General features: G+C 41.8%; 2 protein-coding genes across 2 annotated transcripts in view; both read left to right on the forward strand.

The window, feature by feature from the left end:
- The first annotated feature begins 21,432 nt into the window (after positions 1–21,432).
- LOC308412948 (caspase-1-like) lies at positions 21,433–28,270 on the forward strand. Its single transcript, XM_080907680.1, has 10 exons — positions 21,433–21,584; positions 22,388–22,427; positions 22,587–22,760; positions 22,849–23,050; positions 23,182–23,322; positions 23,410–23,519; positions 23,799–23,886; positions 26,817–26,868; positions 27,017–27,063; positions 27,228–28,270. Exons 2-10 carry the CDS (start codon positions 22,395–22,397, stop codon positions 27,779–27,781), a joined length of 1,401 nt encoding a protein of 466 aa, XP_080763806.1. The 5' UTR covers positions 21,433–21,584; positions 22,388–22,394; the 3' UTR covers positions 27,782–28,270.
- A 36,058-nt stretch (positions 28,271–64,328) lies between these two features.
- Positions 64,329–72,089, forward strand: part of LOC308383612 (uncharacterized protein) — a gene marked incomplete at its 3' end in the record, with an annotated part of 8,314 nt that continues 553 nt past the window's right edge. Inside the window, exons 1-3 of the mRNA XM_080861654.1 lie at positions 64,329–64,558; positions 64,680–64,984; positions 69,895–70,158. Of these exons, the coding sequence (XP_080717780.1) occupies positions 64,516–64,558; positions 64,680–64,984; positions 69,895–70,158 (612 nt within the window). The 5' untranslated portion in view covers positions 64,329–64,515. The remainder of the gene's footprint in view (positions 64,559–64,679; positions 64,985–69,894; positions 70,159–72,089) is intronic.

Genomic DNA, 72,089 nt, shown 5'->3' on the forward strand with positions numbered 1-72,089 from the left:
AAAGGAGCTTGCAAAGAAAAGCGTCTGGACTTCTTTAAGTTGCTTGAAGACGTTTCACAATGTGCGCCGTGCACATTGAAGAGAACGGCAAACTCAACATCGAAATTTACCGGAAGCCCACACACACGGACCAGTACCTCCTTTTTGACTCCCATCACCCTCTGGAACACAAACTTGGAGTAATTAGGACCCTACACCACCGGGCAGAACATGTTCCCTCTCAACCTGAAGGAAAAAAGAAGGAACACACACATGTAAAGGAAGCACTCAAAACGTGCGGCTATCCTAAATGGGCGTTTTTAAAGTCAGCAAAGAGGCACAGAAAAGAAGACCAGACACCAGCGAGGGAGGATAAGAAGGACAGACGCAACAACATTGTCATCCCCTATGTAGCCGGTGTATCAGAAAAACTCAGGAGAGTTTTCTCCAAGCACGACATCCCGGTGCATTTCAGACCCAGCAACACACTCAGACAAAAACTGGTTCACCCGAAAGACAAAACTCCAAAACACAAACTTAACAACGTGGTGTATGCTGTACAGTGCAGCGAGGAATGCTCAGACCTCTACATTGGAGAGACCAAACAGCCACTTCACAAGCGCATGGCACAACACAGAAGAGCCACCTCCACAGGACAAGACTGAGCAGTCCATCTGCATCTTAAGGATAAAGGTCACTCTTTCGAGGATGCCAATGTTCACATTTTGGACAGAGAGGACAGATGGTTTGAAAGAGGAGTGAAAGAAGCATCTATGTCCACTGTGAGCGACCATCTTTGAACAGAGGCGGGGTTTACGACACCAACTGTCTGCCATCTATAATCCAGTTTTGAGATCCTTCCCAGACGCCTTAACGCCCACTCGCATCCTGGGCCATCTGACCTCAGGAATTCGCATGATAAGGTGGGGCCAGGTTTCACAATGAGCTCACCCGAAACTCTGGCTGATTGGGACCCACACCCAGTTTCACACCTTGGCTCAGGCGATTAGAGGATCATCAGGGGTCCTTTTGTCCCTCTGTGGGGGGAAACTCCCACTAGGTTTATATCTGGGACTCTCCACCATTTGAACTTAGAACTGAAGAAGCTTCTCGGATGAGAGGTGAAACGTCTTCAAGCAACTTAAAGAAGTCCAGATGCTTTTCTTTGCAAGCTCCTTTGACTACGATACCTGGATGACTGAGAACCTTCACAGACATTTCAAAAACAGAGTTGTTTTTTTTTTTTTTTTTTTTTTTGTCAGACATGCTCTCCATCAATATGAGAAAGCAGCCCTGTTATTGACACATGACTTCTTCCTTTCATTTAATCTGATATTGTAACAGAACCTGCAAGGCACACAGGGAGACACGGCCAAAGCCAACCATCCACAACTAATGGAAATGATCAGTGGGAACCAGCAACAAATAAATTCATCCAGTTGTTGTTGGTTTTTGAGGATATAGACATCGAAACTGAGGTGATCTAGAAGTACATTTTTCTATTCAGTAATACATAAATGAAAACAATAAAAATTGCCTTCTTTGTGATGCTTTAGGCGGTAAGAACTATATTTCATGTATTTACTTGAAATAGTTGCTCTATTATTGTAGGGTCTACCTTACAATGTGCAGTATAAAAAATGAATTGACCTGAATTCCATCTCTAGTTCATTTAAGTACACAGTTTGGGTGAGGTTGGGATACAGCAACTAAACCATTTGTATAGATCTTCACATATCCTCTGCCAGAAGCTCTGGACAGGCATTCAAGAACAAAAAGCATGGATATAGTTCTCAATGGTATTGCCTTTGCAGTGGGTGCATGTTTGAGTCTACAAGAACCATTTGTCTGTCCTGTATAGTGTCGTCTGTGGAGAGTATTTGTATTATATGAGTCGTAAGATGGGGCTTTTAGTACTTTTGAAGGTATGTAAGTATATTTGTGTCCAGAAGTATTGATCTGGATTCATGGAATGGTCCACAATCACCAATATTTAACTTCTACATTTTCAATAACAATTTGGGAATAAAGAAATTAAAATAAATTAAAATTATGTTAGCCAGATGGGTATTTCTAAATTCAGTTGATTGAGATTAAAAGTGGCGAGTGTTGGTGTGGTTCAGTGGGTGAATGTGAGGCCGTGCTGGACATGGATGTGCCTGAAGGCTCACAGGCAGCTTGGCAGATGGCTGGAATTCCGGGACCACACTGTTCCAAAAAATAGTAATGTCAAAGTATCTCACTGTATATTTTACAGTTTTGTACTCTTTCTAGAATATCATTAAATTTACATAAGCAGACTGTGATTTTACATGTCAGAGGTAAAATAACATAACATCACTGTAAATATAGTAAAACACAATTTACTTGTTTTTTAAATATATTTTTGTACATATGCATGTTTAGATTGTAAAAATACATCCAGAAATGTATCATAACTTCACAAATATTTCTCTGTTATGTGAGAGAATGATCTGTTAAATTCAAATGTAATACTATGGAAAAATATATAAAATGATCGAAAATCAATGAGAATAATCAATAATTAAACAGTATTTGAATTATAATTGTGCTGAAAATTTCATGTCATCTAGGTCTGATTCAATAATTCAGAGGTAACAAGTGAAAATATAATTAATAGGAATAAAAACTTAAAAAAAAAACATTGCACGGCCACGCTGTGCTAATTATATATTTAGAAAAAGAAATGTAGAGGCAGGAATTGCAATTAATATAAATCTCAAAGTATTCCCAACATTCCTGAACAGAAAGAGGCCTCTGCACCTGGGGTGACATGCCATTGGATGTTGGGACACATAATAACATGACGCTAAGCATCGGCCAATGAATGTGAACTAACAACCACAAGGTCGCGGGTATGGCTGCACTGCAGGAATAAATCCTAATATAAAAGTATTTTACTGCATTTCACAGTTTTGTTCTGTTCTTCTAGAATATCATCAAAGTTGCGTAAATAGACTGATTTCACATTTCAAATGTAAATTAACATTAAATCACTGTAATGTAATAAAACATAATTGTCATGATTATTAAATGTATCTGTCTGTACATGTGCATATTTAGATACAGATTCACAAATGTATCAGGATTTCACAAATATCTGTCCGTTATTTGAAAGAGTGAACTGTTGAATTCAAATGTAATGCTATGGAAAAGTATATAACATGATCCCTATAAGCTTGTGTTACATCACATAAGTATTATAATCATTGCTATTTAGGGCGATCGTAGCTCAAGAGTTGGCAGTTCACCTTGCGTTCAGAAGGTTGCCGCTTCGAGCCCCGGCTCGGACACTCTCGGTATTGTTTCCGTGGTCAAGAGTCTTCACCTACTAGTGATGGCCAAAGGGGCCGATGGTGCGATATGGCAGCCTCGCCTCTGTCAGTCTGTCCCAGGGCATGCAATCCATTATTATTTAAACCAACTGTTGACTGTATATTTCTGTACATTTACGTATTATGATTCATATTGCCACATTCATTGACCTTGTTTATAGGTAATTTCATTGTTTGATCACGTTAAAAAGTTCCTAATTTAATGTCTAAAAGCACTTGGAAAAGGCAGAACCCCATGTGAAATTAGCACAACAAACTCTATTTTCATTACTGAAAACAACCATATTTTCATGAGAAAGTTTATTTCTGTTATTTTACGGTAGTATTTTGGCGCCACAGCTGCCGGAATATTACCGTTTTTTTAAGATGTTTTTTTAACAGTGCAGACGAGGCATGACGAGACGAGACAGGAGGGCCCGCTGACCTCTGGCAGAGATGGCGCAGGACCGGACAGCGTGCTGACCGCTGGTGGAGATACAGCTTGACCAGATGGCAGCGTGGCAGTTGCCAGTTCAGCTAGTGGTGGCATGGCAGCCATGGCTGGTTGAGATGGTGTTTGAGTTTGCAGTTGAGAGTGGAGTGGCTCTCCTGAGCCCCCAGCGGAATCAGACGGCTGCACACCAGTTTTATTTAATATCATCTATCGTCCACCTGGGCCTTACACAGAGTTTCTGTCTGATTTCTCAGACTTTATATCTAATTTAGTTCTGAGCTCAGATAAAATAATTATTGTGGGTGATTTTAACATCCATGTAGATGCTAAAAATGACAGCCTCAACACGGCATTTAATCTGTTGTTAGACTCAATTGGCTTCTCTCAAAACCCACCCACCACTTTAATCACACTCTAGATCTTGTTTTAACATATGGCATAGAAACTGAACATTTAACAAATGAGTTTTTAAACCAGCAGAGATGTAGGATATGTATAAAAAAGTGTGGACAAAGTATTTACAGCATGAATCATCTGTGGACTGAAGCAGCACAGAGCTGAAACATGAGCTCCCACCTGAAAGTGAAGATGCTGCTACTAGTGTGTAAAGCAGGAGGAAGTGAGAGAAGTTCAAATCCAGATCAGAGAGGAGGAGCAGAGATTCAGGGAGGAGCTGAGCTGTTACTGAACTAGAAGAGAGAGAAACCTCCACATTCAACAGAGTTCAACACAAACCATAAACTTTACCTTCATTCAACATGTTGTCTTTGGACTATTTTGCACTTTCTTTACTGCTTCTCACCATTCTAACAGGTACGTTACAATCTGTGTGTTTAAAGAAACACATTTGAACTGTGATGATTTATAAAAGAATAAAACATGTTTCTGTTCCTTTAGGTGTCAGCTGTGAAGATCTCACTCCAACCAACAAAGAAGTGTTCAGTGTAGAAGGCAGCACTGCTACTCTGTCCTATAAATACTCCAAAAAGGCAACTGGAAACGATCGCTTCTTCTGGTATCGACAATATCCTGGAAAACCACCAGAGTTCCTGATCTCTCACTTTGGAACAGGAGAGAAAATGTCAGATCCAGTCCCTGGAATAACTTTTAATGTGAGTGGAGACAAAACACTGATGACTCTTCAGATCTCCTCTGCTGCAGTGTCTGACTCTGCTGTGTACTACTGTGCTGTGAGGCCCACAGTGACAGGAAACAGCAAAACTCTGTACAAAAACCTTTGGAGCAAAGACAACAGAATACTCCACAACATCCACTAGAGGGAGCCACACACTGTTACACTTGTCTGGTTTGTTTCACTCAGTTAATAAAATGTCTGTTGCATAAAAACAGAAGCTTTAATTCACTTCGTAAAGGAGAGATTTCTCACATAAATGAATCATCCTCTCTCTTCACTGCAGTTTCTTTAAAACTGTCTCTTCATGATCAGATGTGCAGATCACAGCCTGATGTAGCAGACCTGTTAGTGACACTTTAAATATCAAAACAAGACTTTTAATCTTCATGCATCATTTTTTGTTTCCCAGATATTTTTTTCTTTCACATATTTCATGAATATTGCTTCTGAGACAGGTGTGAAATGATATTTATATTATTTTTAGCACAGCTCACGAAAATACAATGAGAAAGCAAAATAGCTTTATTGGGCAAAAATAAAAGTGAACGCTCACGCGACTTGCTGCTGCTACTCACTGGCATCTTTGTATCTTTCTTTATATTCTTTGATACATCTCAACAAATTGAATCCTTCTTGTCTTCTACTTACACGACTGGCGATCGAATTTTGCAAGTGCCTGAGTATTTTGGGTCTAGTTCATCTGCCTGTTTGTTTTGGCCGTTGTCTCCCTTGGATCCATACACCTGACTGTTTGTCCGTGATTTTGTCCTGGCAGGATCTGCGTCTTGCTCGTTTGGGTTTGGATTTTTATGTCATTGGTCTACTGACCTAGTGTTGGACTTTACCAATACTCAGCTGACGAGCTTCTCTGACTCCGCTTTCACCTGGCTGCATTCCTCCCTCGCTGAAAGTACGTTCACCTGGGCTCTCGTCGAATTTTCACCATGACGACTTTAAGCCAATACAGTCCCTCTGGTCCACTTCTCGTCGTCCTCCATGGACCTCTGACAGGGCTGTTGACCACAGTGTGTTAGCCAGCCTGCTCAGGTCGGCTAACACTTTTGTTCAGTCTGACAGCACCGATGTCAATTTCGGCCTCTTTGCTTACGAGCAAGGTTCATCTCATTTGGGATCTGCTCACAGATCGTAACTTTGACTTTCTGTTTGACTGAGACGTGGCAACAGCCCAGTGACTTTTCGCAGCTCAACGACTCCACTCCCCCGGGGTTTGTTTACACCTGCCAACCTCGTGAGAACACCGGCCGCGGTGGAGGTTGTCAGGTTTATATTGTTGATTGTCATTTATGCTTAGAAATATTTAACCATGTATGCTTAGAGGTGTATAATCGATTGTGTAGTGATAGGATGTGTGATCCTATCATTAAATTATCATTAAATTTGAATAAATCTAAACTTATGTGATTTGGAAATAGTAGTTTAAATACAAATGCAAAGATTCAAATAAATGGTGTTGATATTGAAAGAGTCAGTGAAAATAAATTTCTGGGGGTAATAACAGATGAAAAACTTAACTGGAGAGCTCACGTAAGATATAGTCATTCCAAAGTATCATTGCAACACTAAACAAGGCAAAGCAGGTATTCGACAGAACATCACTTCATATTCTCTACTGTTCACTGGTTTCACCATACTTAAGCTATTGTGCAGAGGTCTGGGGCAATAACTATAAAACATTACATTCACTTTTTACTCTTCAAAAAAAAGCAATTCGAATCATCCACAATGCAGGTTATAGGGAACATACAAACTCACTATTTTTGCAGTCGGATAATATTGAAAATTGACGATCTAGTAAAATTCCAAACAGCACAAATTCTATTCAAAGCAAAAAATAAAGAACTGCCAGGTAATATTCAGAGTATGTTTTTTTGAAAGAAGGAAGTTATAATTTAAGGGGCTTTTGTAACTTCAAAACAGGGAAGGTTTGTACTACAAGAAAAAGCTTTTGTGTTTCTGTTCATGGAATGAAACTATGGAACAGTCTGAATATGGAATTAAAGCAACATCCAAACATAAAACTGTTCAAAAAGAGTTATAAAAATATGATCTTCTCGAACTACAAAGAAAAGGAAAATATTGAAATTAAGTGAATGTCTCTATTTTAAAAAAACAAACAAACAAACAAAAAAATTCATGATGTGATATTATAGGATATACACTCAACAAAAATATAAACGCAACACCTTTGTTACTGCTCCCATTCCCCATGGGATGGACGTAGAGACCTAAAATTCATTCCAGATACACAATATAACCATCCCTCCCAAACAGTGGTCACAAATCAGTCCAAATGTGTGGTAGTGGGCACATCTGCTATATTGAGATAATCCATCCCACCTCACAGGTGTGCCACATCAGGATGCTGATCTGACATCATGAGTAGTGCACAGGTGTACCTCAGACTGCCCACAACAAAAGGCCACCCTGGAATGTGCAGTTTTGTCTCACAGCAAAATGCCACAGATGCCACAAGCAATGAGGGAGCGTGCAATTGGCATGCTGACAGCAGGAATGTCAACCAGATCTGTCGCCCGTGCATTGAATGTTCATTTCTCAACCATAAGCCTCCACAGGCGTTTCAGAGAATATGGCAGCACATCCAACCGGCCTCACAACCGCAGACCTCGTGTAACCACACCAGCCCAGGACCTCCACATCCAGCAGGTTCACCTCCAAGATCGTCTGAGACCAGCCACCCAGACAGCTGCTGGAACAATTGGTTTGCACAACCAAACAATTTCTGCACAAACTGTCAGAAACCGTCTCAGGGACGCTCAACTGCATGCCCGTCGTCCTCATCGGGGTCTTGACCTGACTCCAGCTCGTCGCCGTAACAGACTTGTGTGGGCAAATGCTCACATTCGATGGCGTCTGGCACGTTGGAGAGGTGTGCGCTTCACGGATGAATCATGGTTCACATTGTTCAGGGCAGATGGCAGCTGAGAATGTCCCAGTTCTTGCATGGCCAGCATACTCACCGGACATGTCACCCATTGAGCATGTTCGGGATGTGCTTGACCGGCGTATACGACAGCGTGTACCAGTTCCCACGAATATCCAACAACCTCGCACAGCCATTGAAGTGGAGTGGACCAACATTCCACAGGCCACAATTGACAATCTGATAGACTCCATGCGACGATGTGTTGCACTGCATGAGGCAAATGGTGGTCACACCAGATACTGACCGGTTCTGGGTCCCCAGACCCCCAATAGCGCAAAAAACTGCACATTCCAGGGTGGCCTTTTGTTGTGGGCAGTCTGAGGTACACCTGTGCACTACTCATGATGTCAGATCAGCATCCTGATGTGGCACACCTGTGAGGTGGGATGGATTATCTCAATATGGCAGATGTGCCCACTACCACACATTTGGACTGATCGGTGATCACTGTTTGGGAGGGATGGTTATATTGTGTATCTGGAATGAATTTTAGGTCTCTACGTCCATCCCATGGGGAATGGGAGCAAAAACAAAGGTGTTGCGTTTATATTTTTGTTGAGTGTAGTATATCAGAAATCTGTTCACTATTTTTATTGCTAATTATATCAGTAAGGAAGCTGACTAAATATTAACTGATAATTTATGGCAAAGGGGTGGGATTAAATAAGTGTACTTCCTCCCTTTCAACATGTAAATTCATCAGAATGTTTTTTTGTATGTAATTTGTATAGTATTTTTCTCTCTCTTATTTTCTTTTCTAAATGTACCTGTATATTGTTCACATGTTGAAATAAATTACCAATCGAATCAATCTTTAGGAGTCTGCAAAGACTTCGTGTGCATTACAGAGTGTTCTGGCAGTCACACCCACATCCTGGGAGCACGGTAGAGGTCGAACCTTCTCTTATTGTTTTATGGCAGGATAAACTTGCCTATGTCTGTTTTAGGCTAAGTGCCTTTTGTTTAGATGAACTGCTGGACTTCTAGACCAGCAGGTTTAGGGAAGTCTTTACGGGTCACACTCTGACCCCCCCCCCCCCCCCCCCCCCCACACACACACACACAGAGACAAGGCATTCTTTGTTCTCATGTATACTTATGTAAGACGTCATATGTTAATGCACCTATGTATATTCATGTGACCTCAATAAAGAGCAGTGTTACGAGGGAGCGGACGAGAGTGACTGGGGTCAAGCGAAGCGTTTGTCGTGGTTCTCTCCCTCATGCATGAGTAACATGAAGAACTTTGCCTACTTGTGTCTTGCTTTTGCTGTGTAGTTGAATTGTCTTGAACGTTCCAGCGAATAGGTTTAAGCTACAAACCTATCAGAGGTCTCGCGGTAATCTATCGTGAGAACTGGAAAGTCATGCCGTTGTCTGTACCCGTCTATAGTTCCTTTGAATCCCTTGTTTGTCAACTCTCAGGACCTGTTCCAACTGTTATAGCTGTTACTTACCGTCCTCCAGAGTCTAATTCTGTCTTCATAAGTGACTTTGTTGATCTGCTGACTCACATAGCTACTGCTTCCCCTAATATAATACTCATGGGGGACTTTAATATTCATATGGATAACAGTGATCATCCTCTTACCAAAGACTTTTCATCCTGCCTCGATAGTTTTGGCTTTAAACAACAAATAAACTTTCCTACTCATATTAATACTTTGGACCTAGTTTGTTGCTTTGGACTTACTCCTTTTAACTGCAAAGCAAAATCAATCCTGATACTCTTTCTTTTGCTTTTTCTGGTCATTTGCATTTTCATAACCCGCTCACCCAAGAGGACTTAGTTTCCTATTATAACTCTAGTCTCAATAGTCTAAACTTTGTTGCCCCACTCAAAACCAAACCTGTATCATTCTCTCAGTCAGCACCCTGGTTCACAGCTGAACTCAGGCTCCTGAAAGCAAAAGGACGACGACTTGAACGCCTTTATAAGAAAACTGGTCTGAATATCCACAAGGAAATGTTTAATAATCATATTATGTATTATAAGGAGTGTATTAATCAAACAAAATCTGCTTACTACTCCACCATTATCTGTTCAAAAGACGACTCAACCAAGATACTGTTTTCACTGTTCAACTCTTCTTTCAGGTCACCAGAATCTTTACCTGCTCATCTTTACTCGTCCTCCTTTTGTGATTCTTTAATGTTATTTTTCATTGAGAAAATTCACAAAATACACCAAGACCTGGTTTCCGAGGTTCCATTTAGCTCTTCCTGTGTAATTCCTCTCCCATCACACTGTTTTTCTGCTTTCCAGCTCCCCTCGGTTACTGATATTTCAGATCTCATCTGTAAGTCAAAACCTTCTACTTGTCAGCGAGACCCCATTCCTACAGTTTTGGTTAAGGCATGTCTACCCTCTCTGCTTCCCCTCATATCTGCTATCGTCTGCTCTTCTCTTACCACTGGAACTGTTCTGCTTCCCTCAAAACTGCTTCCAAAACCCCAACATTGAAAAAACTGGTCTAGATCCCAGTAATTTTGAGAATTTTTGGCCTATTTCCAATCTACCATTCCTTTCAAAAATTCTTGAGAAAATAGTTGCCACACAACTCCACTCACATTTAACTAATAATAATCTGTATGAACAGTTCCAGTCCCACAGCACTGAAACAGCACTTATAAAAATAACCAATGATCTTCTTATGGCAGCTGACTCCGGTTTACTCTCCATTCTTATTCTCCTCGATCTGAGCGCTGCCTTCGACACTATTTCTCACTCTATTCTTCTCAGTAGGCTAGCCTCCATCGGTCTCTCCCATACTCCACTAGCCTGGTTTAAATTGTACCTGTCTGATCGCACTCACTTTATTCAACTCAAATCCTTCACTTCTCAGCCCTTTCCTCTGACCACTGGCGTGCCCCAGGGATCTGTCCTGGGCCCCTTCTTTTCATTATCTACCTTCTACCGCTTGGACATATTTTCCGTAAATACAATATCCAGTTTCACTGTTATGCCGATGACACCCAGCTGTATCTGTCCACTAAACCTGATTCTGCTCTTCCCCATCCTCCCTCACCCTCTGCTTAGCTGAACTAAATTCATGGTTCTCTTCCAATTTTCTTAAACTCAACAGTAACAAATCTGAGCTCCTCTTGGTCGGCACTAAATCTACATTATCCAGAACCAACAGTTTCTCTACTACTATCAATAACTCGCCGGTCTTCATTTCTTCCTCTGTGAAAAGCTTGGGTGTCATCCGCCACAGTACTCTGTCTTTAAATTCACACATTAATAATGTCACTCGGTCTGCATATTTTCACTTGCGCAACATTAATCGTCTCCGTCCTTTTCTCTCCCCACATGCCGCTGCCATTCTTGTCCACATCCTTGTTACTTCCTGGATTGATTATTGTAATTCACTTCTTTCTGGTCTACTCAAAATCCATCCACAAGCTCCAACGTGTCCAGAACTCTGCTGCCCGCATCATCACCAGGACCCCTTCTGTCCACCACATCACTCCTGTCCTGCAGCAGCTTCATTGGCTCCCGGTCAAATATTGCATCAATTTCAAAATACTGTTGTACACATTTAAGGCTAATCATCATCTCTCTCCTCCATATCTCTCTGATCTGATTCAGATCACCGCCCCATCTCGTTGTCTCAGATCTTCTTCTTCCTTCTTCTTCATGTAAACTGCTGGCTTTTATGTTGCTTTTATTATTCTGCTGTGTACAGTGTCCTTGAGTGTTCTGAAATGTGCTTTCAAAATAAAATGTATTATTATTATTATTATTATTATTATTAAAATACAGTGGTATGGTTTCTCTCATCTGTACATGCTAAAGTGGAACCCACAGCAGAGATGATCACTGTCACCTGTGTCTGTCCTGGGTCTCTGTACTTTTTGTCTACTTCATTTAGAAAACAACATTTGTGAAATGAATCACTTCCTGATCATCGTTCAGAAATCTGAAAATGTTTTTGTTTTTCCTAAAAAGGTCATTTTTTTAAACTGGAAATCAAAAGCCGACATAAACACAAAGTAACTGTCATGTGAGACTGTAGCAGGCAGGAATTGGACCTAAATGCAGGATTCAAACACCAAAGGCAAACTTAAGGCTGCAGCTTTATTGATGGGAGGATTGTCCAAGAACATAAACTCACAAAAAACAAACTGAAACCCTGAACATGAAAACTAGGAACAGAACACTGAGAAACAAGAACTAAAACACTAGGAAACGAGAAAATGTGGAACTAAAACTGAAACAGTGTGGCTGTGGCTCAGGTGGTGGAGCAGCTACTGATCGGAAGGTTGGTGATTCGATTCTTGGCTTCCCCAGTCTGCATGCCTATTATCCTTGGGCAAGATACTAACCCCGAGTTGCCCTCCGATGCATTGATCGGAGTATGAATGTGTGTGAATGTAGTTTAGTTTGCACTTGTGTTTAGAAGTGCTTGTATGAGTGAATGAGACATGCTGTATACAGCACTTTGAGGACTCCAGGGGAGTAGAAAAGCGCTATATAAGAATGAGTCCATTTACCAAACACAAGGAGATTTACACACATGAGGCAGTACGATGCCACAAAGGGCAAAAGACATCAGAGGGCTTAAATATACAAGAGAGTAATGAGGGAAACACAGCTGGAACTAAGCTGATACAACGACACAGGAATCAAACCTGAATGCACTAAACACAGGACACGGGACTATCAAAATAAAACAGGAAACACACAGACACAAACTGACGCAGCGACTGGGGAGACAGGAAGAAACACAGAGAGAGACTGACTAACCACAAGAGAAGATTAGAGTCAGAGGGAGGGAGAACTATGATCACTAAGAACCTACGACCCAGAAACTAAACAGAAACTAAACGATCTAATAAGAACTCCAAATGACAAGAAAACCAAACATCAACCCATCCCCAGCTCTTTCTATCCTGGTCGTTGTGTCCTTGGGCAAGACACTTCACCTACCGCCTACTGGTGTTGGCCAGAGGGGCCGATGGAGCGATATGGCAGCCTCGCTTCTGTCAGTCTGCCCCAGGGCAGCTGTGGCTACAACTGTAGCTGCCTCCACCAGTGTATGAATGTGAGAGTGAATGAATAGTGGAATTGTAAAGCGCTTTGAGGGCCTCGAAAAGCGCTATATAAATGCAATCATTATTATTATGAGTAATACTCAGTATTCATTTATTTTCCAGTGTACTATTACTATTCTAGATTTAGATTAATGCATTTGTCACTTGTTCCTGAAGCGATGGTTCTACTAGTCAGTGATTTATCCTCAGACCTGCTCTGGACTGTGGAAAGGAGTTGTATCTGGCTCTACTCGTCCAGGAAAAGTTTCAGAAGACACACAATCAGAGGAAGCGCTACAATATGAAGGTAACATTAATGTGGGCTAAAGCTACAGTGTTGTACTGCATGCATGCAGGATCCAGGTATGATCCAGTTCATTTTACTTTGCTAGCCCCTTCCTCTGGAAGACACCACTGCTGCTTTAATCACAGCTACGTTAAATGATGGCAGCTAGTAACCGATGACTGAGCCGAGAGCGTGTCTGGGTCTCTGTTATCTGACGACCAGTTAAATTCTCTTTTTCATGTCGCTGGACTTGACAGAGGCTGTGTTTCAAAGACACACGCCTTAATGACAAGTTAGTTTTTTATGCTTTAACTTTTATATATTGTGTTTATGTTATTGTTTAAGGTCACTGATGCAGGTCTTATTCTTTATTTCTTCTTCTATAAATGTTCACTCTGGTAGATTCAGTTTTATTTATATAACAACAGCAGTTGTTGCTTTACATTGTGAAGTCCCTGCAATAATACAAGAGAGAAAACCCCGACAATCATGACCCGCTATGAGGAAGCACTTTGGCGACAGTGGGAAGGAAAAACTCCCTTTTAACAGGAAGAAACATCCAGCAGAACCAGAACCTGTTGTGACCAGTTGGGGTGATGGGAGGAAGACAGGACAGAGACCCACTGTGGAGGAGAGCCAGAGATGAATAATAACGAATGAGTCAATACAGAGAGGTGTATAAACACATAGTGAGTGAAGAAGAAAATCTCAGTGCATCATGGGAGTCTCCCAGCAGCCGACACCGACTGTAGAGTAACTGAAGGAGGTCTTGATGCACAATCAGTCATCCAGGTAAGTAAATCTCCAAAAGTTGGTTCTGTTCATCTGGACATAAATGCTACATCCAGATTAACTAAAGGAGGATTCAGGGTCACTGATCCAGTCCTAACTATATGCTTTATCAACAATATACTTTAATATAAGTGTAGCATTTAAATAAACTGTAAAGTAACTTAAAGTAAATATTTCCTGTAGGATCATAAACCATCAAACTGACCAAAGAGCCACAAAGTAAAACAGATGTTGTGTCCAAAAGTGTCAGCTGTAACTGGGACTGCTGCTGCACCACAACACTCCTGCATGTCGTGTCCACAGACATGACGTCTCTCAGGTTTGTGTTTGAAGATCAAATCAAATAAGATGATGCTTCATTTGAACAAACAGTTGTGAACAAAAATCCTTCCCAACATACACAAACTATTCTGAGATGTTTCTTGAATTCAGGACTTCTTACACATTTTTCTCCAAATGTCTCAAGTTTCAGACTTTTTAACTGTGTGAGTATCAGCGACTCTGACTCTGTCTACATCGTTAATGTGACTTCTGCTTGTGTGACGTGTCACACGGCTCCCTTAAATCATTTTGGTTATAAAGTGTGTGAAGCACAGGAGGAGGAGTGACTGAGAGCAGAGAGGAGGAGCAGAGATTCAGGGAGGAGCTGAGCTGTTACTGAACTATAGAAGAGAGAAAAACCTCCACATTCAACAGAGTTCAACACAAAACAAACTTTATGTTCCTCAACATGCTGTCATTACATCACTGTGTGTTTCCTCTGATTCTTCTCACTCTCACAGGTCTGCTCACTTACACAGGAAACTATGTTCATTTCAAAGGATTCATTAACGTCAATTATTGATTGAAAACGTTCTCTCTTCCTTCAGGTGTCACATGTGATCAGCTCACTCCAGTCAAAGATGAAGAGTCCAGCGTAGAAGGCAGCACAGTTACTCTGACCTACAAATACACCACAGGTGCTAATTATTTCTTCTGGTATCGACAACATCCAGGAAAACCTCCAGAGTTCCTGATCTCACACTCACCTTCAGGATCAGTAGGAGTAGAAAAAATTCCTGGACTGAAGATTCAAGTGAAGGGAACAGAAATCAAGATGAACATCTCCTCTGCTGCAGTGTCTGACTCTGCTGTGTACTACTGTGCTCTGCAGCCCACAGTGACAGGAAACAGCAAAACTCTGTACAAAAACCTTTGGAGCAAAGACAACAGAATACTCCACAACATCCACTAGAGGGAGCCACACACTGTTAAACCTCTGATTCTTGTGTCATTGGACTGATGACAAAGACAACAGACTCATTTCAGTCTCATCTTTACTCAAATCTTCATCTTTCTCTCCAACAGAAATCAACCTGTCACTGATCAATAACAACATGATAAATGATTGATCACTGATCCCACAGAGGTGGTTGTAGGTAAAGTACAGACATCCAGGACTTTTTCCATCAACTTTTTTACTCCAAAGGGAAAAAGTGCAGAGTTAACTGAACCTTGTGCTACATTAATGTAAATGAATGCTATCAGCACACAGGAACACAAACTTTATTTCAGTGTAAATCTGAATTATATTAAAATCACTTCATTAGACTGAATCAGTGAAGTCGAACATGAGCAGAGAAAAAGAGGGAAAATGAAGACATTTCTGTTTTCTGTTGGCTCCATTAGAGAGTGACTGTGCCTCTCACAGGAACATGAGCAGAGAACAGGTTAAAGTGGATTCAGCAGGTGGGAACCCTAAAATCAGCTGTAGTGGCTCAGTGTGGGGAAAAGAATCAAACTCACAATCATTTCTGCTGAGAGCTCCAGTAGATTTGATTCAAGTACAGGCTGTGATCAGCTGATCTGAGCTTCACTGCTCTTTGTAATGTGAATTCAACCAGATGTGAGCAGGTGTTTGCGAGGATTCTGTCCGTGTGCTCCAGCTTCCTCCCACAGTTCAAAGACGTGCGCTTAGTGGGGTTAGGTTAGCTGGTGATTCTAAATTGCCCATAAGTGTGAATGGTTGTGTGTCTCTCTGTGTTACCCTGCCATAGACCAGTGACCTGTCCAGGCTGTGCCCCGCCTCTCGTCCTACAGTAGCTGGGATGGCTCCGCCCCCCTAAATCGGATCAGTGGAAGAGAATGGATGGATGGACGTAAGCAGATGTTTCTGGGCTGATTTGCATCCTCTACACTGACAGTACACTGATTCTGCTGTCTTTATTCTGCACTACACAGTTGGTGTGAAGGTGGAAATCAGTGAATGGATCTCAGCATCATCGGCTACAATTCATCTGAACTTCACATCGTTTACACACTTAAAGGGAGTCACATGCAAGCTTTACATTTTCAGTTCATCAGATAACTCTAACATACTCTGGTGATTAATCCATGAATGGGGCTGCCTTACATGTGTTACTGTTTAGCCTCAACCTTCCCTAAAGCTGCTTTGTGGAACAGACAGAGTGGAGTCAGGTTGGGGAGCATCCTCCAGCTCATGGAAGCTGGACAAAAAGACCAAACTGTTGATGAAATGACTTCACCTGCGTTTGTTAACACTGCTAGTTCATCAGTTTTCCCCTTTGACTCTCTGGAGACACTGGTGACCTTTGACCTTTTGTACTTATTATTATTCTTTTGATTCCTATCATAACTATTATTATGTGCTGTTATTATGTGTCATTTTCTGTGCACACTCTGTGCTCCCTGACCGTCTTATGAGTCTTATGCTCTTACAGAAAAGGTTTTTCCGACCTGTTGTAGGATTCAGGCCATCGCTCTCCACACCTCTGGTTCTCCAGTGTATATGTAGTTACAGATCTCATCACTCTCCGACTCCTCCCTTGCTGCTGACCTCACCTTCCAGACATTGTTGGAATGAGTAGGACAGATGTGGAGTCCGGCTCGAGGTACCAAGCTGTTGGAACAACTCTTCAACAAATGGAGAAACACAAGAGATGTGACTTTAAAGCTTTTAGTGACTTCAAGTGAGCAGCAGCAGCAACCATAACTTTGTGCGAGCGCTCTCTGGGGACGGCTCAGCGAGCTTCTTTTCTACAGACAAAGAGGATTTGTGTAGCATGTTGCATATCACCCTGGGACAGATGTGTAGGAGGACTTTCTCAGGAGTTGTATCTCCTGGGAACTTGCTGTGCTTTCGGTTACATGTGATAAGAGCCACGACACACAATTCTGACTTCTCACAATATTTCATGTGTTAAACAAAGACGTTGTATCATATCTAGTACGTTTTTCTAACGCCTGCTTTAACAGTCACTGTGTTCTGGTCACATCTTCCTCATAAATGAACACAAGTGGAGGAAACTCTCTCATCTACCACACACTCTCTCATGGCACCTTCAGCTATCACAGCCATGTCCAAAACATAATAGGATACGTTCAGTGCTCCCAGTGTTAATAACAGTGTAGGAACAGATTTATCTCTAAATCTCAGTGAATTATTATTTTTATTAGTTGTTCAAATACTCTCCTCCCAAAACGTTTCAGTCTGAAAGAAACACACATGCAACAAGGACAGCTGTAAAAACAACCAGCAGATGTTTCGCTGTTCATAAAGACTCTAAACAGGTTTCTCTCTGGCTCCACCCACTGGTGCTGAACTCAGCCAATGAGATGGTCTCTTCCTGCAGAACTACAGCCAGCCTGATGTTGAGAAGGCTGTGCAGCAGAGAGGCTGCTTAGTCTTTTCATTCTGCTGAACTTTGTTCATCTGCTGTGTGACTTCAGCACCTGAAACATGTTCCTTTACCTGTTTGTACTTTTCTCTCACTGCATAGGTGAGTGTTAGAACACAGAAAAGTCTCATTGTGACAAGATTTGATCAGAGTTATTATTAGCAGATTTCTTCATCTCATTATGCTCACAAAGGAAGAAAAAGACTGACTGACATGAATCATTCATTTGCAGCTTTGGGCTCCATGAACAGCATAAAGCAGGAACGTGCTGAAGAAGCTGTTGCAGAGCGAGGAAACATCAACCTGACCTGTACATATGATGGTCTTATCAACAATATCCAGTGGTACCGACAATACCAGAGATCCAGACCAGAGTTCCTGCTCTACATCACAGAGGGAGGATCAGTTCATCGAGCTGTGTCGGGATTCTCAGCTCACATTGACAAAACAGAGAAACGTGCAGATCTGGAGATCTCCTCTGCTGCAGTGTCTGACTCTGCTGTGTACTACTGTGCTCTGCAGCCCACAGTGACAGGAAACAGCAAAACTCTGTACAAAAACCTTTGGAGCAAAGACAACAGAATACTCCACAACATCCACTAGAGGGAGCCACACACTGGTAAACCTCTGATTCTTGTGTCATTGGACTGATGACAAAGACAACAGAGAAATGAAGCAGTAAAGATCAGAGACAGAGACAGAGCTGCTGTGGAAGCACAAAACTATTTGATTGGCTGAGCTATTAAACTGGCCCCGCCCACTAAAGTTGAGCAATGACATTATTTGTTGGTCATTGTGCTGCAGTGGAAGAACATTGTTCATGTGCTGTCTGTCTGGCTTTAATAACTCCAAAGACATGTTGCTGCACCTCTTTTTGCTTCTATCTCACATTATAGGTGAGTTTAAGAACAGGGATTAAAGTTTAGTTGAAGCTGCTGCATTAAGCAGATATACAGACTGCATTTCACTACTTTTCTTCTTTCTTTTTCCAGGACTAACAGCTGGAGACTCAATCACTCCTCAACAACCTGAAGTCACTAAAACAGAAGGAAAATCTGTCAAACTCACATGTAGCTATGAGACGAGTTACAGTGTTGCTGACCTTTATTGGTACAGACATCATTCTGACCTTCAGGCTCCTCAGTTTATACTCAGGAAAAGAGGAAAGGGGGGCACATATGAATATATTCCTGATAAACGTTATGACTCAGAAACATCTTCTACATCAACTAATCTGACCATAGCAGCCCTAACCCTGGCAGACACAGCTCTCTACTACTGTGCTCTACAAACACAGTGATACAAAGTGTAGAAGAGGCTGTACAAAAACCTGAACACAGATATCTGACTACTCTTCAAAGAGGAGGGAAGTGGTATTCAAAGCACAGCTTCATATCAGATGGATTCTGCTAATTCCTGTTTTATCAGAGTCACTGTGGTTACAGCTGCTAATGAAACACTGTGGGAGGATTCACATGAGCAGCAAATCCACATCAACCACAAACCAACTGCAGGAACGTTCAGACACAATAAAAACTGTCAAACATCAAAAGCTGCTCATTTACACTATTTTATATTTAGTGGATGAGGACATGCAGAAATGCAGCAGAAGCAAAATAAACAGAGTAACAGAGGTTTATCTCTTTAAGGTAAAATCTCTCACATGAAGCTAAAAGTCCAACCAGGAAGACCATCTCATGCTTGTTCCATTTATTCTCTTTGAACTCATCACATCAGATGATGATGCTCTCCTTCAGATTTGGTGAAAACATCAATGTCCTGCTCTCATTTCTCAAAGTCTCCCCCTCTCTGCTGTTCTTAGTTTTCATTTCAGTGTCAGATGGATGCAGCCCTCCTCCACCCCACACATTTCATCAGGACCAGAGTCTGTGGGTCCTTCCACTGAGTTCTTCAGCAGTCCTGCTCCACCACCAGGCTCCCTCTGATCGAAACACTGAGGACTGCTCACACATTTCTGCAGCAGCAGGGAGAGTTTCCAGTCAGCAGAGTTCATGAGTTCACATATTTTCTTTCACAGGAACTGCAGCAACATTTCAACATCACATCCTCTTTAGATTTTATAATTTTACAGAGATTATAAAAGACAAAAGTATGACTTTGGACGCAGGATTACACAATAGCAAACTTTAAATCTGATGAACCAGCAAAGACAGACTCGACATAGCTGCTGTAAACCAAGAAGAAAACACATGGAGGAAACCTGACAGCATTACTGTATATGTGTGAAACCAACAAGGCAAAACAAGCACAGAGTAAACATCCAATTTATCAGGAAGTGGGGACAAGGAAAGCACTAGAAATGAAGAGGATTAGGTAGACGGGGAAGCATCAGAAACATGAGGAAATAGTAAAGAGAAGAAAAACAGGAGAAGCTGTGAATGTGACAACCTGTGAGATTTGAACTAAAGACATGCTGGAACAGTGGGGACGAGATTTTCTCACCTTATTGTTTTGTACAAGAATATTTAAGGCATTCACACAGCTCAGTTAGATGTGGTCAATATAATGTGACTGGTACATGGTCAATGAACCTGATGGAGGAAATCAGAGATGACCCGGAGCCTGCGAGCAGAACCAGGTCCTGCATTTTTAGCTCCTGAGCTTGATACAAGCAGCAGAAATTAACAGTTGGTCTTCTTTCTTTTAAATTCATAATCTTTTGACAAACAAACATTTGTGTTAGTTGAAATTTGGCGGCTCAAACTGGTGCTGCTTGAAAGCTAACTCTTGGTCTGGTTTATGTCCCGAGTCTAACACACTGATCATGAGGAAGTTTTGGATTTTTAATGAAGGGTTTTCCCCTGACGCTGCTTCTTCAGGAAATCATCTGATCTACACTTATTATCTGTCCTAATGCAACATTTACCTGCAGGCCAGGTTTGACGCAGCATTGCTGAGCGGCCTCATTCTTCTGCTGGGAGTCAAAAAGAAAACGATCTATTAGTTCAAACTTTGACCCTGGCAGTCCCATGAAGACAGTGAAGCAGGACACAAACAGCCTGAAACTGTGACCTCTTCCAGTATTTCAGTGTTCCTTCCAACTAATGTTAGCTACACTGTCAAAAGCACAAAGCTTCCATCCAACAACCAAACACAAGCCCAGGTTTGGTGCAAAAGTGCAAACAGCCAGAACCCGTTCCAGGGAAGCAACTCTCCTGTCCACCAGCAAAAACCCCAACATAAAGGCATCAAGCTGGGGGAAACAGATGTATCCACCCTGGTTATCGCCAGGGCCTCCAACTTTGGCTGCCACCTAACCCACACTCTCTGTGGAGCCCCTCCCCTGGGCCTGGTCCAGCTTAGAGCCTCAGAAACCCCATCCCACGTACCCAGACATGGTCCACTGGTCAATGCAGCATGGATGTCTTCTGATTCATTCTTAGTCTTACCCCTCTCTCAGGACCAGTGTGCATATAGGGACCCTACCAGGGGCAAATTACCATTGAAAACAGAGCTCCTGGTATCATTTGGCACCATATCCCTCCACCATGATAAGGTGGAGATTCGTGGAGGAACATTACATCAAGTAGTTCCTGAATTATCTCTAAACATGTCCATGAGTTAATCAGTGAAGAAGCAAACGTATCACCTGTGTAAAGGAAAGCGAGCCTCATTCCTGTGTTTGTTCTGGCATATTGTGAAACCAGTTCGGTGAGTTTCTTTTCAGGAAACTGGAAACCTCCCAAACAGCCAAAGCAAAACCAGTTTGGTCCAAAGAACTCAGCCTTCACGTTATCATGAAGAAGAACAATTCTAACTAGATTCCAGCTCAGTATAAAAGAGCATCCAGTCAGTCAGTCAGTCAGTCAGCAGGTGTTTCCAGTGCAGGTACAGTTGAGTCCTTCTTTTCTGAGCAGTCTGAGCTCTTTAATCAGAGGACAACCAGGACTCAGCATCTCTGCTGTAAGTCTCTGATTCTTCATTTCTCATTTGTCTTAGCAGCAGCAGCAGATGTTGTTTCTGTTTTACTTTGAAGAAGGTTTTTCTTTCATCTGTCACATCAGAGATGGAGGATGTTGCAAAGAAAGAAGACATGAGAGGAACATGATTATTTTGTTTTCTTATTGTGAAACATCTTGGGACAGAAATGACATTATTCAGATTTTATGTCAGTGAAAGTGTTAAGTTTGCAGTACTGTGGTAAAGCTGAGAGGGGTAAACTTGGACTGGTGAAGAGTAGCTGAGCTGTTTGCATACATTTAATCAGACATTGTTTAACTGTGAGGTGCTGTTTGAGTTAATTCACCAAATTCTAGGTTTTTTGGGTTTTCGTAGTGGCTGGAAGCTGGAAATATGTAACATCTGAATTCGGTCGGCTAAATCCACAAAGAGCAGCTTCAGCTGATCACAACCTGGATACAAAGAAAACCTGAGTGGAGCTTCCAGTACAGGGTCTCATTTCCAAGTCGCCCACGCTGCCCCACTGCACCTGGGCTTAGAGTTTCCCCACCTGCCAAATCTCACTTTGATGCCTGATTAGGATCCCGTGTGTCTACATTCAATAGTCTTCAGGTTTATTAGGCTCAAGTCTTATTATCTATTAATCAGTATCAGCAATACATTTTCTCATTAATATTTTTAAAAATCAGTCCTGAATAATCCACAAGAAGCAGAGATGATGTGATGCACAGTGAAAATCCCAAGAGCTGATGTGATGTGACACATTCTGTCCCTCCAGCTCAACATGTCCTCTGATTTCTTTCTAGGTCAGAGATGGAGACGTGGACAGACAGTCAGGGTAAAAAAGTATGTTACTGTATGATTCATATGAGATATGTTGATTGTTTGATCTTAGCCTCTTGTAGTAACTTCCAAACCAATAATAATAATAATTACTGCAAATGACTGCATAAAAAAATCAGCTTGTGTTAAAATAATCTGAAGAGTTTCTGTTTGGTCTCTCAGATTTACCCAGTGACTCAACAATCACAGTCAAATCGCATCGCCCTGCTGATCAACATTGAAACGTTTAATACAAGTTTATACAAATGTAGAGCTGCGAAAGATGAGAAAGTCATGCAAAGTCTACTTCAAACTCTTGGATATGAGGTAGTGAGATGTGGGGACATCACTGCAAAGGTAACTTTTAAAAGCAGAAAAGGTTTCTTCACTTGCACCCAGTTTTACAAACTGGTTAAATGATCCAGTGACGGATTTCTTCTCACAGATGATCGATAAACCTCTGAAAGAATTTTCTGAACACCCAAAACTGGCCCTCACAGACAGTGTGTTTGTGACTTTGGTGTGTTATGGAGGCACGGGAACTGAGGAGTTTGAAATTGACCAAATCTTTCAGCACTTAAACTCAAAGAACTGTCCTGCACTGAAGGACAAACCAAAGATCGTCATTATTCACGCCTGCAGAGGAGGTGATTCTCATCTGTCCTCACACACCCAACAAACAGCATGAATGAATCTTCAATGAATTTACTGTTAATATTTGTTCATTTGAAAAGGTAAAAGATCGACACGTTTCAGTAAGTCTGTGTGTTTGTTTCAGTGGGGGAGGAATCGGTGGATTTACTTGATAGGACACAATTTGTGCCCACAGACGACATCGAATCTCTGTCAGTGAACTCTGTCAAAGGTCCTCGGACACACAATGAAAAGGATTTCATCATTTTTCATTCCAGCACCACTTGTAAGTGCACCACCCTCCAATAAGTAACATTTAGAACAATCAAACACCGCCTAACTACAGATATGATCTGGTTCTGTTTGCTTGCAGACACAGGTTCATACACTCATGAAACATACGGTTCTGCCTTCATCCAACACATCTGTGAGGCTGTCAAAAAGCACTGCCTTAGAGATGACATTGAGGAAATATTCAGAACGGTAAGTTTGGCAAGTGGAATATATGGAATACACAAATACATACGACAAGAGGCTATCTATCTATCTATCTATCTATCTATCTATCTATCTATCTATCTATCTATCTATCTATCTATCTATCTATCTATCTATCTATCTATCTATCTATCTATCTATCTATCTATCTATCTATCTATCTATCTATCTATCTATCTATCTATCTATCTATCTATCTATCTATCTATCTATCTATCTATCTATCTGTGTGTGGAATCATGTTAAGTGCAGTCTAACCAACAGGTCATGCAAAGCTTTGAAGAATTCCCATCTGAGCAGATGCCAACCAAAGAGAGAGACACTCTGACAAAGCGCTTCTACGTGTTTCAAAGTTAGTGTTACAGGTTTTTGATGTGACTTTAAGATATTGTGTTGTTTTGGGATGACAGGACACACGAGACTGCATGAAATGTTCAGTCTGGTTTATTCACATCGATGAGCGACTGATGGAACTAAAGAGCAATGATGATGATGATGATGAACAAAACAGAAAAGCATCCCACAACATTACAGTTTTTCTCAGTCGCTTTGGTGCGTTTCTCAGATCAGAATTGAAATTCTCATAACTATTAGTTCAACCTCCACAACACTCAGTCATTTGTGCACATCATAGTAGCAATTTCTCCTCTCTCTGAACAAACTGCAAATGATTTTGGACATGAATCAGTTGCTTCCATACATTTCCCTGCTGCTTTCTGACATTTCCATTTGCTTATGTCATGTCAGTCAAAAGTAATCATACCTATGGATGCTGAATAGTCGTTCCCAATAAAACTAATAGTCATACATCCATTGCTTGAGTCATCACACACAAAATTGTTGAACTAGTTATCACATGCCAAATATTGGCCATCTGTCAAGCAAATCCTATACCTTTCTGTATCATTGTTCCTGGAAATGTCTCCGAAATTGAACAATTGATCTCGGGTGAATTACAGCTGTCACTCATGAGGAGGCGTGTGAAAGTTTAGTTGTAACCAATGACAAACAACTTGTTCACTGTCAATTATGGATGAATCCTGTGAATCCCCAATTGGCAAGCATATATAAACTGCGCAGGAGCTATTGTGTACCATTTCTACACTTCTGTGACACAAAATGGAAGGTCAGCACCGTGGAAGAGGGGTGAGGATGTGGGGAGGAAGGGGAAGAGGGAGAAGAGGCAGATATAGGCGGATTCCCAATGAAATAAGGGCTACAATTGTGGACCATGTTGTCAATCACAGCCTCACCATGGAGGAGGCTGGTCGAAGGGTGCAACCCAATATTGGAAGAACTACTGTCAGTTCAATCATTCAAACATTCCGTAGGGAAAACAAGTATGCAAACAGTAATACACTGTACTGTACTGTGCCATCTCAGACACATCACATGTTACTGTACTGTATTTGCAATTTCACAAAAAGTTCACTCTGCACCACATAGGATTGTAAGACAACCTCGCGGAGGCGGAAGAGGGCCCCTTTTTACCCCACAGCAAGAAGAAGCCATTTGTGCAATGGTCATTGCAAACAATGCAATAAAGCTGAGAGACATACAAAGCGCTGTCATAGAGAATTACACGGTATTTGGCAATATTGAATCTGTTCCAATTTCAACAATTGACAGAGTACTCAAGACAAATGAAATCCACATGAGCAAATGGCCCTGCTAGCAGCCATGGATGCAGCATGTGACGACATCAAAGCAGGGTCCTGCAGAGGATGGATTCGCCACTCCAGGAGATACTTTCCTCGCTGCATTGCGAGGGATAACATCTGTTGTGATGTAGATGAAAATATGTGGCCAGACAGACAGGAACGTCTGGATGTGCCAGAATGATTTACTGTACTGTTACATGTGCTGTTTATTGTTCACATTAGTGCACAGCTCTACCAAATGGGTGATTTTATGTTTACATGTATTCTACAGTGAACAGGTGACTGTAGCATATTTTTCTTTTGCACACTTCTGTAGGATTACAAACACTTCTACACAATGGAAATGTGAAACGTACGTATTCAGTGTCTCAGTTACTCCCAAGACTCCCATAACATCTACAGTGACTTCACTGCACATTTCAGATGGCTGTACAGGTAGGCCATAGTGCTGTCGTCAGCATTTTCAGGTGTCACCAATTGTTTTTGCAATGGGAAACACTGAAATTATAAACTGTCATAGTGGAAACATGACAATGCCATTTGACTATCTTGTTCATAAAGATGGTGTCAAGACTTTTCATTTTGATGGCACTGACAGTTTCATTGACATGGATACTTGCTTTTGAGGTGTGGATAATCAATTCTGTGCATGTGACGTGCTTTTGCAGGCTATCCACTAGGTTTTGCAGTTTGCACTAATTGTTTTGGGAAATGCACTAACTGCTGTGCAAATGTTAATGGTGTTCTGAGGAACGCACCAAAGCGACTGAGAAAAACTGTAATTTCCCCGTAGACAGTTCTGTGTGGCATCAGTCCATATGAGAGTCCTCCATGATCCCACAGGGCTTCAATATTGAGGTCCAGGCTCTGAGGAAGCCGGTGCATGGCTCACAGTGTTTCATTGTGTTTGTGTTTCATTGTGTTTGTGAAGTTCACCTGATCGACACACCAGCTGTCAACAACTGTACCATCCGTGCTCCAGTTATGTTGAGTCTTCCCAGGCACCTCAACCCCTACTCACATCTTGCGTCTCAATGGGTCACATGATAGAGTGAGGCAAGGTTTCACCATAGTTTCATCCAAAAGCTCTGCTGATAATGACCCACACCTTTTTTTATAACTTGGATCTTGTGATGAGGCACATGATCAATAGTGTGCCTATGATCCTCTTAAGTGGACAACTCCCACTAGAGTTTAAACACCAAAGGAGAAACCTCTTCAAAAAGCTTAATGAGGTCCAGTCGCCGTCTTCCAAAGCTGCTTAGATCGAATAAACGGTAAATGGACTGGTTCTTATTTAACTCAACACAACGTGCCTCATTCACCTTTTCTATATAAGAGCTTTCTATCTAACATGCACACATATTTATATTCTGATGGATGCGTTGAATCCATCAATCTTCTTCAGTAGTTTATGTAGACTAAAAATGACCATGACAAGCAGAGGACGAATGTCAGCACATCAAAGTCTCTTGGTGGCTTTACTGCTTCCACTCAACTGATATATGAGGAAAAAACACTTTGACTTCCTACTTTTGTTCTGTTTCATTCAAAAAAACAAAACATGTAGGTGTTGTGAAAATTGTAATATTTGATTTTAAAAGAGCAATTCTGATTCAAGATGCACCTGAAGAAGTGAAGCAGTGGTCTGCAGGAAAGGAGTCTCTAAACAGGTATGAACAGATCCCTTCACTCAGCCTGTTTGTTTTATGCAGATGTAAGAGCTACATGAAGTCTTCCCTCTGTGACAGTATGAGTGATGATGTCCATGTTAGCATGTTGCCAACGACTGTGCTGGTTTGACCCCTCCTCTCCCTGCAGGGTGGAGCCTGATGGCGTCCGACGGGTGAGCTCGGATCTGAAGAAGTGTACGTTTGATTTTATGATGATTCTTGGAAACAAATCCAACCGTCTTTAAACTACTGTGTCGCTCATTCATATCTCTGATATCAGGAGTCACCATCAAAGAGCCGATCAACGAATAGATGATCGATCAATAACTGCAGCTGGATTTATTTGTTCTCTCTATCAGATTCCTATCAACTCACAATCGACCCAAACACAGTATACAAATGGATCCAGCTGTCTGACAGCAACAGAGAGGTGATGCGTTTGAATGCACAGCAGCCATATCCTGATCATCCAGAGAGATTTGACCGCCCTCAGCTGCTGTGCACAGACGGGCTGACTGGTCCTTGTTACTGGGAGGTTGAGTGGAGTGGATATGTTTCTATAGCAGTGAGCTACAAAGGAATCAAACGGAGAGGACACAGTGATGACTGCTTGTTTGGACTGAACAGTCAGTCCTGGAGCCTGGACTGCTCTTACTCTTACTCTGTCTTGCACAATAACACAGAAACCTTCATCCCCAAAGACGTTGTCTCCAACAGAGTAGCAGTGTATGTGGACCATCCTGCCGGCACGCTGTCCTTCTACAATATCTTCTTGGACTCTCTGATCCACCTCCACACCTTCAACACCACATTCACTGAACCTCTGTATCCTGGATTTGGAGTCTGGTCTCATAATTCTTCAGTGAGAATAATGAAGCCGGTCCATGTGCACTGCTCTCCTCCAACAGAGTAGCAGTGTATGTGGACCGTCCTGCCGGCACAGCAAACAACCTCTATCCTGGATTTGAAGCTTGGTTTCATAATTCTTCAGTCAGTCTGTGCTTAGTTCAGTATAAAACTCTGAGAAGCACTGCTAAATAGACCTTTCAGTCTGCATCTTGCACTCAAAAACACTTTCAGATTCATGGATTCAATGATTTAATGTTTTAAACTCCTCTAAATGATTCCTTCTTAATTTCAATCCGTTGAAGATTGAAGCTTCCAGCAACCGTAGAGTGTGAGCCAGGGTCCAAGCTGGACAGGTCACCAATCTGAGACAGGGCTGACATTAACTTCATTCCACTAACTGCATGTCTTTGGACTGTGAGAGGAAGCTGGAGCACCCAGAGAGAATCCAAACAAACAAGCTGAGAACATACAAACTCCACACATGAAGGTGAAGTTGGACTCGGGACTTTGTTGCTGTGAGGTGACGGTGCTGACCTCTGCACCAAAGCTCTTCTGACATGGGGCTGAGAAAATATTTTGCACTGCTGATCAGAAAGAGAAATTCCTGCAATCATATGAAGTCCAGATATGTAATAGTCATTAACATGATCAGAGCCACGAGTGGTTTTAATCTCAGGAAGTTTATACAACAACTTGTAGCACCAACTGTAGTTAAATGAGGCTGCACAACATGAAATGCAGACTACAGAATTTCACTTTAATAATACTGAATGAGAGGAGCAGCAGCTAAGTCGTCTACATAAACCTGGAACAGTGTTTATTGATAGGCTGCGGACACTGCGCTGGTTGCCTGGGGTCAGGAAACTCTCAGGGTTTGCCTGCTCTCGTTGTGCCTAACTGAGCTAGTCTGGGTAAACAGGCACAACATTCACTGGCTTCATCTGGACTGAACCACGGGGAGAACCGGTGACAAGAACACTCTTCCTCCTGGAAGAGGGAGCATGGCTCCTCATCCTCCCACCACAACCACACCAATGATGAAGCTGGTTCATTCATGGAACTGTCTGGAATGCCGAATAACAGGAGCTCTTACAAGCTGGGCACCAGCGTCACAGCTTGAATGCTGGGTGGCAGCGGTGATGGTGGTGACCTGGGTGACCGGTGCAATAAGACTGCTGACTAAGAAGGCAGCAACAGACGAACTCCAGAAAACTCATCTCCAGTCAACCAGGGAACACATGATGGTAGGTCAACATAGACTGACACAGACACTGAGGAATAAACAGCACTATTTAAACACCCGAGGGTCAGAGGCATCAGGAGAAACAAGAGTGTAACAAGACGCAGGTGAGGATCATCAGAAGCAATGAGACAGAAGGTAAAACTAGACCAGCAACCGTCAGGACGTCAGAACCTTTAACTAGGGGAGCTGACACGAGAGGACACGATTGGAAAGGGAACAAATTAAACTCTGAACCAGGTGAACAACATTACTGCAAATACTTTGTGTTACAAATATTTTTCAGAGTCACCTATTTTAATGCAGCCCTTCACTCTGACAGTGTAATTTCACAGGATTAACTAATTTATTTGGATCACGTTTGAAATGTCATGATTTTTGCTGTAGATTAACAGATGGGAGCATTCAGACCACTGCAGTAGCAACAACCAGTTCAGTCAGCGCTACTTTCTCCTGAGATGAAGCCAAAATGTTCCTTTCTTTCTTTCCGTGTTTAGAAGCATCTGGACCTGCTCGTCATCACTCGTGTCCACTTCTTACACTTACAGTGCATTTTTGAGGAACACCTTTACTGTGTATATATCACGGTTATTATAGTGAACTAATATAATCTGCATGTGAAAAGCCTTTTGGTTAACTAAAACAAAAATAAAAACTAGACCTGAAATTATTTTGTGAACTTGGAAAAAAGAAAGATTAACGGTGGAAATCCCCGTAGTTTCAATATTTGTGAATTTGATCAAAACGTTCAGAATGTGCTTTATGAGGCTTTATGTGACGTTTGCCATCCAGGCAATAATAATTAATAAAGACTAAAACTAAAACAGACAATGACAGTTAAAAATAAATATTCTTAAACATTGCAAACTAAACTGAAATGATTCAACTCAATCTAAAAACTTATTAAACCTACATTGAATTAAAAGCCAAATGTGATGGTCTCTGTCGTCTCCAGCTGATTTCTCGGTTTGTTTGCTGTCTGTCTCTCGACTTTAGTTTTCTCTCTCTCCTCTGTCTGTGTTCCTTTGTTGTTGTTTGTGTTCCTTTGTTGTTGTTTGTGTTCCTTTGTTGTTGTTTGTGTCATTCTTCACTGGACTGTTGAATTAGTGAAGCCCTGGCTCCTCCTGCTCAGTGTTTGTGCTGCTTCTGATGCTTCAAGATACTTGCTGTGTGTTTCTTCTGTGTAGACTTCTGGTTTTGATCTTCCCAGGTGTGTGGTAAGACAAACCCTGAGTTGAGAGTGTTGTGTGGACTCCTTTCCTCCCTGGAGTCCCTGGAGCACTATACGCCTCCAATGAACTTTACAAATCATATATTTGAGTCCAACCTGCCCACGAACACAGATACAAAAAGTCAAAATATGTAATGTAAAGCCTTAAGACTGCATTATAATAAACAACTAAATGTTCCAAAATGCAAAACAGAACTACGAATGTTGAACAACCTTAAAAGTTCAAACATTATTAATCGCACCAAATTCCAACAACAGTCCCCTCAAGGTGCTTTATATTGTGAGGTAGACCCTACAATAATCAGACCCAAGATCATGTGCAGCCGATATTTTACAGAATCTGTCCTCTGTGTTGGAAAGGCTGTCAACTGTGTGTGGGAGCCCCCTTGTGGCAAGAGGGCACAGGTGCACTATTGAACACATGTTCCAGGGATCAGAGTTTGAGCGGACTGACTCAGCGGGGGATGTCGACACACGGTGTGAGTCGTGCGCGTTGCTAAAGAACTGAGTGGACGTGGAGCCCTGCCTGGAAAGGACAGCTTTAGTCTTTTAGGCATTTAGTGGATGTAGAAGTGCAATGTGTATTGGCCTGTTCAACTGTGTGGCTAGTTCATGCTGCTAACGTTGTACACAATAATAATAATGCACACTTTGCATTGATCCCCGTGGGGAAATTCACTCAGTGAAGCAGTGGGCAGACACCAGTGCAGCGCCCGGGGAGCACTGTGTGGGGATGGTACCTTGCTCAGGGGTACCTCAGGGTAGCCGTTCAGGGGATTCGAACCCCTGACCTTACGATCATGGGGCAACCGCTTTGGTTGATTGGCTGTTTTGTGTTGTTGGGTGTATTGGCAATTAATGTCATGGACTGTGAGGTTTTCTGAGTAGTGCATGGAGATCTTCATATCGGAATTTCCATTTGTAGTTCTGGTCAGACTGGAAGAAAGCTCATGAATCTTAATTCATGACTTAAATGTTTGTTATATTCAGTATTTTGTATATGTTCTGCTCTTGTTAGCTAACAGCTAACAGCCCCCCCACCTACGAGTTCTTGTACATCCTCTGAAAGCCTGCGGTTGCATTACTGTGCTGCTGTGCTGCGCTGTTAAGCTACAGAATCACAGTAAAGACGGAATAACCTTATTTGTGCGTCCTGTGTGTTCTGACCGACACCGCAAGGTGAACACCACTGCTATTCAGCCAACGCCGATACAGTCCTGGGTTCAACCCAAATTACCTCAGAATCAGAACAGAAGTAGAAAGAATGGCTTCCCACGTGTGGGACTAATAAAGGTTATCTTATCTTATCTTATCTTATTCTAAGTACACAGCAGATTGTCTCTCTCACTCACTGTCTGACTGCTACAACTATCACAGCCGAACATAAAGACAGGTTCAGATATGCTTTTTTCCCTGCTGTCAAATAATTGTGTAGTTATCAGTGAATTCACTGTCACTGATGATTCCAGGGAATCCTCTCCTCCCCAAACTTTACAGTCTGAACGGGAAACTTGTGCAGACACTGATGTGGAGAAGCCAGCCGTAAAAGTCACTGTCTGGATGTACTTGTACTTGTAACTGCACCTCTTTAGTTTCTTTTAACACCAGCAGATGTTTCGCTGTTCATAAAGACCCTAAACAGGTTTCTGTCTGGCTCCACCCACTGATGCTGAACTCAGCCAATGAGATGGTCTCTCTGTGCAGAACTACAGCCTGATATTGAGGAGAAGGCTGTGCAGCAGAGAGGCTGCTTAGTCTTTTCATTCTGCTGAACTTTGTTCATCTGCTGTGTGACTTCAGCACCTGAAACATGTTCCTTTACCTGTTTGTACTTTTCTCTCACTGCATAGGTGAGTGTTAGAACACAGAAAAGTCTCATGGTGCCAAGATTTGATCAGGAAATAAAAACCAGAGGAGACACAGATTCAGGGAGGAGCTGAGCTGCGACTGAAGAGCAGACGAGACAGAGAAACCTCCACATTCAACACAGAAGATTCAGTCCAACATGTTGTTGTTGGGCTGTTATGAAACTTCTCTGTTAATCATCATGATTCTAACAGGTACATGTGAAAAAACTTCATCCTAATATTTTAATTATTATTCACGATTTCTTTGTAAAATATTTACAGATTTCTGTTTCTTTAGGTGTCAGCTGTCAACAACTCACTGCCAGCAAAGCTGAAGAGTCCAGTTTGGAAGGCAGCACAGCTACTCTGTCCTACAGATACTCCAGACAAGCAACTGGAAGTGATCAGTTCTACTGGTATCGACAATATCCTGGAAAACCACCAGAGTTCCTGACCTTTAACTTGGGAACACAAAACACAACAAATTCCAAACTTTCTGTCAGAATGGTCGATGACAGAAATGGTCTGAACCTTCAGATCTCCTCTGCTGCAGTGTCTGACTCTGCTGTGTACTACTGTGCTGTGAGGCCCACAGTGACAGGAAACAGCAAAACTCTGTACAAAAACCTTTGGAGCAAAGACAACAGAATACTCCACAACATCCACTAGAGGGAGCCACACACTGTTAAACCTCTGATTCTTGTGTCATTGGACTGATGACAAAGACAACAGAGAAATGAAGCAGTAAAGATCAGAGACAGAGACAGAGCTGCTGTGGAAGCACAGAACTGTTTGATTGGTTGAGCTATTAAACTGGCCCCGCCCACTGAAGCTGTGCTCATCCAATGACATTATTTGTTGGTCATTGTGCTGCAGTGGAAGAACATTGTTCATGTGCTGTCTGTCTGGCTTTAATAACTCCAAAGACATGTTGCTGCACCTCTTTTTGCTTCTATCTCACATTATAGGTGAGTTTAAGAACAGGGATTAAAGTTTAGTTGAAGCTGCTGCATTAAGCAGATATACAGACTGCATTTCACTACTTTTCTTCTTTCTTTTTCCAGGACTAACAGCTGGAGACTCAATCACTCCTCAACAACCTGAAGTCACTGAAACAGAAGGAGAATCTGTCACACTCACATGTAGCTATGAGACAACACGTTATCCACGCCTACACTGGTACAAACATCATTCTGACCTTCAGGCTCCTCAGTTTATACTCTGGAAAGATGGACAAGGATACACAGGTGAATATATTCCTGATAATCGATATGGATCAGAAACATCAGATCGATCAACTAATCTGACCATAGCAGCCCTAACCCTGGCAGACACAGCTCTCTACTACTGTGCTCTAGAAACACAGTGATACAAAGTGTAGAAGAGGCTGTACAAAAACCTGAACACAGATATCTGACTACTCTTCAAAGAGGAGGGAAGTGGTATTCAAAGCACAGCTTCATATCAGATGGATTCTGCTAATTCCTGTTTTATCAGAGTCACTGTGGTTACAGCTGCTAATGAAACACTGTGGGAGGATTCACATGAGCAGCAAATCCACATCAACCACAAACCAACTGCAGGAACGTTCAGACATGAAGACATTTTATTCCTTATTTAGTGATGATGTGTGTAAAAAGCATCAGAAGTCAAATACAGTAACTAGTAATAAACTCCCAACATTGTTGGTGCATTAATGATGTTTTACAGCTGAAAGATTTACTTTGTTATTCTCACATTTTCTCCTGCATGGTTTAAACTTTTCCTTCATTTTTTTTATGAGAATCACGTCTTTGTGTTTTCTCGCGATGATGTCATAGGTACAGTTTCTCCTCTGTGTTCTGATTGGACATTTAAATCATTGATGGTATCAGATCCATTTCACACGTTGTTGAAGTTCAGTCTGAAGTCACTTTAAGTCTCAAAGCTTCACTTTAACCTGCAAAGACCAACAACGTCTCATTTCCTACTGATTCTTCTCCCCACACTGCACCACTACACCGGATATCAGGACTCCACACTCTCCAAATTCCCAGTGTTAAAATTCAGTCATGAAACATTTTGGCAGATACAAGAAGATTCTTCTACTGTTTTCTCTTCTTCAGATTTTAAAGATGAACATCATGATCCACACTGACACACATTCATATTCTTCGGTTCCCTGGATTAAAACGGAGCCTCTGCTCTTTATTTATCCTGTGCTTGTTTCTCGACTCACAGTTCAGTCTGTTAAACCTGCTTCCTGCAATAGGAGCAAATATCCACTGAAAGCAGCAGAAAGACGTGCTGAGTGTGAAGCTGTCAGCAGGGGGAATAACACAGGGCTGTGAATGAGTCCTGTCACTGTGATCAGGCTCCTCCTTCTAATCCACCAACTTAGTGTTGATGAAGACTAAACAGAGAGATCACAGCTTCTTTATACTTGCTGTAGCTCACAGTTACTCTACACTGCAGATATGACGCCTCTGTTCATCTCAGTGCTGCTGGCTGCTATGTGCCTCGGTATGAACACAACTCTGTTTCTTTGATATCAACATTGACGTGATTCTTTAACAGCACACTGATACTGTTTGTTGGTGTTTTACAGAATGCAGAGCACAAAAAGACAACGTGCTGCAAGCAAAAGGAGAAGAGACTGCTGCTGCAGGAGGCACAGTAACACTTGACTGTCTCTATAACACCAGCAGTTTAACAGGTACTTCTCTCTTCTGGTACAAACAGGATGGAAACAACAGCCCCAAATTCATCCTGAGCCGTGTTAGTGGGGATCAAGGAAACACAGCAGACGAGTTCAAGGAGAGATTTTCATCCACACTGGATTCCAGCAACAGATCAGTTCCTCTGAAGATCCAGAAGCTTCAGCTGTCTGACTCTGCTGTGTACTACTGTGCTCTGCAGCCCACAGTGACAGGAAACAGCAAAACTCTGTACAAAAACCTTTGGAGCAAAGACAACAGAATACTCCACAACATCCACTAGAGGGAGCCACACACTGTTAAACTGTCACCTTTAGGTCTGAATTCTCTGTTCTTATGATTAAACAAAGTCTTATCTATAACTCGTTATGTTACATCTTATTACTGTGCTGTTGTTTGATGTTTCCTGTGTTTCTTACATTATGTATAATATGAAGAATTGTTTTATGAAAGTTTGATATTATAGATATTATTTTGCTGTGTCTCTGGACCCTCTGAAAAACACTTTTACACTACAAATGTGTCGACGCCTCTCATGTAGTTGCTGTGTTTTCTGGGACTGTGCTGATGTGTCTTCCATGATTAAACACAGCTGCAGTCATCAGAGCCGTGCACTACTTTGTGTTAGAGAACTTCAGGGTTGTCCCGGGTTTCTGTGTTACGAAGGTGGTTCACTTCTCACCAGGACAAATCACCAAAGAAACTTATGCTGTGAACTAACCTGCCACACAAAAGGTTCAGTTCCACATTAGAGATCAACAGGTATGACATCACCACCCACCGACCAATCAATTCTCCAGGAAACAGGTCATCATTCCTGGCAGATCCTTCGGACCTCCGTGCAACAGTAGGAAGGTCCAAAGTTTTTTCTTTAATATAATGTCCTTCAGTTTCCCTGGTGAGCATCAGTAAGAAGTAATAAATAATCCAGATTTTTATTTATTGATTTTTTCCTTTGGTAAGAAACAAACGTACAATAAATGTGTTGCTTTATTGGCAATACAGGGAGTGCAGAATTATTAGGCAAATGAGTATTTTGTCCACATCATCCTCTTCATGCATGTTGTCTTACTCCAAGCTGTATAGGCTCGAAAGCCTACTACCAATTAAGCATATTAGGTGATGTGCATCTCTGTAATGAGAAGGGGTGTGGTCTAATGACATCAACACCCTATATCAGGTGTGCATAATTATTAGGCAACGTCCTTTCCTTTGGCAAAATGGGTCAAAAGAAGGACTTGACAGGCTCAGAAAAGTCAAAAATAGTGAGATATCTTGCGGAGGGATGCAGCAGTCTCAAAATTGCAAAGCTTCTGAAGCGTGATCATCGAACAATCAAGCGTTTCATTCAAAATAGTCAACAGGGTCGCAAGAAGCGTGTGGAAAAACCAAGGCGCAAAATAACTGCCCATGACCTGAGAAAAGTCAAGCGTGCAGCTGCCAAGATGCCACTTGCCACCAGTTTGGCCATATTTCAGAGCTGCAACATCACTGGAGTGCCCAAAAGCACAAGGTGTGCAATACTCAGAGACATGGCCAAGGTAAGAAAGGCTGAAAGACGACCACCACTGAACAAGACACACAAGCTGAAACGTCAAGACTGGGCCAAGAAATATCTCAAGACTGGTTTTTCTAAGGTTTTATGGACTGATGAAATGAGAGTGAGTCTTGATGGGCCAGATGGATGGGCCCGTGGCTGGATTGGTAAAGGGCAGAGAGCTCCAGTCCCACTCAGACGCCAGCAAGGTGGAGGTGGAGTACTGGTTTGGGCTGGTATCATCAAAGATGAGCTTGTGGGGCCTTTTCGGGTTGAGGATGGAGTCAAGCTCAACTCCCAGTCCTACTGCCAGTTTCTGGAAGACACCTTCTTCAAGCAGTGGTACAGGAAGAAGTCTGCATCCTTCAAGAAAAACATGATTTTCATGCAGGACAATGCTCCATCACACGCGTCCAAGTACTCCACAGCGTGGCTGGCAAGAAAGGGTATAAAAGAAGAAAAACTAATGACATGGCCTCCTTGTTCACCTGATCTGAACCCCATTGAGAACCTGTGGTCCATCATCAAATGTGAGATTTACAAGGAGGGAAAACAGTACACCTCTCTGAACAGTGTCTGGGAGGCTGTGGTTGCTGCTGCACGCAATGTTGATGGTGAACAGATCAAAACACTGGCAGAATCCATGGATGGCAGGCTTTTGAGTGTCCTTGCAAAGAAAGGTGGCTATATTGGTCGCTGATTTGTTTTTGTTTTGTTTTTGAATGTCAGAAATGTATATTTGTGAATGTGGAGCTGTTATATTGGTGTCACTGGTAAAAATAAATAATTGAAATGGGTATATATTTGTTTTTTGTTAAGTTGCCTAATAATTATGCACAGTAATAGTCACCTGCACACACAGATATCCCCCTAAAATAGCTAAAACTAAAAACAAACTAAAAACTACTTCCAAAAACATTCAGCTTTGATATTAATGAGTTTTTTGGGTTCATTGAGAACATGGTTGTTGTTCAATAATAAAATTATTCCTCAAAAATACAACTCGCCTAATAATTCTGCCCCCCCTGTAATGTCTGATGCTAAAACAGGAAACCTGTTCTGTGCTTGCTGCCTTCATATCAAATCTGCAGTAAAGTTTTATTCTATTTTTATATTGAATCTTTCCTCTGAAACTGCAGCTGGTCTGCATGTGAGGGAATCAAAGCTCACCAGCTGGTTACAGTGGGGCAAAAAAGTATTTAGTCAGCCACCGATTGTGCAAGTTCCCCCACTTAAAATGATGACAGAGGTCAGTAATTTGCACCAGAGGTACACTTCAACTGTGATAGACAGAATGTGAAAAAAATTCCATGAATCCACATGGTAGGATTTGTAAAGAATTTATTCGTAAATTAGGGTGGAAAATAAGTATTTGGTCACCTCAAACAAGGAAAATCTCTGGCTCTCACAGACCTGTAACGTCTTCTGTAAGAAGCTTTTCTGTCCCCCACTCGTTACCTGTATGAATGGCACCTGTTTGAACTCATCATCTGTATAAAAGACACCTGTCCACAGCCTCAAACAGTCAGACTCCAAACTCCGCCATGGCCAAGACCAAAGAGCTTTCGAAGGACACCAGGAAAAGTATTGTAGACCTGCACCAGACTGGGAAGAGTGAATCTACAATAGGCAAGCAGCTTGGTGTGAAAAAATCAACTGTGGGAGCAATCATCAGAAAATGGAAGACATACAAGACCACTGATAATCTCCCTCCATCTGGGGCTCCACGCAAGATCTCATCCCGTGGGGTCAAAATGATCATGAGAACGGTGAGCAAAGATCCCAGAACCACACGGGGGGACCTGGTGAATGACCTGCAGAGAGCTGGGACCAAAGTAACAAAGGTCACCATCAGTAACACACTACAACGGCAGGGAATCAAATCCCGCAGTGCCAGACGTGTTCCGCTGCTGAAGCCAGTGCATGTCCAGGCCCGTCTGAAGTTTGCCAGAGAGCACATGGATGATACAGCAGAGGATTGGGAGAATGTCATGTGGTCAGATGAAACCAAAGTAGAACTTTTTGGTATAAACTCAACTCGTCGTGTTTGGAGGAAGAAGAATACTGAGTTGCATCCCAAGAACACCATACCTACTGTGAAGCATGGGGGTGGAAACATCATGCTATGGGGCTGTTTTTCTGCCAAGGGGACAGGACGACTGATCCGTGTTAAGGACAGAATGAATGGGGCCATGTATCGTGAGATTTTGAGCCAAAACCTCCTTCCATCAGTGAGAACTTTGAAGATGAAATGAGGCTGGGTCTTCCAACATGACAATGATCCAAAACACACCGCCCGGGCAACAAAGGAGTGGCTCCGTAAGAAGCATTTGAAAGTCCTGGAGTGGCCTAGCCAGTCTCCAGACCTCAACCCCATAGAAAATCTGTGGCGTGAGTTGAAAGTCCGTGTTGCTCGGCGACAGCCCCAAAACATCACTGCTCTCGAGAAGATCTGCATGGAGGAATGGGCCAAAATACCAGCTACTGTGTGTGCAAACCTGGTAAAGACCTATAGTAAACGTTTGACCTCTGTTATTGCCAACAAAGGTTATGTTACAAAGTATTGAGTTGTATTTTTGTTATTGACCAAATACTTATTTTCCACCCTGATTTACAAACAAATTCTTCACAAATCCTACCATGTGGATTCATGGATTTTTTTTCACATTCTGTCTCTCACAGTTGAAGTGTACCTCTGGTGCAAATTACTGACCTCTGTCATCATTTTAAGTGGGGGAACTTGCACAATCGGTGGCTGACTAAATACTTTTTTGCCCCACTGTATGTTCTGAGTTCTGAGCTTTTCCACTGATTCTTTTATTGAAAGCATCAAACAGATTCTCTGCTGGGGGAATCTGTTCTATGAGTGCGAGCTGTAAATGACAACATCTTGTTATACTTCAGTCTAATCTGCTGTTGCTGAGTCTGTTTCACTCTCCTGGAAACACACATGAAGATCACCTGTTCTATCGATCACATTCATTTCACTTTGATTTGAGATAAACTGAAGAGATTTCCAGACTGTTCTGTCAGTCAGCTTTAATCTTTAAATGGATCCAGTTTACAGTTGCACAGCTGTAATGTGCAGCTGTGACCTTAGAAACTTAGCAGTGAGAGCGCACTCACAGATGACATTATTATCTAGGATTCAAATGTTTACTGTGTGTTAAATCAGCAGATTCACTGAAACGTTTCCTGCAGGATTCATTTCTTGCCTTTTTAACATCAGTCTTGCAGTTGCTGGTGTAGTTTTATGTTCTTTATAGGTGTTTGATCACCATTCAATAACATCTCTGGATTAGGTGACACTCATAGGGATCATTTTCAATGTAAGAGTCATGTGATCCATGAACCGCCCCTTTCAGATTGGTCAGATGCTGCCATCATCATGCAGGGTAAACCCTGGTTTAACTTCATGACTTTATAACAAGCTTCATGTGATGATTTATCCTGATCACCAGTGTTAAAGTAAGATAATGGAAAGATGTTCCGGGTGTGCTGAATGAGGTTTGGAGTACAGCGCCCTCTTCAGCTCGCTTTGCATTGATGAGCATGAGCAGAGGGAGACCTTGGGGCTGAAGCTTTGTGCTGATTGCTGTTTTTTGTTGCAGTTTTTCTTGGTTTTATGCAGTTTGTGTGTTTGTTGATAATGTTTTCATGCACTGACGTGTGTCAATAGCTGTGCAGTGACTGAATAAAGCAGAACTAACAGTCACAGAAGTGCATCTGATTCCTTTGTGTGCTTCATCAGTTTCTCTCATGCTTAGTGTGCCGCAGCTATTTTTGGTCACTAGTTAGCAGCATCAAAGGTTTTTTCCACATATAAGTTTTTAAGCACATTTAGTAAAAGCCTGCTGCTGTTTGGACACATAAGACTAGGATGTAAGAAGTCAGGGATTGTGTGAGGAAGCTTTATCATTTGCTTTCCTTTACAACTAGTCCATGCATTCATTTTTAGTAGGCTTGATTACTGTAACAGCATCTTTACAGGTCTACCCAAAAAATCAGTCAGACAACTACAGCTCATTCAGAACTCTGCTGCTCGAGTCCTCACTAAGACCAAAAAAGTGGACCACATCAGTCCAGCTCTGAGGTCTTTACACTGGCTGCCTGTCCGTCAGAGGATAGACTTTAAAGTCCTGATGCTGGCCTATAAAGCTCTGAATGGTTTAGGACCAAAATACATCAATGACCTCCTGACCCAGTATGAACCATCCAGATCCCTCAGGTCATCTGGATCCGGTCTTTTATCAGTTCCCAGAGTCAGAACCAGACACGGAGCAGCTGCATTCAGCTTTTATGCTCCTTATATCTGGAACAAACTCCCAGAAAGCCTCAGATCAGCTGAAACACTCAGTTTATTTAAATCCAGGTTGAAGACTCACCTGTTCTCAGCTGCATTTGAATAAAGCACCAAATCCACACTTTTAAGCTTAAATTTCAAAACTTACACTAACTACTGATCTTATCTATTTCTGATTTTATCTGTTTTGATTTTATATACTGTTTTGTTTGTTTGTTTGTTTGTTTGTTTGTTTGTTTGTTAAGTGGGTTTAGAGCTCTGGGTAGCTCCCCAGCTGGGTCTAGACTGGGTCTAGAGAGTATTTTAAATTCAGGGAATTTAAAATAGAAAGTAGCTCGTCCACAGAAGGACTGGTAGCTCCCCTTACGATAAGGGTTCAGATCGCGCGAACAGGTGTGAAATGTGTGTGTTTAGTTAGTTTGTTTGCTTGTTTTAATCAATTTTAAATCATGCTTTTTATTTGTTTTTGTTTCTAATGTCTCTGTAAAGCACTTTGAATCACCTTGTTGTTGAATTGTGCTATACAAATAAATTTGCCTTGCCTTGCCTTGCCTACAGTTCATGCTGTAGGCTAACTAAGGGGCTATTTTTAAAGGCTTTGATTTCATGCAGTTCTCAAAATTGCGGGGAGAAATATTTTTTAAACACATCTGCATTTGTAGACAATGACCTGAAGATGGAAAAGTGGTCTTAAAAGTTAGAAATGACAGTTTGTCTGTTTTGCTTTTAAGAGACAAAATCTGCTCAGGAAGTTAATCCCACATAAGAAATGCCAAAACATGTGCACCACTGAGAGTCGTCCAGTCGTCCAGCATTGTTATCAAAGCTGAGAACTTTCACCTGCTGCTCAAACATGTTTCAGTCAGACTGCGTGTGCAGGATGCAGCCGGAGCTCTGCAGGCTCCTCCCAGTCTGACCTTCTTTATGATGATGATGATGATGACTGCAGCATCACTGTCAAAGCTTCATCAGCCTGAATGGAAACAGAGCTCAGCAAGAGGAGGAGCTACAGCAGTAAACATGAAAGGCTTCATTTAGGAGCTGAAGAGCTGCTGTGTTCTCTCTATTGTTCATTCAGTCCAAGAGGAAATCATGTTGCTGCTTTTCATTTGGATGATGATAGTCTCCTTTCAGACTGGTGAGTCATCAAAAGATGGAGTGAGATGTAAAAGGAGATGATGGACATGAAAATATCTGGATGTTGTTTGAATTGATTCACTTTTTATAAACTAAGTTTAAAGATGCAGAAACATGATGGTGAAATATGTCTTTGTTGTTTTCAGGATCCTCTGAGGATTTACTGACACCATCTAAAGATGTAGTGATGAGTTTGGAAGGAGACACTGTGACTCTCTCCTGCAACTATTCAGGCTCTGTCCTCAACCTCTACTGGTACCATCAGAAGTCTGGTTCACATCCACAGCTTCTCATGGCAGAACATTCAGAGGAAACAGAAAAGCTGAAGTTTATACATGAGAGAGAAAAAAAGGAGTTTCATCTGGAGATCTCCTCTGCTGCAGTGACTGACTCTGCTGTGTACTACTGTGCTCTGCAGCCCACAGTGACAGGAAACAGCAAAACTCTGTACAAAAACCTTTGGAGCAAAGACAATAGAATACTCCACAACATCCACTAGAGGGAGCCACACACTGTTAAACTTCTCTGGTTTGTTTCACTCAGTTAATAAAATGTCTTTTGCATAAAAGCAGAAGCTTTAATTCACTTTGTAAAGGAGAGATTTCTCACATAAATGATTCATTCTCTCTCTTCACTGCAGTTTCTTTAAAACTGTCTCTTCATGATCAGATGTGCAGATCACAGCCTGATGGTAGCAGACCTGTTAGTGACTTTTAATCTTCATCCATCATTCTGTGTTTCTCAGATATTTTTGCTAGATGTTTTTCTTACACATATTTCATGAATGTTGCTTCTTAGACAGGTGTTTAGTTATATTTACATTATCAGAATCAGAATCGCGTTTATTGGCCATGTATATGCACAGACACATGCAAGGAATTTGGTTTCGGTAAATGGTGAATCTCAAGCACAGCAATGTAAACAACACAATTTACACACACACACACACACACACACACACACACACACACACACACACACACACACACACACACACACACACACACACACACGTATATAGAGCTAAACATACATACACAAACCTACACAAGCTGTGTAAACCAACCATAAATAACCAGTTTAAATGTCTTGATGCATCTCAATCATCCAGGTAAGTAAATCTCCAAAAGTTGATTCTGTTCGTAGCGTTTTGTGGGAGAAACGTTTCATCATCATCCAAGTGGCTTCTTCAGTCTCAGCTGACTGCAGGTCTCAATCTTATAAACAGGACATTTGCATAATGACTGAAACCAGCACACTGAAGGAACAATGAGCTGTGAGGTCAGTTCCTTAATCTTAATTATGCAAATTCCATTGATCCATCACCATTGATCAACAACCACTGATCAATGGTCATGAGTCCCATTCACAGAGAGTTGGGGAATGGCTGCAATCACAGCGGCGCCATCTTTAGCACAGCTCAAGAAAATACAACAAGAAAGGAAAGCAGCTTCATTGTGCAAAAATACAAAATACAGTGGTATGGTTTCTCTCATCTGTACATGCTGAAGTTGAACCCACAGCAGAGATGATCACTGTCACCTGTGTCTGTCCTGGGTTTCTGTACTTTTTGTCTACTTCATTTAGAAAACAACATTTGTGAAATGAATCACTTCCTGATCATCGTTCAGAAATCTGAAAATGTTTTTGTTTTTCCTAAAAAGGTCATTTTTTTTAAAACTGGAAATCAAAAGCCGACATAAACACAAATAACTGTCATGTGAGACTGTAGCAGGCAGGAAGTGGACCTAAATGCAGGATTCAAACACCAAAGGCAAACTTAAGGCTGCAGCTTCATTGATGGGAGGATTGTCCAAGAACATAAACTCACAAAAAACAAACTGAAACCCTGAACATGAAAACTAGGAACAGAACACTGAGAAACAAGAACTAAAACACTAGGAAATGAGAAAACGTGGATCTAAAACTGAAACAGTGTGACTGTGGCTCAGGTGGTGGAGCAGCTACTGATCGGAAGGTTGGTGATTCGATTCTTGGCTTCCCCAGACTGCATGCCTATTATCCTTGGGCAAGATACTAACCCCGAGTTGCCCTCCGATCATCGGAGTATGAATGTGTGTGAATGTAGTTTAGTTTGCACTTGTGTTTAGAAGTGCTTGTATGAGTGAATGAGACATGCTGTATACAGCACTTTGAGGACTCCAGGGGAGTAGAAAAGCGCTATATAAGAATGAGTCCATTTACCAAACACAAGGAGACTTACACACATGAGGCAGTACGATGCCACAAAGGGCAAAAGACATCACAGGGCTTAAATATACAAGAGAGTAATGAGGGAAACACAGCTGGAACTAATCTGATACAACGACACAGGAATCAAACCTGAATGCACTAAACACAGGACACGGGACTATCAAAATAAAACAGGAAACACACAGACACAAACTGACGCAGCGACTGGGGAGACAGGAAGAAACACAGAGAGAGACTGACTAACCACAAGAGAAGATTAGACTCAGAGGGAGGGAGAACTATGATCACTAAGAACCTACGACCCAGAAACTAAACAGAAACTAAACAATCTAATAAGAACTCCAAATGACAAGAAAACCAAACATCAACCCATCCCCAGCTCTTTCTGTCCTGGTCGTTGTGTCCTTGGGCAAGATACTTCACCTACCGCCTACTGGTGATGGCCAGAGGGGCCGATGGCGCGATATGGCAGCCTCGCCTCTGTCAGTCTGCCCCAGGGCAGCTGTGGCTACACCTGTAGCTGCCTCCACCAGTGTGTGGATGTGAGAGTGAATGAATAGTGGCATTGTAAAGCGCTTTGAGGGCCTAGAAAAGCGCTATATAAATGCAATCCATTACTATTATGAGTAATGTTCAGTATTCATTTATTTTCCAGTGTACTATTACTATTCTAGATTTAGATTAATGCATTTGTCACTTGTTCCTGAAGCGATGGTTCTACTAGTCAGTGATTTATCCTCAGACCTGCTCTGGACTGTGGAAAGGAGTTGTATCTGGCTCTACTCGTCCAGGAAAAGTTTCAGAAGACACACAATCAGAGGAAGCTCTACAATATAAAGGTAACATTAATGTGGGCTAAAGCTACAGTGTTGTACTGCATGCATGCAGGATCCAGGTATGATCCAGTTCATTTTACTTTGCTAGCCCCTCCCTCTGGAAGACACCACTGCTGCTTTAATCACAGCTGCGTTATATGATGGCCGCTAGTAACCGATGACTGAGCCGAGAGCGTGTCTGGGTCTCTGTTATCTGACGACCAGTTAAATTTTCTTTTTCATGTCGCTTGACTTGACAGAGGCTGTGTTTCAAAGACACACGCCTTAATGACAAGTTAGTTTTTTATGCTTTAACTTTTATATATTGTGTTTATGTTATTGTTTAAGGTCACTGATGCAGGTCTTATTCTTTATTTCTTCTTCTATAAATGTTCACTCTGGTAGATTCAGTTTTATTTATATAACAACAGCAGTTGTTGCTTTACATTGTGAAGTCCCTGCAATAATACAAGAGAGAAAACCCCGACAATCATGACCCGCTATGAGGAAGCACTTTGGCGACTGTGGGAAGGAAAAACTCCCTTTTAACAGGAAGAAACATCCAGCAGAACCAGGCTCATCTGTTGTGACCAGTTGGGGTGATGGGAGGAAGACAGGACAGAGACACACTGTGGAAGAGAGCCAGAGATGAATAATAACGAATGAGTCAATACAGAGAGGTGTATAAACACATAGTGAGTGAAGAAGAAAATCTCAGTGCATCATGGGAGTCTCCCAGCAGCCGACACCGACTGTAGAGTAACTGAAGGAGGTCTTGATGCACAATCAGTCATCCAGGTAAGTAAATCTCCAAAAGTTGGTTCTGTTCATCTGGACATAAATGCTACATCCAGATTAACTAAAGGAGGATTCAGGGTCACTGGTCCAGCTCTAACTATATGCTTTATCAACAATATACTTTAATATAAGTGTAGCATTTAAATAAACTGCAAAGTAACTAAATATTTCCTGTAGGATCACACACCATCAAACTGACCAAGGAGCCACAAAGTAAAACAGATGTTGTGTCCAAAAGCGTCAGCTGTAACTGGGACTGCTGCTGCACCACAACACTCCTGCATGTCGTGTCCACAGACATGACGTCTCTCAGGTTTGTGTTTGAAGATCAAATCAAATAAGATGATGCTTCATTTGAAAAAACAGTTGTGAACAAAAATCCTTCCCAACATACACAAACTATTCTGAGATGTTTCTTGAATTCAGGACTTCTTACACATTTTTCTCCAAATGTCTCAAGTTTCAGACTTTTTAACTGTGAGTATCAGCGACTCTGACTCTGTCTACATCGTTAATGTGACTTCTGCTTGTGTGACGTGTCACACGGCTCCCTTAAATCATTTTGGTTATAAAGTGTGTGAAGCACAGGAGGAGGAGTGACTGAGAGCAGAGAGGAGGAGCAGAGATTCAGGGAGGAGCTGAGCTGTTACTGAACTATAGAAGAGAGAAAAACCTCCACATTCAACAGAGTTCAACACAAAACAAACTTTATGTTCCTCAACATGCTGTCATTACATCACTGTGTGTTTCCTCTGATTCTTCTCACTCTCACAGGTCTGCTCACCTACACAGGAAACTATGTTCAATTAAATGATTCATTAACGTCAATTATTGATTGAAAACGTTCTCTCTTCCTTCAGGTGTCACATGTGATCAGCTCACTCCAGTCAAAGATGAAGAGTCCAGTGTAGAAGGCAGCACAGTTACTCTGACCTACAAATACACCACAGGTGCTAATTATTTCTTCTGGTATCGACAACATCCAGGAAAACCTCCAGAGTTCCTGATCTCACACTCACCTTCAGGAACAGTAGGAGTAGAAAAAGTTCCTGGATTGAAAATTCAAGTGGAGGGAACAGAAATCAAGATGAGCATCTCCTCTGCTGCAGTGTCTGACTCTGCTGTGTACTACTGTGCTCTGCAGCCCACAGTGACAGGAAACAGCAAAACTCTGTACAAAAACCTTTGGAGCAAAGACAACAGAATACTCCACAACATCCACTAGAGGGAGCCACACACTGTTAAACCTCTGATTCTTGTGTCATTGGACTGATGACAAAGACAACAGAGAAATGAAGCAGTAAAGATCAGAGACAGAGACAGAGCTGCTGTGGCAGCACAAAACTGTTTGATTGGCTGAGCTATTACAATGGCCCCGCCCACTGAAGTTGAGCTCATCCAATGACATTATTTGTTGGTCATTGTGCTGCAGTGGAAGAACATTGTTCATGTGCTGTCTGTCTGGCTTTAATAACTCCAAAGACATGTTGCTGCACCTCTTTTTGCTTCTATCTCACATTATAGGTGAGTTTAAGAACAGGGATTAAAGTTTAGTTGAAGCTGCTGCATTAAGCAGATATACAGACTGCATTTCACTACTTTTCTTCTTTCTTTTTCCAGGACTAACAGCTGGAGACTCAATCACTCCTCAACAACCTGAAGTCACTGAAACAGAAGGAAGAAGAAGAAATACATAAAAACAGCCGCTATAATGTGATATTCATAGACTGCTTTACACAGTAGTTCTTAACAGACTTACTTTCTGTGATCACTAAAAGTTTGATTTTTTTTTTAATTCATTGGTCCCGCTCCACAACAAGTCAGAAAAGCTTCTTTTACTGCGAGACAAAGACACTACAATACAGTATCAGAAAGAAAACTGAAAATCTGAGAGGAAGCGCCTGACAAAAGTTTGAAGGAAGAACTCCTTATTATCAGGAAGAGCCCTCCAAGAGAATCAGGCTAAGACAGGGGCAGTCATCTGCCTCTGCAGGTCGGGTGGGAAGAATAGGAAGAGAAAAGACAAGCTGTGGCACTGAGACAACAAAATTTAATGACAGGCACCAGTGGCTACTATTTGGTTGTGCTTTGCTCTGTAGTCCAGTCGTCCAACCTCCATGATGCACAATGTGGGGAAAAAACGGTGAGAGAGAAAGTAGCAGGAGTTTCTCAGCTGAAATTGAAGAAATGTTTAGATGTTAAGTAGAATCAGAGCCAGTGTAACACTGATACTGATAAAAACTTTGTGACATGTGACATTTGTGGAAAAGTCTTTAAGAAAAAGTCCATCATGAAGAATCCACACAGATGAGAAACCATATCATTGTGAAACTTGTGGGAAACATTTTGGTAAAAATAGTAATTTCTTGACCCATATGAAAACTCACACAGGTGAAAAACCATATTCATGTAAAACATGTGGGAAATGTTTTACTATAAGGAGTTGGCCCACATCAGAATCCACGCAGGTGAGGAACACTGTAAAACTGTAAAACCTGCAGGAAAAGATTATCTGCCTCATCAGCACTTAAAAGGTATAATGCAGTGCATACAGGGGAGAAACCATATTCCTGTTAAACAAGTGGCAAAAGTTTGACTGAAAGTCGTAGTTTGATATGAGAAGCCATGCTGGTGATAAACCGTACCACTGTAAAACCTGCGGGAAAATGTTCACACACAGAAATCATTTAGTGGTCCACATGAAGATTCCCACAGGTCAGAGGTCATAGAGCTGAAATGTTGGTTGGGAAAATAATGTGTGTAAAGCCAAGCTTAAATAATAATGAAGATTTAAAGTAGAGCTTCAGTGGATTTCTTGAATGTCACACTGTGCGGGATCAGCCTGATTATATCTGTTTTTCGGCAGTGATGAAGCTTTCAAATTCTCTAATGAGACTTCTTCTGTTTGCCTTGCAGAAGTGTGTTTCAGCTCCTTAAGGAAACAAATTAACCAAAGAACTTTTTTTCTCTCTGACCGCCATTATTTTGTTCTGTGTCTTTAACTAATTGTTATTGAAAAATTGTGTATTCTTTAGGTCATATTCTGACCTTTGACTCAGTCTGCACCAGTTATTTGTGGCTTGAGAATTGTAACGTTGAAGTGTTGCAGTGTTGGTTCAGTTCATGTTTCTATGTATTCAATACTTGTTACCTGTTACAGTGGTGAGAGACAACAAAGCCCTCTAAGTATAAATGACATTTATAGTGACATCATGTCCTTCTCTTAAGCTGAAAGTGGAAAAGAAATAGAAGCAAACCAACAAAGATTTTATTCTCACAAAAACAATACAACAGTGGTCAAAGGTGAGAAATCGTACTGTTACGAGACACTGGAGAAAGATTTACTTGAACATTGTAGCGCGCACAAAGCAGACGTGTTCTCTTGAAGCATGTGGGAAAGCTGTCAAATGCTGTTGGCTCTCACTGCCATACAGTAGCACTTCCTGTTCCCATATCTGTTCTGTCTGCCCTCTGACGTTTTTTGCTTGAATACTTACAGTCTTTTAGCTCCAGAGCTCTACCTGTTTCATATTCAAAACTATGCTTGCGATCTAAGCACATATTCCTGCTTAGTCACCTGAAAATTGTGACTGTGTGGCAGCAATCTTCATCTCAGGCTTATTTATTTATTTATTTATTAACCTTTATTTAACCAGGAAGATCCCATTGAGATTAAAAACCTCTTTTTCAAGGGAGACCTGGCCAAGATAGGCAGCAGCAGATGTCTCACAGTTACAGAAATTACTCAAACACAGGCAGCAACAACACACATGCAACAATAAGTGAAAGAATACAAATAAAATAAAAATAAAATTCAATAAAATTCAAATAAAATAAAAAGTCAGTTAAAATGACAATCAATCTAATTGAAACAGTTGCATGTTATGGACTTGGCCTCAAGGATTCGTAGTTTAGATTTAAAATCACTTAATGAAATGAATTCAGTCATTTTCCATTCCTTCTGCAGTTTGTTCCAGGCCGAGGGTGCCAAATGGACAAAAGCTTCTCAATCAACCAAAGATCCAGACAGTTTTCATTCATTCGGGGGGGGGGGTCCTATTCCTCTGCGGGGCAACCTGCATATGGCCAATAAAGCATTCATTCAATTCAATTCATTCAATTCAATTCAATTCAATTAGAAATGTTGAGTCTTGGACCTGGGGTATAGAGTATGTGTGGGGAATGTGATTGTGTCCATTTCTGTTTGTCTCCTTGTTGGGTGAGTGCCAAGTATTTGCATATGTGTGCATGAGAGTGGGAATGCACGTTTGTGTCTGTGTGTGCCTGGGGCCTGGATCTCCTCCATGCCTGCTTCATACCCTGGAGGACGGGGCTGTGGCCCCCCACACACTCTAGCAGACCATTACACGGAGAAACCGTTTTAATACAAGTGCGCCCGTCCGGACAGGTGCGCACACAGCTGTACACACGGGTGTTCACAAACTACACCTTTCTTGGCTGCTACCTCAAAGCACATTGTGCGCAGTCGCTCTTGCATGCTGCACAACAATTTCAATATTTAGTATTTACTGTTACTTACATTTATTTAGGTTATTGCAGTGATGTTGTGTGTATTGTGTTGCTCTATTTTTGCATGTTTTCCCTTTTTTATCTCTCAACAGGTGCCATGGTCCTGGTTTATTTTGACCCAGCGCTCTCAGTTTTCTTGTGTTTTTGTATTACTGTTAATTTCATTTGTTATTTTAAGGATTTATTCTATGGTTCCTAGGGTGTTCTGTTTATTTTTGTTTATTAGATTCCCCCCTTGTGTCTTTGCTCTTCCTCACGTTCCTCCATACTCTCTCTCCAGTCTGCATCTCTGTGTACTTCCTGTTTACCTTGACAGTCTATCATCAGTGTACACAATGTCCCCTCTAAGCTGCGTGCATGCACAATCACGTACAGAAGATCTGCGTGGCACACAAAAAAAATCTAACCTGAATTGAAATTAAAATAAATACGTTAACAATTCATTCTGTTTTGCAGTGTGAGTCAGTAAGTGACCGGTGACTGGCTGCTCCACCCAATCACGCGATTCACATTCGTATATACGCAGCTATTCAACGTCATTGACAGGCTATGACGCGTCCTTATGTGCCGACACCGGTGTTTTAGCGAGCAAAGCAGCTGATGTGGAGTGAAGCCACGTTAATGACAATGTGCACAACCATTGGAGATGTGAGCAGGACAGACGGAACAACTGACGGACAAAGTGTGGACTTTATACCAGTTTTTAAATTGTGTTGATCGGCCACGTAAAACCAGAGTTATGATAAAATATCTGAAATGTTTGGTTTTCTTCCTGAATACTGTCGTTGTTTATATTTACTGCGGGAAGAAACGGTAAAAACGGCGTTTTATAAGGAAAACGCTCAAAAGCCTGTGAGCAAAAACAACACCAACCCCCCCCCCCCCCCAGCCTTTCCTATTGGTGGAAAAATGTACCATGTCGACCAATCAAAAAATGATATGGCAACATGACATTTAGTTGTTTAGGAAGGGAGGAAGTTTTAGGAGTGACGCCGTGTTTGAGATGTGAGACATTTGCGTCGTTTAGCACAAATCTTGTGTAGTTAGTGTGTAGTCAGTGTGTAGTTAGTGTGTAGTTACTGTGTAGTTAGTGTGTAGTTAGTGTGTAGTTAGTGTGTAGTGTAGTCAGTAGTTTTGTTGTGTGTCAGAACAATGAGGCGACTGCTGAGTGTTACAGGTGGTACAGCAGTGACACATCTGCTGCTGTCAGGCCTGCAGGTATCAGGCTGTTGTTCTCCTTCATCTCATAGTGGACAGAAATTATTTTTTGGAGTGGCACAAATAATTTGTGTGGCATCAGATTTGATGCAGAACAGCTGATTGTTCTGTAAATAGTTTGAAATGTTTATTTTAAAGCGCATTGGCTGCATTTAAAAAAAAAAACATAGCTGCAAAAAACTTTGTAGCTACCAGACCACATACTCATAATACAAGTCAGAGCTTTATACATATATACATATATACATATAAAAAAAAAAAAACACCCAGCACGCCCCTGCGGGCGGTTTATCCTTCAAGCTCGGGTCCTCTACCAGAGGCCTGGGAGCTTGAGCGTCCTGCAGTATCTTAGCTGTTCCCAGGACTGCGCTCTTCTGGACAGAGATCTCCGATGTTGTTCCCGGGATCTGCTGGAGCCACTCGCCTAGCTTGGGAGTCACCGAACCTAGTGCTCCGATTACCACGGGGACCACCGTTACCTTCACCCTCCACATCCTCTCCAGCTCTTCTCTGAGCCCTTGGTATTTCTCCAGCTTCTCGTGTTCCTTCTTCCTGATTTTGCTGTCATTCGGAACCGCTACATCGATCACTACGGCCGTCTTCTTCTGTTTGTCTACCACCACTATGTCCGGTTGGTTAGCCACCACCATTTGTCCGTCTGTATCTGGAAGTCCCACAGGATCTTAGCTCGGTCATTCTCCACCACCCTTGGGGGCATCTCCCATTTTGACCTCGGGACTTCCAGGTTATACTCGGCACAGATGTTCCTGTACACTATGCCGGCCACTTGGTTATGGCGTTCCATGTATGCCTTGCCTGCTAGCATCTTGCACCCTGCTGTTATGTGCTGGATTGTCTCTGGGGCATCTTTACACAGCCTGCACCTGGGGTCTTGCCTGGTGTGATAGACCCCAGCCTCTATGGATCTTGTGCTCAGAGCTTGTTCTTGTGCTGCCATGATTAGTGCCTCTGTGCTGTCTTTCAGTCCAGCTTTGTCCAGCCACTGGTAGGATTTCTGGATATCAGCCACCTCCTCTATCTGGCGCTGCTACATACCGTGCAGGGGCCTGTCCTTCCATGATGGTTCCTCGTCTCCCTCCTCTTTCTTGGGTTTCTGCTGCCTGAGGTATTCACTGAGCACTCGGTCAGTTGGGGCCATCTTCCCAATGTATTCTTGGATGTTCGTTGTCTCATCCTGGACTGTGGTGCTGACACTCACCAGTCCCCGGCCCCCTTCCTTCCGCTTAGCGTACAGCCTCAGGGTGCTGGACTTGGGGTGAAACCCTCCATGCATGGTAAGGAGCTTTCTTGTCTTTATGTCAGTGGCTTCTATCTCCTCCTTTGGCCAGCCTATTACCCCAGCAGGGTACCTGATCACGGGCAGGGCGTACGTGTTGATGGCCCGGATCTTGTTCTTACCATTCAGCTGACTCCTCAGGACTTGCCTGACCCTCTGCAGGTACTTAGTGGTTGCAGCTTTTCTAGCGGCCTCTTCATGGTTCCCATTTGCCTGCGGGATCCCCAGGTACTTGTAAATGTCCTCTATGTCTGCAATGTTGCCTTCTGGTAGTTCAATCCCCTCAGTTCTGACTACCTTCCCTCTCTTTGTTACCATCCGACTACACTTCTCCAGTCCGAACGACATTCCAATGTCATTGCTGTATAGCCTGGTAGTGTGGATCAGTGAATCGATGTCTCGTTCACTCTTGGCATACAGCTTGATGTCATCCATGTACAGGAGGTGGCTGACAACTGCTCCGTTCCGTAGTCGGTATCCGTAGCCAGTCTTGTTAATGATCTCACTGAGGGGGTTCAGGCCTATGCAGAACAGCAGTGGGGACAGAGCATCTCCTTGGTAGATCCCGCACTTGATGGTGACTTGTGCTATGGGCTTGGAGTTGGCCTCTAGTGTTGTACGTCACATCCCCATTGAGTTCCTGATGAAGGCTCTTAGGGTCCCATTGATCTTGTACAATTCTAGGCATTCCAGTATCCAGCTGTGGGGCCTTCTTGTAATCAATCCAGGCAGTGCACAGGTTGGTCAGTCTGGACTTGCAGTCTCGGCTGATATATATATATATCTATATATATATCTCTATATATATAGATATATATATTTAGATATCTATATATATATATAGATATATAAATGTAAATATATATCTACATATATATATATTTATATATTAGGGGTGCAACGATACTCGTATCGATATTGAACCGTTCGATACAGTGCTTTCGGTTCGCTATGCATACTGTATGTATCGAACAATACAAAATTTTTCATTTTTTTTTATCATAATTGGTGATATAGGTTACAAGCAAGTCTGGCGCTGAACAGAAATTGTCGCGCTATGCTCCTTTGTTTATTGTACATAAATAGTGAATTGTCCTGACACAATATTGTGTTTCGCTTCTGTTATTATGGTACACTGACAAAAACATATACTTTTATTCACAGGATAAAACAGGTTTTTTGTATCATTAATTGCCCAATACGATTACAGGATACAGTATTATTGTCACTGCTACATTTCTGTGATGCTACCAGAAATTATTTCCACTGCTAATTAATTACCATTGAGCTCAAAGGTCCTATTAATAAACGGTTAACGAATGTGCATTTATGACGACGATTTGTGAGACTGGTAAACTTACCTTTGTTCTTACGATGGTCTTTCGTTCTACACGGTGCATTTCAAGGTCCTGCACCCATCCGTCGGTAAACTGTACCTGGGCTTGTTACAGTGACCTGAAGTTACTAAACTTCATGAGTGTATGCACTCACTCCAAGAACCGTATGATTATAAATATGAGCGTGGTGAAAGTTGGGCAGCACGCTAACGTCTTTTGTCCACTCTGTGTGCTCGTAAGGGTCTAACCCTTTCACTCCTTTGATTTTGTCCTCGTATCTTTTCTTTGCCTTTTCGTCGAGTCTGTCTTTGACCGGCATTGTTCTCCTTCGTTTTGTACATAACTTTTTTGGGGGGCAAACAAAAAGCAAGAAGGTATTGGAACCGGAGAATGAACATTTTGCGGTGCTGCAAATGCTTGCATTTGATGCGATACTTGGATTGTTTTGCCACTAGTTCCCGGCATGCAATGCGCAAAAGTCACGTGGTCTGTCAATCTCTATTCAGATCTGGCCTTTGGAACTATTTTGGTTTTCATGTGACGTATGACCCTGAAGGTAAGCGCGTCATGGACAAAAGTAAAACAGTATGTTGGATGTGCCACGCAATGCTCAATTACATTGGTGGGAACTAGTGTGTTAGCGCAGTTAGCTCGTTAATGTGTTGACGCCGTCCAGCCCCACGCACGGGGCGATCCGCGGTAGCTCGTTAACGGAGATTTGCCGTGTTGTGGCGTTAACGTCATTTCAGATTAACGCTGACAGCACTAGTGGGAACACAACGAATATGGCTGCACATTTACTCCGACATCATCCTAGTGCAAAGACAAGTGGAAACAGACAAAAACAACAAGCACGCATGCTACAAACTTTACCCGAGTCATTTAGACAGCCGTTAGCACATGATTCTCCTTATGGGGACCTGATATGTTTAATATGCTGCTGAGAATATAGCCCAGAAGAAGCGGATAGTATAGCTTTTATTTTGGAAAAAGCCATTTCTCTGTAATAAACTCTCTTTTCCAAAGATGAGGGATTTCTCCATCAGTGTCATGGTCCTGGGCCATGTGGTCCCAGTATTCTTAGTTTCCTGTATTTTTGTATTTCGTTCCTTATTTAGGCCATGTTTCCTGAGTTGTCCTGGTGTGTTGTTCCCAAATGTTTTCCCTTCGTGACTCTTACCCCCTGTGTGCCCCTCTGTGTATTTATGAGCCCTCATCTCTCTTTGTGTTTATTCCATGTTTCCCCTGCCTGTTATGTCTATGTTCTTCCTGTGCTCTCTCTCTCCCCTCCTGTCTAAACCCCCATGTACTTCCTGTTTTACTTTGTGACTCCCGCGCCTGTATACGTCATGTTATGTTCATCCCGCCCTGTCTCGTTATGATTATCAGTGTCACCTGTGTTCCCCATGTGCTCCCACTTCCCTCATTATCCTCCTGTGTGTATTTAGTCCGCGTGCTTTCAGTCATTCCTTGTCAGGTCGTCTGCTCATCCATACCCTCACTTCAGCATTCTATGTCAGTTCACCACGTTTAAGGTTTTTTCATGTTTAGCTTTAGTTCACCCAGTTTAGGTTATGGTTTAGTTTTCACCTGTGTCCTTCTGTTTGTACACCTTTTTTGCTGGCCTCAATAAACGGCTTGTTTTCTGTTAAATCTACGCCACGTTCAGTTTTTGGAGTTGCATTTGGGTCCTTTTGCCAACACCTACAGTCTGCCCTCGCCAGACTGTGACAATCAGATAGATTTTTTAAATTACTTTGTTGTTTCAGCAACATTAAATTTAAAAACTGTACTTTTGAGTTAAAATATATATTTATAATTTTAATAAATGACAAATTAAAAAGGCATGAACATCTTTTGTATCGAAAAAATATCGACCCGTGACACCAAAGTATCGAACCGAACCGTGAATTTTATGTATCGTTGCACCCCTAATACATACATACATATATATACATATGCATACATATACATATACATGTATATATAAAGAGTAGCACCGCCTACTCTTATTATACTTATTATACTATGAAAAAAGAATGTATTTAAAAGTTTTTAATTAAATTGATAAGCTACTCAGAAACACCACTGTGTTTGAGCAGGAACAGGAAGTGATACTCTGATACTCTACCGCAGAGTATGAGAGCGAACACCAAGAGTAATAATAATAACAATAATTGTTATTATTAGTATACTTTTATCATATCGATGTTTTCTTGTATTTGAATATCAACAAGTAAATAAGCAAATAAAAGAGAGAGTGTGAACACTGTGTGATTCCTCAGTGTGAAACTTTATGATGTGAATATTGTGACTCTGAGGGAGCTTACATGGTTCTTATCTAATGGATGACTTCATCTACTGAAAATGGAAAGTATCAAGTCAGAATGTTTTTATGACTTATCATCATTTATGAAGAAAATTAAAGGAGGATTCATCAGATGTGAGCAATTAACGTCCATCAGGTTAATCAGTAGTTTAAAGCCTCACTTTAGCCTCTACAAGATATTTATGCAGAAGTTCAACCAAACAGAAGACATCAGGTCCTGAGGTCACAGACTCAGACTATCACATTATCAGAGAGAAGCTCGAGTGTCTGTGACCTCTGCAGACCTGAACCTATGAAGAAAGACCTACTCTAAAAATATCAAAAGAAACCAGCTTCAAAATCAACAACCAACCTCCTCTACATGGACCACTGACTTCATGATATTTTCTTTAGTTTGTAACATTTTTCCCTGTAAAACAATTAAAGACCACCTTAAATAACTTTGGTTATAAAAGAATCCCAAAGTGTGTGAAGCACAGGAGGAGGAGTGACTGAGAGCAGAGAGGAGGAGCAGAGATTCAGGGAGGAGCTGAGCTGTTACTGAACTATAGAAGAGAGAAAAACCTCCACATTCAACAGAGTTCAACACAAAACAAACTTTATGTTCCTCAACATGCTGTCATTACATCACTGTGTGTTTCCTCTGATTCTTCTCACTCTCACAGGTCTGCTCACCTACACAGGAAACTATGTTCAATTCAATCTTTATATGAATGTCGATTATCCACTGAAACTATTCAACATTTCTTCCTTCAGGTGTCAGCTGTGATCAACTCACTCCAGTCAAAGATGAAGAGTCCAGTTTAGAGGGCAGCACAGTTACTCTGACCTGCACGTACACCAAAGGTGCTGCTGATTATTTCTTCTGGTATCGACAACATCCAGGAAAAGCACCTGAGTTCCTGATCTCTCATTTGGAATCAGGAGAAATAGTAACACCTCCCAGCAGCTCCAGACTCTCTGTTGGAGTCAGAAAGGAAGAAACAAAAATGACTCTTCAGATCTCCTCTGCTGCAGTGTCAGACTCTGCTGTGTACTACTGTGCTGTGAGGCCCACAGTGACAGGAAACAGCAAAACTCTGTACAAAAACCTTTGGAGCAAAGACAACAGAATACTCCACAACATCCACTAGAGGGAGCCACACACTGTTAAACCTCTGATTCTTGTGTGAATCAGTGGTTGTAAACTTCTGGAGTTTGTTAGGATGGAGTTAAGATAGCTTTCAGTCATCAAACAGTTATGAAGAAAGAGTTTTAGAGGAAACAGTAAAGAAGCATCAGAGTCTTCCTGTTTGAAGAAACTGGAGGTATTTTTATAGGATATTGAAAGAAATGAAAAGTGTGTAAATCTCCTGTTAAACCAGTACAATCTTTCTCTTACTGGCACCTTTAGTGAAGCTTCCAGCAGAGGACCTGTGAGGCGTCTGTTTCTCACAATACAGACTCTCGTGTACGTGTCCTCTTGCTCAGTGTGTATCAGTGGAGATTCCCATAGAGCCAGTTTGTGGAGAAGGTCGTTCTCATCGGTGTATTAAACCTTCATGAGCCTTTGTTTGGAACAAGAACTCTGCTGAGTTTCATAAGAAACTTCTTTTGGTTTTGGGTCATTTGAAACTAGCCTGGATGTGACAGAAGCTGATGTTCTGCACACAGTTTGGTAAATGTATTGTTTCTTTGAGCATCAGATCATTCTCAGCTACGCCAACGTGAACTGGAACGTTTTTACTCCTCATCAATGATCCTGTAAACATGACAAAGGTGAATTATGTGACACAGAGCGGCATCTGAACACGGGAGCTGTGAGTGCTGAACAACGGCCCCCATGTGCTCAGTCTTATAGTAAATTACATTATACTGTTGGCAAAGTGTTACATTACTGTTATTAAATATTAAGTTTAAAATAAGATTTTGTTGGATTTGATTGTCATTTTTATGGAAGAAGTTTCTGTGATTTACTGTTAGGTAGAGATTTCATATGGTGAACAACAGGGGGCGCTGTTACACAAAACTATTTGATTGGCTGAGCTATTAAACTGTCCCCGCCCACTGAAGTTGAGCTCATCCAATGACATTATTTGTTGGTCATTGTGCTGCAGTGGAAGAACATTGTTCATGTGCTGTCTGTCTGGCTTTAATAACTCCAAAGACATGTTGCTGCACCTCTTTTTGCTTCTATCTCACATTATAGGTGAGTTTAAGAACAGGGATTAAAGTTTAGTTGAAGCTGCTGCATTAAGCAGATATACAGACTGCATTTCACTACTTTTCTTCTTTCTTTTTCCAGGACTAACAGCTGGAGACTCAATCACTCCTCAACAACCTGAAGTCACTGAGACAGAAGGAAAATCTGTCAAACTCACATGTAGCTATGAGACAAGTGCAAGTGATGCTTGGCTTTATTGGTACAGACATGATTCTGACCTTCAGGCTCCTCAGTTTATACTCTGGAAAAAAGGAAAAGGATGGACAGCTCAATATATCCCTAATAGACGATATGACTCAGAAGCTTCACCAACATCAACTAATCTGACCATAGCAGCCCTAACCCTGGCAGACACAGCTCTCTACTACTGTGCTCTACAAACACAGTGATACAAAGTGTAGAAGAGGCTGTACAAAAACCTGAACACAGATATCTGACTACTCTTCAAAGAGGAGGGAAGTGGTATTCAAAGCACAGCTTCATATCAGATGGATTCTGCTAATTCCTGTTTTATCAGAGTCACTGTGGTTACAGCTGCTAATGAAACACTGTGGGAGGATTCACATGAGCAGCAAATCCACATCAACCACAAACCAACTGCAGGAACGTTCAGACACAATAAAAACTGTCAAACATCAAAAGCTGCTCATTTACACTATTTTATATTTAGTGGATGAGGACATGCAGAAATGCAGCAGAAGCAAAATAAACAGAGTAACAGAGGTTTATCTCTTTAAGGTAAAATCTCTCACATGAAGCTAAAAGTCCAACCAGGAAGACCATCTCATGCTTGTTCCATTTATTCTCTTTGAACTCATCACATCAGATGATGATGCTCTCCTTCATCATTGTCCTGCTCTGGTACTTTGTGATGTTCCCCCTCTGGCAGGTCCAGACTCTCCTCTGTGCTTCTGCTCTGAACAACATTTCAGAGGGCCTGGCCTTCTTGAGGTCTCTGAGCAGGATCCTGGACGCTGCATCATCTGGTAACTCTATTGTGCTTCTGAGGACTTTATGTGTCCGAGTGACACAATGGTGGTTTCTGTTTTACTGGACTTGTGTGCTAACCACAGTATAGGTTATGCTTGACTCTGTAATTGCATCATCAGGTCTGCAGCAGTGTGTTCTGGACACTCTGGTGAAGAGAGGAGCTGAGCTGTCATCTGATCACCATCTGGGGGTGAGTTGAGTCAGGTGGTGGGGGAGAATGCTGGACAGGCCTGGCGTATCAAAGTGGTTCAGGTGATCTTCAACTCCCACCTCCAGCAGAGCTTTGGCAGCAGTCTGAGTGAGGCTAGGGACTCATTGCTGATGGGGCTGTGCAGAGCTTTGGCTGCAAGCTGGTTGGTGCTTGTAGTGTTGCTAACCTCCTAACCAGATCTCATTAACTCCTCGTGTTTTGGGGAATGAAAGGTCCAGCTGAAACATCCACTCTTTGTCAGATTGTTGTCTTCATTCTGGTGGTAATTCAGCTTTAATTTATGACTTATCAGTTTGTGCTTGTAGCTTCTGTTACCTCACCATGTTCTCTTGTGTCTGCTCATAGCTCTGTGGACTTGAGTTACCTGAAACCTGAAGGATTCTCTCATTGTCTGCTGTTTGGAAAGGACTGACTTGTAACAGAGCTGGAAAACTCACCTGGAAAACTCACCTGCCCATCCACTCTCCACCCACTCAGCCTTCTGAAGCCTTCACTTACCTCCCTGACACAGAAACTCTAAAAGTGAAAAACAAGAAAGGACTCTAATAAATACTATATAAGCAATTCTGACTGCACTGATACTCAGCAGTCGTTCTCTCGGGCAGTTCTCTGGTGTCTCCCTGCTCTGTCCCTCTGCAGGAAACCTACTTACCTGCCCCCCTGTCTTTGAACCTTCTCAAAATAAAAGCATGTAAAGCTTTAGCCTCATGTGGGCTGCGTTAGAGTCGATGCATTCCTGTAATCATGACACTGAGAGGTTGCTCCAGGGATTTAAATCATGTATTAATCATAGTGGAGAGAAATTAATATGAATATTTCCTGTGTGAAGATGATGGTGTGATATCAGGGCTGCCACATGAAGGGGCAACGTGAACAAGTTTATGAATACCTCAGAAAAAAAGCTTCAATGAGTATAAATGATCTTCTGATATTAACAATATCCTGGAACACCAACATGCACGCTCAGTCATCCAGGTAAGCAAATCCCAAAAAGTTGATTCTGTTCATCTGGATGTTTTCAGTGGGAGAAACGTTTCATCATCATCAGGTGACGTCTTCAGTCTCAGCTGACTGCAGGTTTCCAACCTTAGAAACAGGACATTTGCACAATGACTGAAACCAGCAGCACTGAATGAACACTGGGCTGTGAGGTCAGTTTATGACCATTAATATGCAAATCGTCACAACCATTGATCAACAACCACTGATCAATGGTCACGAGTACCACTCTCTATTTATCATACTAAGCTGCTGTGGAATCAGAAAAGTATTTGATTGGCTGAGATGAAGTTACAAAAAATATTAGAGCTCCTCCCACCTGAAAGTGAAGATGCTGCTACTAGTGTGTGAAGCAGGAGGAAGTGAGAGAAGTTCAAATCCAGATCAGAGAGGAGGAGGAGAGATTCAGGGAGGAGCTGAGCTGTTACTGAACTAGAAGAGAGAGAAACCTCCACATTCAACAGAGTTCAACACAAACCATAAACTTTACCTTCATTCAACATGTTGTCTTTGGACTATTTTGCACTTTCTTTACTGCTTCTCACCATTCTAACAGGTACGTTACAATCTGTGTGTTTAAAGAAACACATTTGAATTGTGATGATTTATAAAAGAATAAAACATGTTTCTGTTCCTTTAGGTGTCAGCTGTGAAGATCTCACTCCAACCAACAAAGAAGTGTTCAGTGTAGAAGGCAGCAATGCTACTCTGTCCTATAGATTATCCAGAGAAGCAGCTGGAAACGATCGCTTCCTCTGGTATCGACAATATCCAGGAAAACCACCAGAGTTCCTGATCTCTCATTTACCATCCGGAGAAGTGATGAAAGAAGAAATCTCTGGACTGTCTGTTAATGTGAGTGAAGATAAAACACTGATGACTCTTCAGATCTCCTCTGCTGCAGTGTCAGACTCTGCTGTGTACTACTGTGCTCTGCAGCCCACAGTGACAGGAAACAGCAAAACTCTGTACAAAAACCTTTGGAGCAAAGACAACAGAATACTCCACAACATCCACTAGAGGGAGCCACACACTGTTAAACCTCTGATTCTTGTGTCATTGGACTGATGACAAAGACAACAGAAACGTGACAATCCAGTTCTGGGACCAGGAGTTGCAGTTTTAACAGTCTTCCACACCAGCTTATTGTGTTTTTTTTTTTATATTTTTTTACTTTTAAAACATTTTTTTCCAAAATTTAAAACAAACACAAACCCCAAAACAAACAAAAACAAACAACCATGCACTTCACAAAAACCACAGGTACCAAAAGCTACCAAAACATCAAACCTACTTCCAGTGGCCGCTGCACTTTAAACGGGAGTAGCTCAGACGTCAGAGAACATCCAAAAATTACAAGTTCAGGCTGTGCAGGCTTCATATCTGCCTCAGAATACCAGTCAAACATTTTAGAACAAAAGTCATGGAACAACGGACCTTCTGCCAGTCTACACCTGTCACACATTGGGGAGATAGAAGGATAAATGTTGTGCAGTCTGGCCTTTGAACAGTGTAACCGGTGGAGGATTTTAACTGAATTAACTGGTGTCTGCTGTTTATAGAGCAGGAGTGGATTTTAGACAGACACTTACTCCGCATAGATTCAGGCACCTTCATCCCCGATTTATTCTCCCAAGCCTGCCTAATCCCAGCTGTATGCACCACAACAGAATTACCAAATAACTGTACAATTTTGGTGATATGATGTCTGGAATCAGGTCTTGAGTATTTTGTAGATGCCATGTTCTGACGGTAGAGTTGCAGAATCTTTAAACTTGGACTGGATGTAATGCCTGACCTGCAGATATCTATATAAATGTGAATGTGGCAGATTATATTTCCCTTTTAGTTGACAAAAGAAGAAAATGTGTTATCAACATACAAATCCTCAATAGACACTAAACCCTTTTCTCTCCAGTCATGATACGTCTTATCTTGCCAAGGAGGCATAAAATCATGATTAAAACACATCTGTACAGGTGTGTCTGGCAGTTCCAGAAATCTTCTCCTCTGATTCAAGATTCTAACGGTTTGTTTTAATTAAAATATTAGCAGCTCAGGAGTAATGTCTGAAAATTGGCAGGCCCAGCCCTGCGTCTCTCTTGGATTTCTGCCCTCTTGCCATTCCAAATATAGGACGTTGGCAGCTAATTCATGACCTTCCATGCGGTTCTGTAAGTCAGTCTGTACGGATAGCACCGACTGGAACTTGGCCTCAAAAGCATCAAACCGTTCATCAGGTCTCTCCAGGATTGATTCAGATGTTGTCTTACATATTTCCTGGCACATGTCCTACATTTCAATCTTGTCATCTGTGGTGACAACTTTAGGCTCAGCCAAAGCCCTGCTAGCGCAGCTATCATTAGCACCAAGCTCGCTAACATTAGTGCTGCTAATGTATCTGTCGATGGTCTTATTCTCGCCCAGGTTCAAGGCTTTCTTCAGCAGTTTGAGATGTGCAGGGCAACGATTAAGCCAAAGGAACCAGTTGATTATTTAAGCTCCTGAATGGTTTTATCTTGTGTTGCATGGAGAGCTCAAACCCACGCGTCTACATCATACACATGTGCACTAGCCTTCCAACCAGCTTATTAATCTACCAGCGACCCAGACAGAGTTTTCATTCATTTTAAAGCCTGAAAGCTGTTTTATTTGCTATCATCTATCGTCCACCTGGGCCTTACACAGAGTTTCCATTGATGGAGGGACTCGACCAAACTGGAGCAGGGCCAAGCGATGGGTTTGGTGACTCACCCCCAGTTGCCACAGATGCGTCCCCAGTAGGGTGTGGTCCACGAGGGCTGTGTGGTCACCAGCCATTGGACCAGCCATTGAGAGTCACAGCACATAAATGTGTTGGAGCTGCAAGCTGTGGTCCTGCCATGGTCACAGCAGCCTACATGAAGAGCCGGGGGGCCTAGGCTCCCCCCTCCTCTCCAGGATGGCTACTAGGCTGTGGCAGTGGGATCACCTCCTGTTCCACTCACTGAGAGCAGTTCATGTTCCAGGGCCATTGAATATGGCATCGAGTTCTGGAGACACAGAGACACAAAAAGAAAACTGATGATGATAAACTCTGGACTCATGTTTTAAAATCAGTTTTGCTTCACAGAAACTCAGGAGGTTGTGAGTAGAGCAAGTCCACAGTTTGATCAAAGTAATGTTTGATTCATTTTAGTATCACTGCATTTATAACTGTTGAATGATTGTGGCTGCGCTGGGTGCTTAGTTAAAGTGTGTGCTGTAGAACATAAAGGATCATTCCCAAGCAGTGAAAGCAGCTTAAAAACGATCCAACAACTAAAACTGGTCCATTCAGAAAAGAGCTGCTGTTAAAAAAGTGCTTCTGCTGGTGTTCTTGTGGTCAGCAAGCTAACTAATGAAGCTCTGCAATGTGAAAGTGTTATTCACAAGCACACAAAAGCTGCTCTCTAAAACCTTCAACACCAAACAGTGTGAACTTTCCATTTAAATGAAGCAAGAAGAACTGTTTTTAAGGATGACTGGGACATAAAGTTTACCAGGACAGCAGATACAGCACTTATTTTTCACTGAACAATGAAGGAGGCAGCTTTCTTCTGGCAGTTCAGGAACAAACTGCAAGAAGTCTACAATGACCTTTCACCCTTCAGTAAAGGCTCAAACTTGTGTAGAACTATTGCACATTTCTGAGGAGGAAGAGGAAGTGAGAGAAGTGAGACTCAAAGAGGAGACAGAGGGCGACATCATCCAGTAGGCGGGGCTCTCCTTCTGCACTGTGTTCAACCATTGTGTCAATAATAAGTGCTGCTGTGAAGAGAACAATTCTCAGACTGAATGTTGAACATCAGCTAGTTTCTCCTGTTGATTTAAACCTTGTTGTACAGATGGAACATTGGCTGTGGATTATTCTTGCTGCTCTTTTCTTTGGTGAGATACAAACATCAACATGTTTCCTCTGCTTAAATAAATGTGTGAGTCTGATTAATGGTGAGTTTTTAATCATGTTTATTGATCCATCTCTTCCTCTGCATGTTCTGTTCTTCCTCAGAGTGTAAAGGAGAAGACAAAGTGATCCAGGAACAAGGAGATGTCATTGCTGCTGAAGGAGACACAGTTACACTTGGATGTAGATTTGAAACAACAAGAACAGGCCCCACTTTGTTCTGGTACAAACAGGAAGTAAATGGTTACCCACAGTATATGCTGCATTGTCTCTCAACATCAACATTTAAAGCTGAAGAGTTCAATGTGGACAGATTTGATTCTAAAATCATTGAGACATCAGTTCCTCTGAAGATCCAGAAGCTTCAGCTGTCTGACTCTGCTGTGTACTACTGTGCTCTGCAGCCCACAGTGACAGGAAACAGCAAAACTCTGCACAAAAACCTTTGGAGCAAAGACAACAGAATACTCCACAACATCCACTAGAGGGAGCCACACACTGTTAAACCTCTGATTCTTGTGTCATTGGACTGATGACAAAGACAACAGAGAAATGAAGCAGTAAAGATCAGAGACAGAGACAGAGCTGCTGTGGAAGCACAAAACTATTTGATTGGCTCAGCTATTAAACTGGCCCCGCCCACTGAAGTTGAGTTCTGATGACATCAGATCCAAAGTTTGATCAAATTAATGTTTGTTTGATTTTTTTTATTTGATTTGATTTTATTGATTAGCATTCAAATATCTCAGTGAATACAGAACAAAGATCTAGCACAAAGCAAGAAAGAACGAGACAAGGCTAATCAAAAGGTATTGGCTGAAGCATTTGCTTATTACGCCAACCCTTTAACACAAGATCTGCATGCAGCTCCTGTACACAGGGCTCGAAGCAAAGAATAAAACAAACAAACAAACAAACAAACAAACAAACAAACAAACAAACAAACAAACAAACAAACAAACAAACAAACAAACAAAAAACTTTCCACCTTAGATAAGTAACTACATCAAAGAAAAACAATCAAGAGTTTCAGTATTATTATTTTTGCTCTTTTCATTCTTGATTTATATATTTTTCTAATACTCTATTTTTAAACATGTTTTTAAACAAGGAAAATGAACTACGCCTTTTTAAATCACTGTCATAACTATTCCACAGGTTAACTCCTCTAACAGAAACACATCTCTGCTTTATGTTTGTCCTTATCTTGTTTTTGATTGCTTCATTTTAGTATTACAGTATTTATAACTGTTGAATGATTGTGGCTGAGCTGGGTCCTTCGTTAACCTGTATGCTCTAGCCCTTTAGCGTTCTCCTCAACCGTTTGGTAGAGCACATTTTCAGCCCCTAACTGAGGCTTTCACTGAAATTGACCTACCTTGTTGAGTATTTTCTACCAATTGGTTTACATCTGTAATGCTAAAAAAAGCCAGCAGAAGGCGCTGTGAATGGAAACTGTGGGCTCTTCTTATACCTCTCCCAACCAGGAAGTCAGAAACAAAAAAACCATGCAACATATTTTGAGTGTTTTTTGATGAAACTAAGGTAGAAAGATATCATTTTTGATATATGACAGTGTTAGAGGACTTACTAAACAGATGTGTGTCAATTGACAGGATTAAATAAGTGAAACTGAATGTTGAATAATTTTTTAAAAAGTGGTGAACCAAACGGTTGATTTGTCCCTTTATGGTGCTAATGCTAACATAAAGTAATGTTATTAAAACTGATTATTTGCCATAAAATCAGACCACTAGACCCATTTTGTTTATCCATTGCTGTTGATAAATCACATTAAGTGTTAGCACAGCAAGAATATGCTGAAAGAATTTCTTCAGTAAGTCTTTTTTGTAACTTTCTGAGTTAATATTAGTAAATATTGTAAAAATCAAGAATAACACGTGGAAATCACAAATATCACAACTGATTACTTTTTAACCAAATTACAGTAGCTGGTAAATTAATATTACTAAGTTTTCAAAATGATAACTTCATTTTGAACAAGACGCTAAACAATATTATGGCTAAAAATCACATGGTCTTGTGGCATGACACTCATGATACCATCCACCTTCAACCACAGCGTGTTTGAGGTCATGGTTTCATATGAAGCCACAAGAGCTGGCACTCTGCACCAGTATATTGCCAACAAACCAGATGAGTGGGGCTTTAAATTGTTCTGCCAAGCGTGGATCTGGCATCATCCACGACTTGCTGCTGTGTCAGGGGGTTCTATGTTCTTCAATGCTCCCCTGAGTGAAAAGGAACAGAAGCTCCCTCTAAGGGGCCAAAGCTGTAAAAAAACACTTTGCAAACCCATAAAAGAACCTGAGCTCTTCACAAGTTTCAGCTTGGTCCAGAACTTGCACACCTCCTCTGGTGTCAGGTGCATTGGTACTGTATGACCAAACTGCACCGGTGGAGCTCCCCTGATGGCAGACAAATACCTGATGAAGAAGGGCCATGGAGCCTGTGATTACAGGTCTGATGAAGGTCTGATTGCAATGAAATGATTTGACAACAAATGTGTCAACCTCCTAAACAAGGCCTGTGGGTTCATGGTTCTTTCATCGGTCAAACGGTGGAGCAAAGAGTCCAATGCAAAGATCACCATCCCATGCCCATCACTCATCCCTGTATGTAATTAGCATATGGGAGAAATCAAGCTTTGATATGCTATTACACCTGTATAAGACAAGTTATAAGTTACAAGTTAAGGAGATGGCATATCCCACTGTTCGGATACATCCTTGACTTGAATATCTGGTCTACAAGAGGGACTGTGCCCTGCTGGACCAGAAACCGATGGCTCTCAAAAGGTTTCCACCTGGCTGTGTCTGAACCAAGTTAACAAGCCAGCATCTAGAGTTGGACAACCATGATCCAGCTCTCCAAGACCACAGAATCAGAGCTACACCCTAAGACCCCAACGACCAAAACCACAAGCAGATGTGCTGATTTGCACTGTTTTTATTTTATTTTTTAAACAAAACTGATTTTGCACAGTAGCATTCAATCAGAAGTGGCCTGAATGTGAGTATTTTGTGCTGCAGCACATTTTTCACATTTGCAGATGAAAAAATGATGTATTTTGTTGTTTGATAGAATACTTTCCTTTGATGGAATGAAAACAGCAATGTTCATTGGCATGCTGCTAAAAATAAACTGTATCCAATGGCCTGGATAGTTTTTGTTATTAATTTAATTATAATTTGGCCCTTTATTTGATTTTTTTCAACTGTATTATCTAATGTACTTGTATTTGCATGACATTTCATACTTTTACCATAAGAATAGAATAGAATTCAACTTGCACATGTCACAGGTACAGGGCAACGAAATGCAGTTTGCATCCATCCAGAAGTGCTTTAGCCATGATATAGATATATTACAATATATATTAGCAATAATATAGATATGTGAGTATATTACAGAAATGGGTCTATTATGGTATGTTATAATGTACACGGTATGAAGTATGTTATGAATATGCTATAACTATAAGTATGTACAGTCTGTAGTGAGTACAAGCTATGTGCAGGCTATGAACAGGATATAAATATGGAAAACTATACAGAATCTGAGATATACAGCTATACAGAAATGTAAACTATGCAGGTTATAAACAGTTGTAGAATTAAAAATTATCGTATGTACAGAATGATTATTTACACAGAGCTATACAGTAGTGCAGTTAAGATAAGTGAGGGTGTGGATAATTTCTACAGAGGTATATAAAGTGCTAGTGGTTGTGAGTGGTGGTTCAGTCCATGTTATTATTGTGTGTTTGAGGGTACAGTTGTCCATTGTGGGTGTGTGTATGTTCAGTCCATGAGTTTAACGTGGGTCAGATGTCAGGAGGCAGAGTTCAGGAGTCTGACAGCTGTGGGGAAGAAGCTGTTCCGGTACCTGGTGGTCTTAGTCCGGAGGCTCCTGTAGCGCCTCCCAGAGGGCAGGAGGGTGAAGAGTCCATGTGATGGGTGACTGGGGTCTTTGATGATTTTCGGTCCGAGGCAGAGCAGTTCCCGTACCAGACTGTTATACAGTTGGTCAGGATGCTCTCGATGGTGCAGCGATAGAAATTCACCAGGATGTCTGAGGACAGGTGGTTCTTCCTCAGAGTCCTCAAGAAGAAGAGGCGCTGGTGAGCCTTCTTGACCAGCTTGGAGCAGTTGGTCGTCCAGGTGAGATCCTCGGAGATGTGGACTCCCAGGAACTTGAAGCTGCTCACACGCTCCACAGCCGTCCCCTTAATGTGGATGGGTGGATGTGGGTCAGCATTCCTCCTGTAGTCCACGATGAGCTCCTTGGTCTTCTCGGTGTTAAGCAGCAGGTTGTTTGTGTCGCACCACTCAGCCAGACGATCCACCTCCTCACTAAAAACGGACATCTCAACCGTTTAGTAGAGATCAATATTTAAAAAACTACAGGATCTATTGAAAAAAAATGTATTGAAATGTATTCACTCAAATCAATAAGAAATGCAAACAAAAATGTTTTCCATTGCTTTTTTCTTGGTGAGGACATCAAAGGGCTAGAACAGGGGTAAGCAACTCCTGTCCTAAGTTTATTTTCGTTGTGCAACATTTGTCCAAATAGACATTCCATTTCCCGGTTGGTGGGTTCCTTCCGGGTACTCCGGCTTCCTCCCACAGTCCAAAGACATGCAGCTTGTGGGGATAGGTTAATTGATTAATCCAAATATCCACTAGGTGTGAATGTGCGAGTGAATGTGAGTGTGAATGGTTGTCTGTCCCTGTGTGTTGGCCCTGCGACAGACTGGCGACCTGTCCAGGGTGTACCCCGCCTCTCGCCCTATGACAGCTGGGATAGGCTCCAGCGCCCCCCGCGACCCTGAAGAGGAGAAGCGGAAGCGAATGGATGGATGGATGTCTCAAGTTTCAGACTTTTTAACTGTGTGAGTATCAGCGACTCTCTGACTCTGTCTACATCGTTAATGTGACTTCTGCTTGTGTGACGTGTCACACGGCTCCCTTAAATCATTTTGGTTATAAAGTGTGTGAAGCACAGGAGGAGGAGTGACTGAGAGCAGAGAGGAGGAGCAGAGATTCAGGGAGGAGCTGAGCTGTTACTGAACTATAGAAGAGAGAAAAACCTCCACATTCAACAGAGTTCAACACAAAACAAACTTTATGTTCCTCAACATGCTGTCATTACATCACTGTGTGTTTCCTCTGATTCTTCTCACTCTCACAGGTCTGCTCACCTACACAGGAAACTATGTTCAATTAAATGATTCATTAACGTCAATTATTGATTGAAAACGTTCTCTCTTCCTTCAGGTGTCACATGTGATCAGATCACTCCAGTCAAAGATGAAGAGTCCAGCGTAGAAGGCAGCACAGTTACTCTGACCTACACTTACAAAGTGTCACCTTCTGATTATTTCTTCTGGTATCGACAACATCCAGGAAAACCTCCAGAGTTCCTGATCTCACACTCACCTTCAGGATCAGTAGGAGAAGAAAAAGTTCCTGGATTGAAGATTCAAGTGAAGGGAACAGAAATCAAGATGAACATCTCCTCTGCTGCAGTGACTGACTCTGCTGTGTACTACTGTGCTGTGAGGCCCACAGTGACAGGAAACAGCAAAACTCTGTAAAAAAACCTTTGGAGCAAAGACAACAGAATACTCCACAACATCCATTAGAGGGAGCCACACATCTTTGTTAGGATACAGACTAACACATAACACAGCTGTGATGAAGAGCTTCAGATGAAGTTAATGTGATTTGAGCCTCCTCCTCCTCCTGACTGCAGAAACCTGTCTGACTCCAGCTGTGAACATCAGACCACTCACAGCTAACTCCCAGTGAACATCACTTCCAACATTTCTCCTCTGGAAACATGGAAAAACTGGCTGTGATTTGGATCTTTGCAGCTCTCGTAGGTACGTATGTTTCTGACAGGAACACCTGAAATTCAAAGACATGTTTACAGGGTTACGGATCCAGTTTGGATTTTCTTTGAGCTCAAGTTTGGAGTGATGATTAAACAGAAAAATATTTCAATTCTGAAATCAGAGAAACGTCTGAGAAGATTAGCAGTAAAAGCTGTTTAAAAAAACACAGTAATACTCACAGATACTCAGCCTCATGGACAATGTTAGTCTGATGGCTTCATTTTCCCTACTTTTCCAGGACTAACAGCTGGAGACTCAATCACTCCTCAACAACCTGAAGTCACTGAAACAGAAGGAGAATCTGTCACACTCACATGTAGCTATGAGACAAGTTATGATACTCCTTGGCTTTATTGGTACAAACATCATTCTGACCTTCAGGCTCCTCAGTTTATACTCTGGAAAGGAGCAAGATCAGACAGTCATCTAAAGTATATTCCTGATAATCGATATGACTCAGAAACATCTTCTACATCAACTAATCTGACCATAGCAGCCCTAACCCTGGCAGACACAGCTCTCTACTACTGTGCTCTAGAAACACAGTGATACAAAGTGTAGAAGAGGCTGTACAAAAACCTGAACACAGATATCTGACTACTCTTCAAAGAGGAGGGAAGTGGTATTCAAAGCACAGCTTCATATCAGATGGATTCTGCTAATTCCTGTTTTATCAGAGTCACTGTGGTTACAGCTGCTAATGAAACACTGTGGGAGGATTCACATGAGCAGCAAATCCACATCAACCACAAACCAACTGCAGGAACGTTCAGACATGAAGACATTTTATTCCTTATTTAGTGATGATGTGTGTAAAAAGCATCAGAAGTCAAATAAAGTAACTAGTAATAAACTCCCAACATTGTTGGTGCATTAATGATGTTTTACAGCTGAAACATTTACTTTGTTATTCTCACATTTTCTCCTGCATGGTTTAAACTTTTCCTTCATTTTTTTATAAGAATCACGTCTTTGTGTTTTCTCTCGATGATGTCATAGGTACAGTTTCTCCTCTGTGTTCTGATTGGACATTTAAAGCAGCGATCCATTTCACACGTTGTTGAAGTTCAGTCTGAAGTCACTTTAAGTCTCAAAGCTTCACTTTAACCTGCAAAGACCAACAACGTCTCATTTCCTTCTGATTCTTCTCCCCACACTGCACCACTACACCGGATATCAGGACTCCACACTCTCCAAATTCCCAGTGTTAAAATTCAGTCATGAAACATTTTGGCAGATACAAGAAGATTCTTCTACTGTTTTCTCTTCTTCAGTTGTTAAAGATGAACATCATGATCCACACTGACACACATTCATATTGTTTGGTTTCCTGGATTAAAACGGAGCCTCTGCTCTTTATTTATCCTGTGCTTGTTTCTCGACTCACAGTTCAGTCTGTTAAACCTGCTTCCTGCAATAGGAGCAAATATCCACTGAAAGCAGCAGAAAGACGTGCTGAGTGTGAAGCTGTCAGCAGGGGGAATAACACAGGGCTGTGAATGAGTCCTGTCACTGTGATCAGGCTCCTCCTTCTAATCCACCAACTTAGTGTTGATGAAGACTAAACAGAGAGATCACAGCTTCTTTATACT

Source organism: Rhamphochromis sp. 'chilingali', assembly GCF_963969265.1.
Source record: "Rhamphochromis sp. 'chilingali' genome assembly, chromosome: 16".
Classification (NCBI taxonomy): Eukaryota; Metazoa; Chordata; class Actinopteri; order Cichliformes; family Cichlidae; genus Rhamphochromis; species Rhamphochromis sp. 'chilingali'.

What these genes read in the sequence shown, in the direction of transcription:
- LOC308412948 (XM_080907680.1), top strand. Translation starts at nt 22,395, where the DNA reads ATGGAGACGTGGACAGACAGTCAGGGTAAAAAA. An exon ending in CAGACAGTCAGGGTAAAAAA is followed by an intron (nt 22,428 to 22,586) that starts GTATGTTACTGT and finishes TTGGTCTCTCAG; the next exon opens with ATTTACCCAGTGACTCAACA. An exon ending in GAGCTCGGATCTGAAGAAGT is followed by an intron (nt 27,064 to 27,227) that starts GTACGTTTGATT and finishes TCTCTCTATCAG; the next exon opens with ATTCCTATCAACTCACAATC.